This window comes from Diospyros lotus, chromosome 4, assembly GCF_014633365.1.
Source record: "Diospyros lotus cultivar Yz01 chromosome 4, ASM1463336v1, whole genome shotgun sequence".
Lineage (NCBI taxonomy): Eukaryota > Viridiplantae > Streptophyta > Magnoliopsida > Ericales > Ebenaceae > Diospyros > Diospyros lotus.
This window is the reverse complement of record NC_068341.1, coordinates 32,772,919-32,833,866: the sequence shown is the minus strand read 5'-3', so window position 1 is coordinate 32,833,866 and position 60,948 is coordinate 32,772,919. Positions and strand designations below refer to the sequence as shown.

The 60,948-nt window shown below is 35.2% G+C and overlaps 2 protein-coding genes and 1 non-coding gene across 3 annotated transcripts; 2 read left to right on the top strand and 1 right to left on the bottom strand.

Annotated features, from left to right (window-relative positions):
• Nucleotides 1–10,926: 10,926 nt before the first annotated feature.
• LOC127800858 (small nucleolar RNA R71) lies at nt 10,927–11,033 on the top strand. The gene has a single exon (XR_008022884.1). It is a non-coding gene; the product is annotated as a small nucleolar RNA R71 (small nucleolar RNA).
• Nucleotides 11,034–15,783: 4,750 nt separating this feature from the next.
• LOC127800165 (polyubiquitin) lies at nt 15,784–18,019 on the bottom strand. Its single transcript, XM_052334620.1, has 2 exons — nt 17,852–18,019; nt 15,784–17,410 (listed from the first exon to the last, which is right to left on the bottom strand). The coding sequence occupies exon 2, from the start codon at nt 17,408–17,410 to the stop codon at nt 16,037–16,039; it is 1,374 nt and encodes a 457-aa protein (XP_052190580.1). The 5' UTR covers nt 17,852–18,019; the 3' UTR covers nt 15,784–16,036.
• Nucleotides 18,020–35,653: 17,634 nt separating this feature from the next.
• Nucleotides 35,654–36,596, top strand: LOC127799782 (uncharacterized). The gene is made up of 2 exons (XM_052334006.1): nt 35,654–35,978; nt 36,106–36,596. Exons 1-2 carry the CDS (start codon nt 35,654–35,656, stop codon nt 36,594–36,596), a joined length of 816 nt encoding a protein of 271 aa, XP_052189966.1.
• Nucleotides 36,597–60,948: the final 24,352 nt, after the last annotated feature.

The window sequence follows — 60,948 nt, the reverse complement described above, 5'->3', positions numbered from 1 at the left end:
GCATATGTACTTATAACATGAAAATATTCATCACAAATATAATCAAAGATTGCACATGTAACCAAGTGAATGTCTTCCCCAATTAACACATGTTATTTTGTCCATGAGTCTATTCCTTACTTATCTATGTCTAGCATCATAAGAAATCTCAAATCATGTAATTAGAACAAAATAAGCATAGTTAAAGTAACAATCACAACCAAAAATTGAGTAAACTAATAAAATTTCAATGCATATGATCCTTTATAAACCCTAGACAATTAATTAGCCACTCATAATGAACAATATATCCCCAAAATCATCCAAGAGTTGTTGCATAATTGAGATCCTAAATAATCAAAGAAAAATAGAATTTAAAAGATAAAACCGATTTTCTTTCATGTCGCCTTCACTCGTCCTTGATGAAACACCACTCTTTGTTGAACCTTTTTCCTCCAAAACCTTGCTTTTGGTCCCTCTAGGCTGCTGCAAAAGTTAGGAATGAGTGAACGGTTGGAACAAAAAGCTCAAAAGAAGAAAGAAGGAAGCTAAATGGTCTCCTAGAAAGAAAATATGTCCTCTCTCCCAAAAGTTGCACTTTTCTCCTCTTCTTCTTCTTTTTCTTTAGGGTTTCTTATATCCAACCCCCTCTCTAATGTGTTTTCCACGTTCCTAAATAGATGGTTCTTCTAAGAATTCCTAAACCAACTTGGAAGTAGATTCCCAAACTAATAGGTCTCCTTTCATAGTAGGGCTGTGATTAGCGATCAATTTTGTAAAATTTTTATTATAATTTCACCCTTATTTTGATCTTAAAATGGTTTAAATTGAATATTATTATGTATTTTGTGATTGTGTGCAAGTTTGAAAATATTAATATAAAAATATATATAAAATATAAAAAATATACATATAATATAATATATATAATATATGGATTCCAAGCCCAAGCTCAAGCCCAACACAAGGAAGGCCCAAGCCCAACACAATGAGGGCCCAAGCCCAACACAATGAAGGCCCAAGCCCAAGCTCAAGCCCAACACAAGGAAGGCCCAAGCCCAAAGACATGAAAAGCCCAAGTCCCACAAATTGATGACATCATCGCTTACATCATGGGTTGGAATGACATCATCGCTTACATCATGGATTGGGATGACATCATCGCTTACATCATGGGTTGGAATGACATCATCGCTTACATCATGTATTAGATATTTTATTTATCTTTGTATTTTTAAATTAGTTATTTTGTTTTTCTTTAGATATTTTGTATTATTAAATTATATAATTAAATGGTCTCCATTTCATCCTAAAGCCTATATATAGAGCACTTAGGGTTCATTTGTAAGATTTGGATTTTCTTATAATGAAAGTATAGTTGTGATCTTTAGATTTCTCTCTTAAATTTTCAACTTTAGTTTCTATATAGTTTTGTTCTTAGAATTTCTCTCTTAAATCTTTAACCTTTGTTTCTATATAGTTGTATTATGTTATTCATATTGTCTTTTTATTATATACCGCCTATATGATCAGTTAAAAAATAGTCTTTCAATTATTGTCTTTCAATTATATACCGCCTATATGGTCGGTTAAAATAGTCTTTCAATTATTGTCTTTCAAGTATATACCGCCTATATGGTCGGTTAAAAAATGGTCTTTTAAATACTGTCTTTTAATTCCCGTCATTTAAATTCCTACCAATTTATTTTAAAATGAAGATGAGTAGCTAAATCCATTCTTGGGTTAAGGCAAGGACAGTGTCCAACGCCAATGATTCCCAAAGAAAGCTGCACTTAAAATATATAATATTAATCTGATTCAATTTGAGCAGTGTGCGTATAGTGTATCTTTGAGTTTGGATTGGAGCATAAGCCTAACATAGAATTTTCATGCCACGTATGGAGATTGCTAGACCTGGAAATATTTTCATACCCAAACCCAAATGATTAATCTGTATCTATAAAATCTGTTTGTGGAATATAATTCAATTTATGGTAATTACTTAACCTAGAATTTTCATGCCACGTATGGAGATTGCTTAAACAAGAATTATCATTATCTTGAACTAAAATTACTAACAGATCTACAAAACTTAAATTAGATGAATATTACTGATCTTTTCTATTAAATCGGGAATTAATTGGTTTTGGCACTGAAATTGTCTTGACCCAAGCTACTTAAATTCAGTATTAGTTTAGCTTTAATTATTGTCTTTAGATCATCTTAATTACCTCTTAAAATCAAATATTTTGTGATCTTTATTTTCATCCATAAATAATCTCCCTGTGAATCGACTCAGACTCACCGAAATATAAATTTAAAGTTATACTACACGCACACTCGCACATTGGCGAGTATAATCGCCCTACACCTGCTTTAATAAGAGGATTGACGTCGAATGAATTTGGTTGTAGTTTTGATAAATAAATGTGCAGGGTAGTGTAGCAGTCAGGCTGCCCATGTCCAGTAAATTTGCATGCGTTTTGTACTGCCTTCCCGTTAGAACTAGGCTTTGTTGGCTTCATGAAAGTTGTAGATAATTGTCTTATCTTTCTAACTCATATAAGAATACCCAAATCCAATATTTGTGGAGGAAGTTATAGCTCAAAAACTGAGCAGAGGTCCGGACTGAAATTTCAGTCCTTGTGCATGTAGGATTCCAATTCGACCCCAACTTCTTTTTCCATGTTAATTAAGAACTTTGACTTCCAATTAGCCTCTCATTTCCTCTTCCAACTATACCACATAATAAGATAAATATTAGTGCAATACTAACTAAAATATAAATTAATTAACACACTAATTATCTAAAATTCACAAAATTAGGCATTTAATTTGTGAACAAATTTTAGCTCATCAAATTCCCTCAAACTTAGCCTTTGATCGTCCTCGAGCAAAGAATGAATATAATCAAGCAATGAACTTCCAATTGGTCATGCCTAATCTCCTCAATCAATCAACATCCAAGATTCAAGTGATTCCATACATATATAATCCAAATAACAATCAAGCACAAATCAAGCAAAATCCAAATTCTCATGCCAATAAACTCCAATCATGAAAAATGAGTGTATGAATAATGCCAAGTCAAGCTTCATGCATGCTTATTAAGTTGAGTTTATGCAAATCAATGAGTGTTTGATAGATCTTTGAATGAATAATGTAAATGGACATTCCATAGGCATGTTTGTCACATCCTTCTCCACTAATGTAGATAATCAATCATGCATAGATCATTAGGACTTTTACTAGCTTGTAATGTAAGGCTATGGGTATTGGTTACAAAGAAAGGATAAAGATAATGAAAACAAGAGAACTTAACACAAGAAATATTAACATGGTCTTGTATGCAAAACTTTGCCATCTCAAACAAATTTAGAGCTCATTCTTCACTTTTGCACAACAACCTCTTCTTTTGGAATGGGGATCGTACACAAACATATGCTTTCTTTCTGATTTTTCATTATTTTCTTTTTTCTCAGATTTTTCTTTTCATCATTTTCTTTTAGATTGAATACCCCCAAACTTATCTTCTTACATCAACATTAGGGTTGCCTTCAATGTTCACTTGAACTCCACCAAATAAACATGAAGCATTGTAATTGAATACTAAAATACAAGATAACATGTTAAGTGCTCAAGTAGAGTGTATTCATGGTTTTACAAGATTAAGGTTTCAGGTTTAATGTGGCTAACAAAGAAATTTTGAATGGGGGTTTCACATATATGCATAGCATGTACCATTCTATATAAAGCACAAAAGGGGTAAACTAGAGATGAATGTAATTAGGGTGGCTTAAAAGGCTAAAACGATCCAAAGAAGGCCTAAATCTTCTTTAAGCAAGACTATCATCATCTAGGATTTTGCCTCAAAGAATGTTCAGACAAATCTTAGAATTTCATAAGATCTTGAGTTTTCACTAACTCACATAAATCTTCACTAACAAACACACAATCAACAAGTACTTGGCATGGAATGAATAAATTTATGCATAATTCATAATAAAGAATAAATTGAAACAAGAATAAGTCTAGTTACATGATTCACATTTATTCAGAATTTAAATTATATATTGCAGTAATCAAGATCATCTTAGATAGTAAACAATCAACAAAGTTAAACAATCTCAATTAAAAGCTCACTCATGACTTTACTCATCAACACTCCAACGATTCTCTAAACTAAACTTGCGAAAATTGAAAAAATTCAACCCAAAAAGGGAATATTTTGAAAAATTTTGCTCTTTCCCTTCCTCAAACTTAAATCAGACATTATCATCAATGTTCAAATAAAATAAAAGAGAAAAGGAAGAAAATACTCCCTAGATTGTGAACTCGAAGCATGCGGCTCAAAATCAGTCTTGAATTTGATCCACAACCACCATCCATGAAACCTACAGACACCAAAGAACACAAGAAACAAAGTAGCATTGGAAAAGAAAGAAATAGCTAGTACTAATATGGCTAATTGCCACTTATTAAGCTAAGAAATAAGGAAATCATGAAACTAAAAAGTTAAGGAAAATGAGAGTGATAGTTCTAATTTTAAGTCCTTAGCTTAACTTGAACACCTTAATTGGGGAGTGGAAAGTGTGATTGTGGACACTTGACAATCAATAGGTCCACCAAAATAATGCTTCAACCACTGTCCATTAACCTTGAAAGTCATATTAGTACCCAAATCTCAAAGTTCCACTGCTCTGTAAAGAGAAACATTAATAACCTTAAATGGACTTGACCATCTAGACTTCAATTTACCAAGAAACAGCTTTAACCTAGAATTGTACAATAAAACCAATTGGCCAAGTTCAAATTTCCTATTTAAGATCTTTTTGTCATGTTGCATCTTAGTTTTTTCTTTGTACAATTTGGCATTCTCATAAGTATCTAACATGAATTCATCCATCTCATTTAATTGCAGAAGCCTTTTCTCACTTGTAGCTTGCATATCAAAATTTAAATGCTTGATAGCCCAATATGCATGATGTTCAAGCTCAACAAGCAAATGACATGCTTTACCAAATACTAGTCTATAAGGAGACATTCCAATGGGAGTTTTCAATGCAGTTTTATATGCCCACAATGCATCATCAAGCTTTGGAGACCAATCTTTCCTAGATCCGTTCACTATCTTTTCCAAGATTCTTTTAATCTCCCTATTAGAAATTTATACATGTCCACTAGTTTGGAGATGATAAGCAATGGCAACTTTATGTGTAACCCCATATTTAGCAAGCAAAGCATCAAACTGTTTGTTACAAAAGTGTGAACCTTCATCACTGATGATTAACCTAGGAGTGCCAAACCTAGTAAAAATGTGTTTTCTCATAAATCTAGTCACCACTCTAGCATCATTCTTAGGCAATGCCATTACTTTTATCCATTTGGAAACATAGTCCTAACAACCAAGATGTATTTATTATCAAATGAAGAAACAAATGGTCCCATGAAATCTATACCCCAAACATCAAATGGTTTAATTTCAAGCTAAGTGGCATCTCATGTCTGCTAGATATGTTATCTACTCTCTGACATCTATCACAATTTTTAACAAAGTTAAAGGCATCATTAAAAAGAGTAGGCCAATAAAATCCTGACTATAAGAATTTTGCAGTAGTCTTATTCCTTAAAAAGTGACCACCATAATCGAAGGCATGATAATGCATCAAAATATCATTATATTCTTCACTAGGCACACATCTCCTAAGCATTTGATCATTACAAATTTTAAACAAGTAAGGTTCATCCCAAATATAATACTTAACATAGAGTAAGAATTTCTTCTTTTGATAAGCATTCAAATCAGGGGGAATGACTTTACTTACAATAAAGTTAACAAACTAAACATACCAAGCAATTGAAGAAGTCTGAATAGCAAGTAATTTTTCATCAGGAAACTCCTCTTTAATGACATCACGTGCTTGCGCATTGCTAACATGCTTCTCCAATCTACTTAGGTGGTCATCTACAAGATTCTCATCACCCTTTTTATCTTTGATTTCCAAGTCGAGTTCCTGCAACAACAACACCCACCTAATAAGTCTTGGCTTGACATCCTATTTAGAAAGAAGATACTTGATTGCAGAATGATCAGTAAAAACAACAAGTTTAGAACCAATCAAGTATGATCTAAATTTATCAAAGACAAAAACAATGGCTAGTAACTCTTTCTCAATAGTAGCATAATTCAATTGAGCATCATTAAGTGTTTTGCTAGCATAATAGATGGTATGAAACATTACACCTATGGCATTATCACTAGCATCACACATCAATTGAAAAGGTAAGTTCCAATTAGGAGTAGCAATAATAGGTGCAAAAGTTAATTTTGTTAGAACAGTAGGTGCTATGGCACACACCAAGAGGGGGGGTGAATTGGTATAATTAAAAGCTTGGTAGAAACTTGAAAACTTTTTGACCCAATTGAGGTTTTAGTGACTTAAAACATAGAACATATGAGATGATAAATGTAAAGCAAGAAGAATAAAAGACACAAAGGATTTATAGTGGTTCGGCTTAAACCAAGCCTAATCCACTACCTTAGCTCCCACTAAGGATTTTAAAACAATTCACTAAAACCTCCTACTTACACAAGTAAGCCCTCTAGCTACACAAGCTAGGAAATACAACCTCCCAATTTAATGGGCCCTCTAGCTACTGCTAGGAAAAATACAACCTCCCAATTTAATGGGCCCTGTAGCTATTGCTAGGAAAAATACAAACAATTGAATAGAGAATCTAAGAGTACAACTCTTAGTTACAATGATCTCTCAAAAATGATACAAGGCTTGAAGTAAATAATTACAAGTGAAGATCGAAGCCTTGAAGAGAGAAAATTAAAGCACAGACGATTTTAAATACAAATGAGAATAACAGTAAGCTCAAATAATTTCATTCCCGTCCATTAGCCTTCTCTTGATCATCTATGACATGTATATATAAGTGTCCCACAAAGTTGAAGAGAAATATAGTCGTTTGGAGTCGTTGGGATTTGAAAAAATAGTCGTTGGAGCTTTCTGCAAAAAGAAATAGTCGACAGAAGAAATGCATAGTTGACTATTTTTACAAGTAAAGCAAGAAATAGTCGACAGACAAAACGAATAGTCGATTATTTTATAACACAAATTTTCAATAGTCGACAGACACATTCCAATAGTCGACAGATGCAAAAATGTGAAGAAAATTTTGAAACTTATGAACAAAAATAGTCGACAGACCAAAAGGCATAGTCGACTATCCTTACTCGATAGTCGACAGATGCTAAAATAGTCGACAGATGTCTTGAATAGTCGACAGATCAAACAGAATAGTCGACTATTTTCAGACATAGTCAACAGAATGAAAAACATAGTCGACTATCCTTTTAAAAAGATTGAAAATTTATCAAATCCTCATTTGATTCTTTTGAATCCTCATTTTGATTATTTTGAAAGCAAGTTGAGATTATCAAAAGTATATTTTGAAACAAATCTCCCTCAACAAGCCATACTCAATATTTCTTCTATAAGTTTTCATATCTTGCTTCAAAACTTATATACTAAAAATTCATTTTCTCATTCATATAATCCACATAGTAGAAATTGATTTTCATATAGTCATTTATCAAAACCATTCATTACCAAGAGATATTAGATATCAAAATACTAGGAGATAGTTTTCTAAAATGAACACACTTTCAAAAACATGTTCTAGTTGGTCTTTTGCCTTAGAATTATTTTGACCAACGATTTCAAGGAGATTCTTTTTAGATCTTAAAACTTGTTTATGCTAATCTCCAAATAATATAAAAGATCATAGATCATTTTAACAAAGCACTTTGAAATTGATTTTTGTTTCCAAACCATATGCTTTGATTGAGAAAAAAAATACATTTGAAATTTTTCATCATCAAAACTAAACACAAGAGTAAAATATCAAATTTTTCTTTAAGAACTAGAAAGGCATTCGTGCATGCATTATCAAAAACAAATGACACATCTTTTTCAAGCAAGTTGCACAAGGGTTTAGAGATCTTAGAAAATCTTTGATGAATCTCCTATAAAAACCTGTGTGGTCTAGAAAACTCCTAACTCCTTTAACAGATGTAGGTGGTGGTAACTTGACAATTGTGTTAATTTTGGCATGATTGGCTTCAATGCCTCTTGGAGAAATTTTATAGCTAAGTACCACACCCTTTCTAAACATAAAGTGACATTTTCCCCAGTTTAGCACAAAGTTAGTGTTTTCACATCTCTGCAAAACAAGTTTTAAGTTAGCCAAGCATAAATCAAATGAGTCACCAAACACTGAAAAATCATCCATAAACACCTCAATGAACTTTTCAATTGTGTCAGAAAATATGGACATATCATGCATCGTTGGAAAGTAGCAGGTGCATTACATAAACCAAATAACATTCCTCTAAAGGCAAAAGTCCCTTAAGGGCAAGTAAAATTGGTATTTTCTTGGTCCTCGGGGGCAATAGCAATCTAATTATAACCAGAATAACCATCTATAAAACTCATGATTGACTAATCTATCCAACATTTGATCAATAAAAGGTAAAGGAAAGTGATCTTTCCTTGTGGCCTTATTAAGTTTCCTATAATCCATGCAAATCCTCCAACTGGTTACAGTCCTAGTGGGAATTAATTCATTATTCTCATTTTGCACTATAGTCATCCCACCCTTCTTAGAAACACATTGAACAGGACTAACCCATGAACTATCAAAAATAGGATAAATTATTCCATTGTCTAACCATTTAATTATCTCATTCTTTATCACTTCTTTCATGATAGGGTTTAGTCTTCTTTGTGAATCAACAGTTAGTTTACTATTTTCCTCCAAATTAATCTTATGCATACAAATTGAACGGCTAATTCTTTTAATATCAGATAAAGTACAACCTATAGCCTTCCTATGCTCTCTAAGGATTGTAAGCAATTTCTCTACTTGTTCCTCATTCAAATCAGTAGATATAATCACAAGAAATGTAGAAGATTCACCTAAATAGACATACTTGAAATGAGAAGGCAAAGGTTTCAATTCTAAAGTAAGAATAGCTTCATTTACATTCATACATTGCTCATGGGAGAAAGTAGAAAAATATGAATTTTTACATGGCAAAGGATTAATTTTTGTCTTCTTGGTAAGGATTTTTGGTGTAGCATCAAGGAACCAACAGCACTCCTTGATTTCATCATCAAAACCCTCCAAATTTGTCAAGGCAACTTGGAGTGAATCATCTTCTTTAGGAATGGGGAAGCAAGCATCAAAGTGTCCAAAGCATCCAACCTAAAACCATGATTAACATCGTTAGGAAATTTCATAGTTTTAAAGACATTAAATGTGATTTCTTGGTCTTGAACTCTCATGGTAAGTTCTCCTTTATGAACATCAATCAAAGTTCTACATGTAGCTAAGAAGGGTCTTCCAAGGATAATGGGAATATTCTTGTCTTCCTCCATATCTAGAAAAATAAAATTAACAATTTTTCAACTTTAACCAAAACATCCTCAATGACTGCGTATGGATACTTAATTGACCTATCAGCTAGTTGCAAGGATACAATTGTAGGTTTGGCCTCTCCTAATCCTAATCTCTTAAAAATAAAAAAAGCATCAAATTGATACTAGCTCGTAAGTCACACAAAGCTCAACCTAAATATTGATTACTAATAGTATAAGGGATCACAAAACTCCGTGGGTCCATGAGATTTGGGGGGGAGTTTGTTTTGAATAATAGCACTACATTACTCAGTTAAAGAAACCATCTCGTAGTCTTCAAGCTGCCTCTTCCTTGAGAGTATGTCCTTCGTGAACTTAGCGTAACTCAGCATCTGCTCTAATGCATCTATGAAAGGAATATTAATGTTCAATTTTTTAAACAACTTAAGAAATTTAGAAAAATGTTGCTCTTGTTTTTGTTTTTGTAAGCGTTAAGGAAATGGAGGAGGTGTGTATCCAAATTTGGGGTCATATTTGGTTGAATATCTCTCATCTTTCTTCTTCCTTTGCCTCCTAGAATTTGCTCCATATGTATTGGATTTAACCTTATTTTGATCAAATAAAGTCACTCCCTGCTCATTCAACTCATCATCCATATCCACAAATTGCTTAAAATCTAACTAGCCTTACATGAGCTACTGACTTGTTTCCTTGGGATCCGGCTACTAAGCATATAAGCTGGTCAACTTGTGAGCTTGGTGGCTTGAAATTGCTTTGCACTGTTCTTTGCCTTCTCACTTCAGGTTTTGCTCAATGTTGCTCGGTAAGGCACCTTGTGGTTGAAAATTCATGAAATTTGTCAATTACCCCAATTTGTTCTCTATATTTTTAATTGTAGTTCCTTGACTCTAAATTTGTGCAGATTGATTCTAAAAAAGATTTACAGTCTATTCCATGAACTTATTCAAAGACTCCTGAACTGATTTAACTTTGTCTTGCAGTAGATTGTTATGGAATCCTAAAGGACTATTATTTGGCCTGTGAGTAGGTTGTTAGGCGTTCTAATTGTTGCTCTATAAGAAATTTGGATGATTTCTCCAACCTGGACTATAGAAATTTGAGTTGAGATTATTTTGCTACCTGTTATAATTGCCAACATACTATGAAGACTCAGTGTTTAATCCACACCTCTCCTTGACATGATTTCCTCCACATAAATCACATGATGCCACAGTTTCTTGAGACACCTAAATTCCACTTTGAGCTAACTGCTTAGTCAAAGCATACACATGAGCAGTCAAGGTATATATTGCATCAATTTCAAGACACCTGCAATCCTTCTTTGAGGAGTCCTATAAGGATTCCACTGATAATTGTTTGTAGCCATGTCTTCAAGTAAGGTGTAGGCATCATCAAATGACTTATATCCATGATTGGTCTGCCTACAATAGCATCTAAGATTGTTCGTGTGTGTCCCATTAACCCATTATAAAATGTTTATACCTACAACCACTCGAGAATATCATGATGTGGACATTTTTGCAGTAGCTCGTTGTACCTCTCCCATGCTTCATACAAAGTGTCTTAATCTTGTTGCATGAATGAGTTAGTGTCATTCCTCATCTTTGTAGGTGGGAAAAATTTTGCCAAAATTTTTTGTGCCAAATCAGTCCAAGTAGTGATGGATCCATACGACAACGAACTCAACCAACTCTTAGCCTTATCTCGAAGAGAGAAAGAAAAGAGCCTCAATCTCACTACATCATAGGACACTCCATTGAACTTGAAAGTGTCGCATATCTTTAGAAAAATAATGAAATGTTGATTGGGATCATCATTTGGTAAACCTCCAAATTGAATAGATGTCTGAATCATCTGAATTATAGATGGTTTGATCTCAAAATTAGTTGCTAGCACCGTTGGCCTTTGAATGCTCGAGCTAATCCCATCCACTTTAGGCATAGCGTATTCTCTCAATTTTTTCTATTCTTCTTGCTGAGCCATTGGTTCCTTTTTATATTCACTTGATGATTCGACTTGATCTGAGTTGCTAGACTCACCTCAACTTACTTTTCTCAAACGGGAAATAATTCACTCAATTTCCAAGTCAAGTGGAATAGGATCGATGCCCTTGGATCTTGTATTCATGCACTAACTTACTTCCTCACACAAGTGAAACAAAATAAAAATAAGGTCCAAATTATAATTAATTGCAATTGGTATTAATATTAAAAAGAATAGCAAACACAATCTTTGGCAACGACACCAAAAAATTGTTTGTGATTTTATGTAACCCACGAATAACACGCAAGTATATGTAGACAAGACAAGTAAAATGATGAGTAATGATCGTTCTCATGAAAATTGGTAACTAAACCTTTTAATTACTAAAATTAGTCACAATTAACTATATTGGACAATCAATCACTCAGAGAAATTAAACCCTAAATTGTCTAACTAGAAAAAAAAATTAAACAACTAACAATCACTTAAATTCTAAAGAATTAAAATTCAATTGATTAAAATCTAGGGTTTTCTAAATTCACCTAGTAAATCCACTTTATCGAATTACTTCAATCTTGGTTGATTAGGTTAAGAACTATGTGAATTAAACACTCTAATTTATTTATTAGCTTATGTCTAGGTCTAACAAGTTTATTCAATTAACCTAACTTACTATATGTCTATGTGAATTAAAATTAGAAAATACATCAAGCATATCTACTCATAACATGAAAATATTCATCACAAATATAATCAAAGATTGCACATGTAATTAAGTGAATGTCTTCTCCAATTAATATATGTTATTTTTTCCAAGAGTCTATTCCTTACTTATCTATGTTTAGCATCATAAGAAATCTCAAATCATGTAATTGGTAATCAAGTAATTACAAGTATGAAGTTTAGAACAAAATAAGCATAGTTGAAGTAACAATCACAACTAAAAATTGAGTAAACTAAGTTTCAATGCATAGGATCCTTTAAAAACCATAGACAATTAATTAGCCACTCATAATGAATAATATATCCCCAAAATCATCCTAAATAATCAAAGAAAAATAGAATTTAAAAGATAAAATTGATTTTCTTTAATGTCACCTTGAGTCCTCCTTGATGAAACACCACTCTTTGTTGAACCTCGCCTCCAAAACCTTGTTTTTGGTCCCTCTAGGTTGCTGCAAAATTTAGGAATGAGTGGACAAGTGACTGGAACTAAAAGCTTAAAAGAAGAAGGAAGAAAGCAAAACGGTCTCCCCGAAAGAAAATCTATCATCTCTCCCAAAAGGTGCACTTTTCTCCTCTTTTTCTTTTTCTTTAGGGTTTCGTGATGTCCAATCCCATCTCTAATGTGTTGTCCACATCCCTAAATAAATGGCTTCTCTAAGAAGTCCTAAACCAACTTTGAAGTAGATTCCCAAACTAATAGGTCTCTTTTCACAGCAGGACTGCCCACGTCCAGCAACTTTGCATGCATTTTATACTACCTTACCATCAGAACTAGGCTTCATGGACTTCATGATAGTTGTAGATAATTGTCTTAGCTTTCTAATGCATATAAGAACACCCAAATCTGATATCTGTGGGGGAAGTTATAGTCCGAAAATTGAGTAGAGGTCCAAATTGAAATTTCATTTCTTGTGCATGTAGAATTCCAATTCAACCCAAACTTATTTTTTTCCATGTTAATTAAGAACTTTGACTTTCAATTAGCCTCTTAATTCCTCTTCCAACTATATCACATAATAAGATAAATATTAGTGCAATATTAACTTAAAAATAAATTAATTAACACACTAATTTTCTAAAATTCACAAAATTGAACATTTAATTTGTGGAAAAATTTCAGCTCATCACTAGCTATGGCAAAAATGAACAGAAGAAAAGTTATCACCTTACTTAACCTGCAAAAGAAGCAGAACCAAAGCCATTATTTGTTGGCCAATTTAGTTTCCTTATAGCAATTCCACTTTGGAGTGCAAAAACAGAAAAAGAAAAAGATTTCCAAAGTAGTTTTACCAAAACAGTGCATGTTAAGCAGTCATATCATACATCTGGTGAAGAACGAGCAGCATTCTAAGGATGGATGATCTCATTTAGTTAAATACCAATTTTAAGAAAGAGAATGAACATTTAATCACATATAAAAATGACTTATGAACTGCCAGAGACATTTTTCTTTTGAGGCAAAAGAATTGCCTTCCCACTCAAATATAAACTCATCATTCTTGACTTTCATATTAAAAAAATAGAGAAGTGAGGACGACAAGAAGCAGAGGCAGATCCAGCATTCTAGGGTGAGGTGGGCTGAAAAAAAATTAAGGTGTGCTGGATTGAAATTGGGCTGGACTATTATTAAAAAATTAAAATTTTTATTTTCAAAATTTAAATTTTATTATGGGCTGCCTTGTATTGAAATTCAGGACAGTTCATAAATAAATTCGCCTCTATAAGAAGTAAAACCTAAAAATCAAATAATGGGTTTTAAAAGACAAAAAGCAAGTTATTTTCTAGAAAGAGAAAAACAGAAGTGTAACAGAAGAGATTAGATTGTGGAGGGTGAAGGAAATCTAATGTGGAATGAGATTTTATACTAGCCCAAGTAGTGCTATGAGGGAGTGATTCAAGGAGAGATTGGGAGGGGTAATTCTCAAAGTTATTCAATAAATATGGAGAAACAAATATTATATTTTACTTTAGAGGAGTAATTCTCCAAGGTGTTTTTCCAAAAGATTCTCAAGGATGTTAGTTTAGAATTAAAGTAAGATGGTCAAAAATAGAAAAGTGCAGGGCTTTTTATGGCTATAGAGTTACCAATATGCTGCTCCAAGACTCCACACAGCAAGCCCTTTGTTGACCCTTGATTAATTATCCTTAATTAAGCCCTTTGTTAATCTCTTGGTTAAGAGTAGGCTTGCAAATGAATGCGTGTCTATTGTTGATTATGGCAGACAGGGAAGAACCAGTCTCCGGGAGAGTGAGTGGCAGCAGGGCAGTCCAACAAGAGTCGATTTTTGACTGAGGGGCTGAAAATAAGAGAAAAACAGCTCCTGGAGGGAGGTTTTGTACAACAAGGGTAAAGGGTACCTCTTACTTGATCTAAGAAACAACTCGACACCTCCAACAATGGGAAGGCACACTCGAGTTGGGGACAGACAGGGCACCGCACAACCTCTCCAGTATACTATTAACGTGGAATTGACTAGTGAAACTCTTTACTTGGGGCCATGCATCCTCTAGGCTACACAAGAATATAACATGATTTTGACTTTGATAACACTTGGTAACATTACAAACATTCACCGAAAAATCCTAATCAAAATTCTCTTTTAAGCTAGTCGTATGAACTGGGTCGTAATTGCCAAGAAATCGAGAACTAGTTACCGACTAACATCATCGTAATTATAAGCAATTCGTAAGCTGGGAGAAAACCTCCATTACCATTTATTAACACGCCAAAATAACAAGCGAACCCAAGTTCCCTTGGGAGCAGAGCAGTAAATCTAGGATAATCATAAGAAACATCAAGGAAAAACGTAGAAAAGTTGGCACCCAACTACAGCCATCTAGCAAGACGCTTGGGTTAGCAATACCTTAAAAATTTCTTGTAGACTGGATATATATATATATATATATATATATATGAACCAACCTCCTGGCAGCTGAATACTAATACACAATTAGCTCCTGATAGATGTTTGCACCTGAATGCTTTAACACGCCAATAATGCTTAACAGAGAAGTACCTGCATTAACAAGCCAAGAGAAGCCATAAAGGTTACAACCAGGCCTTAACCATATCAAAGATTAAATAATTTCACCAGCTGCATATGCACCAAAATAACAACCGAACCCAAGTTCCTTTGGGAGCAGAGCAGCAAATCTAGGATAATCATAAGAAACATAAAGGAAAAACGTATAACAGTTAGCCACCCAACTACAGCCATCTAGCAAGACGCTTAGGTTAGCAATACCATAAACATAATTAACTCCTGATAGATGTTTGCATCCTGAATGCTTCAACAGACTAACAATCAAAGCCCGTGAATTCCCTGTTTTTCAAGTTCTGAACTAGTAGAACATTCTAGGGAAATCCGATTCCAACTCAAAACCGAGGAAATCGTCCCCGAATGAATGTAAACCACCACCTAGCCCAAAACATACAATACAGCCAGGATTCCATCAAATCTACCTCCCAACTTCTACTTTTAATCTAAAAAGTCGGGCTTATTTTTCGCCCTGTATCATGAAAAAGTCAACAATCATCCAACTTACTCCAAATTTAGAACACCACCACTCATAATTTTAAAACGATAACCCGACGCATTAATTCATAACAAGATAACCCTTCAACTGTTCAGATCAAACACAAATCTTCTTAAAAGAGCATTTTATTGGCATTTTATTATTACAGGTACGTGGGCCCGTTACCATCTCACAACCATTTTATGTTGCTCAGCTCCAGGCCATAGACAACACACTCAGAAACAGTAAAATAAAGACGCAGAACCAGCGTCCAGAAAGACCAACACCACCACACTGATAGCCGGCGAGCTACATACACTGCTGCCGGAGACAATACTCTGGGTAACCCCACACACACCACCACGACGAGACTGCCGCTTGGCTCAGAAACCACCACGGAGACGGAGGACAAGATGAAGGGTGGATTCCTTCTGAATGTTGTAGTCAGCTAGGGTCCTTCCATCCTCCAGCTGCTTCCCAGCAAATATGAGCCTTTGCTGATCCGGTGGAATCCCCTCCTTGTCCTGAATTTTAGCTTTGACATTATCGATCGTGTCTGAGCTCTCCACCTCCAATGTGATGGTTTTCCCCGTCAATGTCTTCACGAAAATTTGCATCCCACCCCGCAGGCGAAGCACCAAATGCAGGGTTGACTCCTTCTGAATGTTATAGTCGGCCAGGGTTCGGCCGTCCTCCAATTGCTTCCCAGCAAATATCAACCTCTGCTGGTCGGGCGGAATGCCCTCCTTGTCTTGGATTTTCGCCTTCACGTTGTCAATGGTGTCAGAGCTCTCGACCTCAAGGGTGATGGTCTTGCCAGTCAACGTCTTAACGAAGATCTGCATACCACCCCTCAGACGGAGGACCAAGTGCAGGGTGGACTCCTTCTGGATGTTGTAGTCGGCTAGGGTGCGGCCATCCTCAAGCTGCTTCCCTGCAAAGATCAACCTCTGCTGATCCGGCGGGATACCTTCCTTGTCCTGAATTTTGGCTTTAACATTATCGATGGTATCGGAGCTCTCCACTTCGAGGGTGATGGTCTTGCCGGTCAATGTTTTCACAAAAATCTGCATGCCACCCCTGAGTCGGAGAACCAGATGGAGGGTCGATTCTTTCTGGATGTTGTAGTCTGCTAGGGTACGGCCGTCCTCGAGTTGCTTTCCGGCGAAGATCAGTCTCTGCTGGTCCGGTGGGATACCTTCCTTGTCCTGGATCTTGGCCTTCACGTTATCGATGGTGTCGGAGCTCTCGACCTCGAGGGTGATGGTCTTGCCAGTGAGGGTTTTCACGAAAATCTGCATGCCACCCCTGAGTCGGAGAACAAGATGAAGGGTCGATTCTTTTTGAATATTGTAGTCGGCAAGGGTACGGCCATCCTCAAGTTGCTTTCCAGCGAAGATAAGCCTCTGCTGGTCCGGTGGAATTCCCTCCTTGTCCTGGATCTTGGCCTTGACGTTGTCTATGGTGTCGGAGCTCTCCACCTCTAGGGTGATGGTTTTGCCCGTCAAAGTCTTGACGAAGATCTGCATACCACCCCTGAGTCGGAGAACAAGGTGAAGGGTTGATTCCTTCTGGATGTTGTAGTCGGCAAGGGTACGACCGTCCTCAAGTTGCTTTCCGGCAAAGATGAGCCTCTGCTGGTCGGGGGGGATTCCCTCCTTATCCTGTATCTTAGCCTTGACGTTGTCTATGGTGTCGGAGCTCTCCACCTCGAGGGTGATAGTCTTGCCGGTGAGGGTTTTCACGAAGATTTGCATCTGTCAAATAAATAAACATTACAAATCAGAAACTAAACAGGGATCATGGATCGCGATCCAAGAAATCGTTCTTCTACAGATCTTGGACCACAAATGATCCATATACAGAAAATAAACAAATAAATCTAAAACGAAAGGTCCAACGACCAAGATCTAGAATAAAATCAAGATATTGGATCAAGGAGACGGAAAATCTAAAAATCAGACGGTCGATACGAACGATCAAGAAACCGATCTCAAACCAGACCTCAGTTTACCATTCGAAACAACTACAACAGACCAAAAATTAATTTCCAAGGCATCAAAGAAACGGTACTTGAGATCCAAAATCCAATCGGATAATTTCAACAGAAAATTGAAACATTACACGAAATCGTCAAATCAACGAAAATAAGATCTCCATAAAACAATAATTACGATCAAACATCATCACAAACTCACCTTTGATGAGGCAGAAACAATAGCTAGGGTTATGAGCAAGAAGAGGGGAATACGAATATAGAACGCGACTGGATAATAGGAGAAGCCTGTATTTAAAGGCTGAGAGGGGCGACGTGTTTTGACCGGAATGCCCTTCCAGTCTCCTCGAGAGTCCTCTGAAAGGGCTCAGAAGCCGCAAGTGACGTAACGCCTGACGTCAAATTCACAACTAATTCTTAAAATAAGGCGGTGGCCGTCTAGATTCTAGAACATACCAGGGTTGGATATCAAACTTGCCCTTAAGGCCATCCATCTCTAACGCATGGCCAGAATTCTCCTAAGCCAAAAAATAAAGAGGAAAGTACTTAAATTTAGCTCTAATTCAGCTCTGTACATGCCTGGTTATTCCTTAAAATTTAAAATTTGGCTGAGGTTAAAATGGACCTCTACGAGGAATTAAAATTTACTCTCTATTTCATTTTATATATTTTTTATATGTATTAAAATATTGAGTAAATTATATTTTATATATTTTACTATTATTTTTTTATATACGTGTATTTAATTATTTTATATATTTGATTATATATTTTGTGTATGTATATATTTAATTATTTTGTGTACTTGATTATTCATTTTATGTATTTAATTATTTTGTGTATTTAATTATTGATTATGTGTATTTAATAAATTTTGTGTATTACATAATTTTTTTTATATATTTTAATGTAATGTTTTGAAATTGATCCTAGAAATGAATGTCAAAGTTACTCAATTAGATTATTTAATGTTGTATTTAAAATAATTATTATTATATCACAAGGATAGTATTTATTTTTGTGATTTTTTACACAGTTTGACAAATTAAATTTTGAATTATTAAAATATTTTAAATACAGAATTAAGTCTAGAATTTTGTACGTATGCTATGCAATTCTTGCATATAACAGATTTTCGCATTAATTGCAAGTATAGAATATCGCCTTAATTTTTTTCCAGAAGTTCGCCATAATTTCGGCATAATTGCTGCTTATAACAGATTTTTATATACTACAATCAACTTGTAGAATTTTATTATGCAGATAATAGCATTCAACCAGAATAGTTTAGGATAAGGATTAAGGATCGAGTCTCGTCAGTATGAGAGCAATCTCTCAACATGAGGGGGGCTCCTTGTGCGCAGTGAGCACTGGTCTAGCCACTATGCCCAGCTGAGTCACCATGATTAATCCCTTCACATTTTGTTGGGCCGGGTGTGGGGGCGCCTGGGGTGAACGATTCACTTTTTGGGACAAAGACTGTAAACTAGAGTTTTTAAAACACTACATTTATTAGTAACAAACCATAATTCAATAATCAAAAAACCCTCCAATTACTACACTTAAAATGCTTGACAACATCAAACAAACTACACCCTACACTTAAGTGCTTCATTTCCTTCTTGGTTTTTTTTATAGTTGTTTTTTCTTTGCGATCATTTCCTTGTTCCTACTTGAAGGGGATGCTCCTACTTAGGACATAGGCTGTTGTGATGGGGTTAGGGCTATAGAACCCATGGTACCTTAAGAAAAACATAATAGATGTTAGCAGTTATGTTTATACATAAATTACATATTAGTGGTATTATATATGGAACCAAATGACATATACTCTTTTGACTAGCTCGAGGAGTGGCCCTTTGCTTCTTCTTTCTTATTTTTCTGTTGGGGTTAACTGAGCCCTTACATCCTCTAGCATTATGGCCTACTGCACCACAATTCCCACACTTGGGAGACTGTCATTTTTTACTGACTCGGTAAGGGTTGATTGGTTCATTTGCAACCTTCTTCCTAGCCTTCTTCGGTCTCCCAAGTCCATTATTGTACTTTGGTGCAATAAGTGGGTTTTGATTAGTTTTAGGTCTATCTTCCTCCCTTGGCATTAGGTCTATGTTATGGGCATAGGCTTTTCGAAATGTCTCCATAAAGTAACAAGGATGAACAAAATCTTCAGGAACCAATATCATCCTGTAGATGCAAGCCACTGCACGGGAACAAGGAATACCAGTAAGATCCCATTGCCTACAAGTACAAGTCTTTTGATTCAAGTCAACCAACTTCCTAGTTCTCCATGCATTCTCCACCTCGAACCTACCATTTCCACAGGGAACAGTAATCCATTCCAAGGCCTGCTTCTTTACCTTCTCTAGCTTAGTTTGTATTCGAGGGTAGATTGGGTCCCTGTAGTTAGTCTTCCCTTCCCTCTTTGTAATAAACTTGTTCATCAACATTCTTCTTATAGTCTCACACAATGCCAATTTTGGTTTATCCCGTGCCTCAAGTATAAAGGAATTGAAGGTTTCGACCAGCTTGTTTTGTAGCATATCTGACTTTGCCCTAGGATCGAATGCTTGCCTACTCCACATCCACGATTGTAACTAAATTCTTAACCAAGTTTCTGCATGACGGTCAAGATTCTTTATTCGGGTCGTATGAGACTCAAAATCATATATTGTTGATGCCCTTGCTGCATTCCATAGCTCATCTTTCAAACTTTTGCCTTTAAATTCCAACTTGAAATTGACATACAAATGGCAAATGCAAAACCCATGCTCACACCCATATTTCTTTAGAACAGACTACAATCCCTACAATAAAAGCAACATCATTAGATTACGAGAGTAACTAGTAATGAAAGATGTTCAAAATTTCTTATCTTTTGCTTGTTTGATATTATGACCCATTTTTTGTCAATGAATGTCCCAATATTCGCCAACAATAATTGCATAAACCATTGCCAACTATCCTCTTTTTTCAGCTTCAACAATAGCAAATGCTACGGGGTACATATTTTCATTACCATATTTTTCAATTGCGCATAATAGTTGGCCCCCAAACTAGCCTTTTAGAAAACACCCATCCACACACATGATTGGTCTGCATGCGACTAAGAAGTCCTACTTCCATATATGTAGGTAGACATACATTATCTGGAAGACATGCATGTCTGATTGCACCTACTCCCAGGATGGTATTTTCTTATTGCAGCACAATAGTCCCAAATTTTAGCAAATTATTCCAAATTAATACCCTCAATGTGAGTAATCACCTGCTTTTTCATTCGATATGCTTTGAATCTAAAGACCTCAACATTATGGTCTCTTTGCACTTGATTAGCAAAGGCAGTGGTTTTCTAATCTGGTTGGTCTCTTATGTTGTCTGTGTATTTCTTGGACATCCATGATGCAGTGACCCTAGAATTGTTTACCCACAGTTATGCACAGGATGATGGAAAGTCTTTATTTGAAAAACATCATTTCCTTTTCAGGTGAAGCATGTATCCTCCACCCACACTTGTTTGTGTATTCCACTGTAATCCAAGCCCTTTCATTGTATATGAATCTAAACTCAATGCCATTGTCAATACCATATTGCTTCAATGCTTTCCTATACACTTTGAAATCTACAAACTTCATTCGAACTTTGAGCTCAATTGGTCCCTGCATGTCAGTTTTCCCATTAAATTCTAGGAATCTAGATTGACACCTTTCCTTATCAGAGCCATCCATGCTTAGCAACTCATCACTATCTTTGTAATCCGAAGTAGTCGGCCTAGGTGTCTCAGCGGATGGCCTATGTGTATTTTCAGCATAAGTATCATCTTTAACAAATTTCTCAGAAAACAAATCAGCAACATCATCATCACTATTGTTGAAATCACATCCAACTAAATTCATTTGTGGCTTATCTAGTTCACTGTCACCCTCGTCCTGTACTACTTGAATCGGCACACCCATAAGTAACTCAAGTTGCTCAAGTCTCGTAAGACAGTTTACTGTGCTCAACATAAATCTTCACAGAGAGAGAGAGAGAAAGGCAGTCGTAAATTCCAGAGAGAGTGCATGCATGGGTGGGTTTAGGTTTCGCAAAAGAGAAAGAGAGAGAGGGAGAGAGAGAGAGAGGTGTTCACACATGTGTGTGTGGGTTTAGTCAAACATACTAGTAGGCAAGGAATAAGAACTGTGGCCGGCGATTATGAGGAGCAACGAGGTTGACGATCGTTAAGTGGAGAAGCATGGCCTGACACCACGAGGAGGAAAAGCGTGGCTAGCAACGAAGCTTAGTATCAACAAGGAAGCTAGGTAGGTTTGATTTGAGGTGAAATTAGGGATTTGGGGTTTGATTGAGGTTGATTTTGGGGGTTGATTTAGTAGCACACGAGAAGTAGTGCTACTCAATTAACAAAATTAAACTTTATTAACGGTTGGTTGCTAATTGCAACAAATAGAATGTGTAATGGGGTATTTGGGTACAATCAAACGTATAGGAGGTAAGTTGCACATAACCCTAAGTGTAAGGGATTTTTATATAATTTACCCTAAATTTTATATAAACTACTATATTTATATAAATAAACTACATATATGTTTATATATGTATATTTATAATAAGGAGAAAAGACTTTTTTAGTTCGTTCTATAGTTAACATTGCAACGGCTTATTAATCTAAGTCGATACCTCGACCTATTTGAGTCAGGGTATAAAAAGACATGTGGGAGCGGGTTAAACTTACCAAACCCTAGCAACCACCAATTGCATGTTGCTCTCTCCCTCTCATCCACCTCTACGTCTCCTCTTCTTTTTTGGCTAGTAGTGACTAGCCTTCAGCTCTCTTGAAAAGGCATAACTGGTTATCATCCATGGCAGAGTCTAACGATCCAAATTGCTTTTGGTCTTGTGACCATCGTACCCAAAAACCAAAACATTCCAACAATTATATCTCATTAGACTTGAAAAATAAGGGTATGTTCTCTTTGCTGTTTTCAGGCCATTTTTCATTTTTAGTTTTTCAAAACACTCAAAATATGTATACTTACCCATTTTCAAAAATATTTTTTTCAAAATACGAAAAAAATTTGTACACAAACTCAAAACGCTGAAATCATGTTTTTATTATTTTCACCCAAAACACACTATTTGAATCCAAAACGTGGAAAACGCTCTCCATCCTCTCGGAGACTGGAATCTAGGGTCGACTTTTCCTTTTCTCTTATTTCTTCTCTTCTCTTCTTTCTCTCTTCTCTCTTCTTTTCTCTTCTTTCTCTCTTCTCTCTTCTTTTCTCTTTAAGGCTCAACCGTCAACCGCACATGCCATTGCCATCATCGCCGCAAGCCGCCATCAACTGCCATCCATCGTTAGATTGCTGAAAGGCTGAGCATCGCAACCGATAACCCAGATCCATCGAACTGTCGCCATCGACCACCCCCGGTCGCTCCCCTTGCACTGCAATTGACAACCTAGATCCACTACCTTTGACCATTGTCGTCTGCCTCCAGCCACCGTCGCTGTTAAAATCGCAGCCTCGCCTCGCCTTCTTTAGTTATTTCTTCCTTCTATAATTTCTTCCTTCCGCGACTCCTCATCTCCAAGGTTTTAGATTTGGGGTTTGATTTCAATTTTGAAATTAGGGTTTAATTTAATGGTTTATAAGCTTGATGTGGTTGTAATAATCTTATGCAATAACAATGAAGGGGAATCAAAATATGTAAGTTTTTTTTGTTTTTTTTTGGTTTGAATACTAAACTGAATATGTAATATGGTTTTTCTTCGTTGATTTTCTTTTCCAATGACATTTTCAGGATTCTGTAATTTTAATGGTTTATAAGCACTTTGCAATTTCAATGAATTATATATATACGGTTAGATTATTAGTTATCTCTTGTATTACAGTTTAAAACCTTTGAATCAAATTCATTGAATAAAATATTATAAAATAATTCTTCTCAAAATTTTAAACTAAACGCGTTTTTCAGTATTATGTTTTGAGAAACAATTTTTTAGAATGACAAAAAGAACGCATTTTCGCAATCTCAAAATAGACACTTAAAATACAAAACTGAAAATGAATTCAAAATTGAAAACTGAAACATGAAAAAAATACTACCTAAGTTTTTGAAAAAAAAAAAAAACTACTCATTTTTTGAAGGGCTTTGCTGGCCGTTGTACATGATAGATTCTGGCAATCATAATTGACCATTGAAATCTTCTTAGTCTTGTGACATACATATCCAAAAATTAAAATAATTTAATCTTATTAAATGTAGCATTCCACATTGAGCGATAAGAAGAATCAGAACAACTTACTCTAATGGGCCTACACAAACTTCCTAAGGGGGTCACTCATCCCTGGATTACCCCAGGTCAAGCACGCTTAACTTGGGAGTTCTTTGCCAACATTCAGCCCAATAGGTATTCAGCTGATATTGTTTCATTTCTTACACTATTCTCGATATATACTAACTTTTCTGGACTCTCGAGATATTACATTAAATCTAAACTTTAATTTTTTAGTAAAATGATACCCGTTATCTTCTCATTTATATGTATACATATTTCTTTCCGTTGGATCTCAAAAAGGTTGTATCAAGAAACAGTCCTTTGACTGTCTATTTTTAAATTTGTATGTATATATATTCCTATTTCTAATTTTTTTTGATAAATTGTGAATATATTATGTATGTATATATATTTTGTGAATGTATGTATATAGTTATGACAATGAATGTATGTATTATATAGCGGTGATTTTGTGAATGTATGTGTGTATATATATATATGTAAAGAAAGAAAATAATAATGAAGTGGAAGAACTTTCGTATATTGTATTAGGTTTGATTATTTTCTTCATTTGAATTTTTTATTTTTTTTAACTATTAAATCATGATTTATAAATAATAAAATTTGTGTTTATGTTTGTTTAAATAAATGATAAAATTTATATTTATGTTTGATTGAATAATTATTTTTTATAATTTCTTATATTAAAAATTATATTTAAGTATTTTTCTTGTGTTTCTATTTTCTAATTTTTAAAAAAATATTTTTTATATCATATTTATTTTCTTTTTTTTTTTATTTTCATGCAATATAATAAAGAAAGGGGATCATCAAATACTCAATAAATAATCTCCGTTTGCCTTTAATATCTATGCGTCCTTTCCATCTTTCATTTAGATAAAAAAAGAAAAAAAATCAACGTCAAAGTTTGAAAATTTTATTAGATTCTTAATTTCACACGTTAATATTTTATTAGTTTAAAATATTATTTAAATATTTAGAATTATATTCCTATATTAATATATTATATCGTGTATCATATCAACACAATAGAATATATTAATGTAATAGTATCATCTCGTGTCAAAATTAATATTCAAATAATATTTTTATTATTAGTTAGATTTAATATTTAATATTTAACATTTATTAAGAAAATTAAAATTTGACAACTCTTGAAAATTCACTAAGTTATCCAATCTTTATCCTAATATATAATCAATATGTTTGGGGGTGCTCTAGCCATTCCCAACAAAATTTAACTCTAATTTATTCAACCTCTCTTATCTCCTTTACATTCTTGTTCAAATTATCCAATCATTATAATAATAAAATTAAAATTATTACTGTTGAGATACAACAATCAAAATTTGTTTGTCACAAGAAAGCTTAGGAGAGGTCCGGTAGAGTTTGGTGATAAGGTAGAGTAAGGCTTGTGTTGGTGAATAGTGTCGAAAAGAGTTTAAAGCTACTCGAGGAATAGCTCGATTCGCTATTTAGGAAAGCAAAGGTCTATATAGGGTAAGGCTTGATCTATTGTCTAAGATAGTAGAAGTAAGGCCCTAGAAATTACCTCGAGGAAGTTACCTAAATGGGGTTACTCGAAGGGTCTTTGGAAAGAATAGGACTTAAAGGGGTCTTTGGCTCTTGGTCCTGAAGGTTAGGCTTCGAGAGAGCTGGTAATGTCTTTGGGAGGTGCTTTGAAGGCTTCAAAGGGGCTTCCAAAAGAGTTTCCGCTATTTAGGAGAGTTGATTGGTATTCAAAAGGGTTGCTAGGTCTACGGTTTACAAGACAAAAGTAGTCAGAATGCACATGTGGATTTCTCTCACGCGGACCCTCCGATGCTTAAGTTAGAAGTCATCATCATGCTAAAGATGAGATACAGATATGATGCAATGTATGTAGGTGAAGGCTTTGGGAGGGTTTAGAGTCTTCAGAAAAAGGGTTAGGTAAATTTGGTGTGCGTGGATTTAGTTTAGGTTTGGGTTTTCAGGGTTTGGATTTGGATCTCAAAGGTGTGGGACCTACATACACATGCACGAAGACACATTGCAAGAGCCCTTAGATGAGAGGACACAAGTCTTTGGGTGCCCTGGGTTAGGATCGAAAGCCTGAAAGAACTCCCCCTGAAAATTATCTTTGGATGATGGAGGCCTCGAAGAGGCTAGCTGTAACAGCCCACTTCTTCAGGGCGTGTTATGCCTTAGGAAATTTGGTTTATTATTATTATTTTTTTTATCTTTACATTATCCCGAAATTCCCTAAGACCTTATCTAGTGCGAGATATCTACACTAGAAATAAATACAAAGCGGAAGCTGAATCGAACATGCTCATATAATAATAACTAGACATGACATTCATTACAAAGTTAATTCATAAGCGTTTGACAATAAATACAATGTACATAATTCTTAGACTACTAACATAACATGGTACATTTGCTCGCTTTTCGACGTCTCGCGTCACCACATATCACCAATCTCGGAATCATCTCTGCAAGTCCCAACTGGAACGTTGAATGTTCCAAGGGCGAACCCAAGTTAGATGATGAACCATCTAAGTAAGGGTACATAATGCTATATCATGAGTGTATGCAATGTCTTTCATCGTAGGTGTCAACTGCACCCCTCATGCTACCTACCATTTTAGCGGCCACCTCTTTCGAAGCCGGGGTGTATGGGTGCACCCTTGGTAAGGCAGCGGTGCCAGTTCGTACTCCCTACGGCCTCATATGCGTGTGATCGATGATATCAACGTGTATTTATGCATTTCATAGTCATGTATGCAGTCTACGTGATGGATACATATCAGGGCATGTCAATATGATAAAAACATTTATGAGAAAGTACCACTTACGTTTTAGAGCTTATCGGGCTACCTCGATATCCATGTCTTGCCTCGATTTGCGTGCCAACCTCAAAATTTGTGCGAGTCTCTTCAAATTCAGCCTCAAAGTATAATAATCACCATAATTATTTAAATAATCATTAAAACCTATTTTTTCATAATTTCTGGCATTTTCTATAATTTTCTCTCTATTTCTTCCTATTTTTCCTCAATAAATCCAGATTAAATATTTCTAAAATATTTTCTCAAATATTTCACTACGACAATTTATAAAATAATATTTTTAAATTTTTGAAATTTTCTAGAGAATTTTACTCACCTTGACTTAGCATATCCGATTTTCTCGATTTGCATGCAATTTTCTCAAAAAGCGCGCCCGAGCCATTTCTCACCAAAATCTCCGAGATATCACCGAAACATAATTTCCTATTTTTCAGGATTTTTTCTAAAATTTTTCCCATCATTTTTTCTATTTTCTTTTCTTTTCTTTTCTTTTTTTTTCTTTTCTTTTTCTTTTCTTCTTTCTCCCTCCTTCTTCCTCTTCCTCTGTTTCTTCCTCCCGTGCCCGCCTGCAACTGCCGAGACAGCCGCCGTCCACCGCACCCGCCTCCTTCGCCAGCCGCTTCGGTGGCCTGCTGCGCCATCACCGGCCGTCCCTAGTCGCCGCCGTCGCTCGGAGCTGCTCGCGGCCATTGTTGGCCGTGGCTGGTGCAGCCCTGCCGCAGCTGGAGCTCGCGGCCATGGCCGCGGCTTGCAGCTTCCTGCCGCCTCCCAGCCTCCCTCGCCGCCCTCCGTCGCGACTGCTGCCGAACACTGTAGCGACCGTGGCCTCCAGCTCGCGGCCATGGCTGCTCGAGCTTGCCGGAAGCTCGCGGCCATGGCTGCCGCGAGCTTTCGCGCTTGCTCTAGTTGCTTCGGCTCTCTCTTTCGATCTCCCAATCTTGCTCTCACTCTCTCTCGCGATTTATCTCTCTTCCTCTCTTAATCCCACTGCCTCTCTCTCGGCCGAAGTTCTGAGGCTCATTGCCATTTCTTCTTCATTTGCTTGCTATTTATAGGCAACGCGGACTCTCCATGCGTATGGCATACTCAATTTGCCGCCACACGTCACCTATTGCGTGCAAATTCATCCAAATGTTGCAGGTCATGGCTTGAAGCAGCGTGTTGCAGGGCATGTTAAGTTACAGATGCACGCTCGTATTTATATATACATATATACACTATATATTATATTACTATTTATAAGAAATTACACCATTAAATTCTGATTTTCATCTTATATCACTTGGGAAACTCTGTAATTTCAATTATACCCTCAAACACTGAATAAAATTGCATTTCGATACAGAAAACGCAAAATTAATAACTTTAAAGGTACTCGATTTGGACGATTTTGCCCCATTGTCCTCACCGGGTTGTCGTTTCATCCCAAAACCATTGAAGGGTTGCTCGTTAAACAAAACCGGAGCCCCCCTAGGGTTCCGTTGATTTTTCGGGAGTCTCCTACGATAATTCGGTTTTACAACCTAATTAATAGCTGTATTTTATCTGTACCGAAAATTGTTCCCGATCCGATTTCTTTTGATACCATAAATCACAACTCGATACGCTTGTCGAGACTATATAATTTTCTTTAGATAATTTCACTCCGAGGCATTCCCGGCAGTTGATTCGGTACCTAAAATTGCTATAAAATCAATTTTTCAGTATTCTAAACTTATTAAAATTACATGGCAACCTTATCTAACCATGGGGTATTACACTAGCCAGGTGATTAGTGGTTAATTTTGTAAAAATTATATTATAATTACACATTTCTTTTGATCTTAAAAATGGCTTAAATTAGATATTAATATATATTTTATGGTTATATACAAGTTTAAATTGAAAGATGAATGAAATAAAGTTCAAAAGTAAAATTTAAAAATAATAATAATAATATATAAAATTATATATAATACATATACATCATTATATGCATGCATGTAATATATATATATATAATATAATCTAATATATATGTGCCATGTGTAATACATATATATATAATATAATTTATTAATAACATTAAATTATTTTTTTGTAGACATGAAGAATTCAAGCCCATGAAGACTTAAAGTTCATGAAGAATTCAAGCCCATGAAGAATTCAAGCCCATGAAGAATTAAGTCCCAACTTGAGCAACTCATGGAATATATCATTTGGAAAAGGCCGAAGGATTATTTTTAATCCTAATGAAGATTAAAAACCCAATTATAGAAATCTATTTTTATTTTCTTGTGAGTGCTTTATTAGATGTGTATTATAACTAAAATCTATTTAACTTTATGAGTGCTTTATTAAGTATGTATTTTAGCTAAAATCCATTTAATATTAGGTGTGTATTATAGCTAAAATCCATTTAACTTTAAGTGTGTGAGTGCTCATTAAATATAATTATGTCTAATTGAATAATTGAAATTGTGTGGTTTGTATTGCATCTTGTGGCCTATAAATAGCTCACTTGATTGCATTTGTAAGTGTGATTATTATTCTTGAATTAAAGTTTAGTTGTTTCCTTAGAATTCTCTATTTGAGAATTGCTTTTATTCTCTCTAATTTTCTTTAGTATTTCCTCTTGTGATCTTACTTCATTTATTTCTTCTTTTAAATTCTTATGTCATTTATGGTTACTTTATTATTCACCGCCTAAATGGCCGGTTAGTTTATGCTTTTAAATTTCTGTAATTTTAATTCTTGTCATTTAATTGTTCACCACCTAAATGACCGGTTAGTTTCTACTATTTTAATTCCTGTCATTTAAATTCTGTTATTTAAATTATGTCATTTAAATTCCTGTCAATTAATTTTCAAATGGAGATGAGTGGCTAAATCTAATCTTGGGTTAAGGCAAGGACAGTGTCCAACGCTAATGATTCTCAAAGAAAGCTGCGCTTTAAATGAGTAACATTAATTTAAAATTCAGTATGAGTGTGTTTTGATTATTGAGAAATCACTAGGTTTGGATTGAAGCGTAAGCCTAACTTAGAGCTTTCATGTCACGCATGAGAGTTACTAGAACTGGAAACGCTATCATACCCAAACCCGGATGATTAATTTAGTTATTTTGTGTATTAATTGCAATTGAATTTATGATAGTTGTTTAAATTAGAATCCCACATATCATGTATGAGGATTGCTTAAACTAGAACTATCATTATCTCTAATTGCATTTAATAACAAACCCTCATATCTGAAATTAAATTAATGTTGCTAATCTTTTATACTAAAATTTGGGAATCAACGGGTTGGCACTGAAATTATCTTAACTCAAGTACTATCCAATTTCATATTCTCACGTTCAGTATTTATTTCAACTTCTGCCTTGTTTTATTTTCTAGTATTTGTTATCTAAAAAACCATAAAAAATCTTCATTATCAATCCATCTAAATGCGTGTGCGTGTGTGTGACATTCTTTTTCTTTGCCATAAATAAATCTCTTAGTGGACGATCTGGACTCATCTAGAAAGTATAAATTTAAATTTAGACTACAACTGTACTCGTACACTGATGAGTATAAACCTCTCACCTAAATAAAGAAAAAATATAAAATTTTTATTGTGTTTTGTTTTGTGTTTTAATTGCAGGGTGAGAGTGCAGTCACCAGGTTATTTTGATAATAACCTAGGTTAAACTTGTGGGAGAAGAGAGTCTCCCGAAGGTTTTTGAAAATGCATTATACAAAAGAATGTTGAAGGATGTGCGCCAATCCTTCTAGGAAGTAGTCCACGAAAGGCCTTCAGTTAGGTCTTCGAGGAGTTTGACCCCCAAAAACTTTTGAATAGGCTTATCGCCTCTAGGGGAAACCCCATTCCAAAAGGTCGCCTGAAAGTTATGCTACAACAATGGCTTTTCACTCTTACTTTTGACTAAAAGTGAAAGGGAAAAATTCATGAACGTAAAATGGGAGTTACCCCGAAGATGTTCAGGTTTAATTCCTTCGGAGGCATATGGTTCCTGAAGAGATGCGTAAAATTGGAATTTCTGAGATTTCACACTTGTGAAAGGCATCAAAAAAGGTGCAGTCTACTTTAGGGATGCATGGAAGGCCACATTGCATGTGCTTAATGATTACATGGTCGTTTGGTCCCCAAGGGTGCAATTATAAATACTAGGGGAAGATGTATGCTTTAATAAATGAGAATGCAAGAAGATGGATTTGAAAAGCTTTTCTTAATGCAATGCAAAGAAATACTTATATTTATATTATCTTCCGCTACAACTATTTTTTAGTTTAAGAAAAATGTTAATTTCAAATAACTTTATTGCATCATAATTTATAAAATTTCAATTATTTTTAAAAAAATCAAAACACCCAATTCACCCCCCATTGGGTGATCTTTCAATTGGTATTAGAGCGGGTACTCTGATTTTTGGCTTAACCACCAGGAGTGATCCTTGCCATTCTTCCATTCCATAGTTTTTATAAAAGCTAACCTTTTTGAGGTAATGCTTATTTTTCTAGTGGCATCATCTAGTATCAATGTATTTAACTCTTTCTATCGATATGTGTTAGTGCATGCCCTATAGCTTAAGTGTTAAGTTGTACTTGATACATTAAGATATGATATATTTGTTGAGTAATATATCTAGTTGTTTCATGTTCATGTTATTTATTGGCAAGGTTTGTCTTTTGTATTTATTTGCTTGTCTATCAATTACTTAAATATAATATGCTTAAAGACAAAGTCCCTAGATTTACTCTGTGTAGAAAGGAATTGAGGTGTGACGTCAATTGTAAGGTCCTTGATACACCTAAAAGTACAACGTTAAACATGTCCCTGGTCAAAATTGTCATCAAGACAGGACATTAATGACACAAAGAGACCGATGTGTGCTATGTTGTTACCTTTAGAAAAGGTAGTAGTTGATCTCACGGACTACAGGTATCGGATATCTAAGTTAGTAGATAGGTGCTTGTTGGTGAGTACAAGTTCACTGGATAATGACCTGACCAAAATGATTCTTTGTCGATCTTGCAAGAGTGCCTAAGGAAACCTCTAGTGGCGGTTGTACAAGTGATCCTTTGACTTGAGGTCACCACTGTGTCTTGTGTGTGGATTTGTATGCTTTGACACTGTTAAATAAACATCTCAATAAGGGGTGTGAGTACGGCAGCGATTAGGTATGCCACGAAGAATGTGAAGGCTGTGTGTGAGCAAAGACAGGATTCATCAACCCTATTTTCGGGAGATATGTCTCATGGGCCCTTTTGTAATACTCGAAAAACTTTCACGTAAGAAATATGAGGTTTCAAAGGAAATTGGTATTAGAAGGGCCCGAGAAAATATCCGAATCGACTAGAAGGAACGCCCGGGGGCTCATATACCTAAAGAAATAGGCATATACCCATTAAGAATTTTAAGAAATGATTTTTTAGCATCGAGAGAAATTGGATCAGAAATGATTTTTGGTACAGCTAAAAATACAACTATGATTTTGACTGAAAAACTGAATCAACGCAGGAGACCTTCGAGAGGTCAAAATAACTACAAGAAAGTTCATATTTAGTATGTAGAACAACCCTTCAGTGGTTTCAGGAAGAAACAAAAGGATTTACAATCAAAATGAAGATTCGGGCCTAAGTATAATTTCTCGAATTTGCCCGAGGGAGCTTGAAATGACATTTTTTCATAATCTTTGGGGGTGTAATGGAAAGTATAGAACTTGTAGGTCGCAACAACACTATTGGGAAGCTCAGGGGCTTCAAGGAAAGGACCAAAAGTTTAAAATGGGAAGAAATTAGGGTCAAAGTGTAATTTTGTAAAATTGCACAAAGAGCAATTCTGCCATGGCCGACCAAGCTTCCTCCACCATCTCCCATCACCGAATTCAGTGGCAAAATACTCGAGGAAAATAGCCTAGGATGCTCTTGGGTCGAGCCTAGGCCAGCAATCGGCCTTAGCTTGGTTGAAAATGGCCAAACTTTTGGCCGAAAGAAACTAGATTTTTACCCACTATAAATCAATTTTTGAGGCAATTTTCGATGGGTTTTGGGCTCATTAAGGGCAAGAGGAGACATCAGAGGCTTTGGATGAAGCAAGATCCGTCGTTTTGGGGTTCGAATTTGGCTATAAATAGAAGATGTAGAAGTTAAGAGTTTTACAAAATTTAAGTTTCAAATCGACCTCATTTTTGAACAAATTGAGGCATCAAACCATAGGGATTTTGTTTCCCATGAGGTGAGGATCATTTTTAGAAAATTTGAGGAATTTTGAAGTTCATTTGAGGGGTGATCGGAGCTTTGCTGGAAAAATCGAATCTCACTGAAGCCAAACTGATTTTTTCTCGAATGGAGGTCTTCCAAGTGTTGTTTCAAGTTCAAATTTGGCCAGAATAATTGACTCAAGGTAAGTTATCTTTTGGTATAGTTAGTTTAATTTTCCGGTGTGCCAGTGCTGGAGAAGATGACCGGAGATAATTTTTATTATTTTTAAATGTTGAAAATAAAAAAAAATAGAGTAAAAATAAAAATAAGAGGGATAAAATTCTGGAAAAATATCCATAAATACATAAAAATAGAATATTTTACTTTTATGAATTTTCATTTTGGAAATTGCATGATAAAATAATTATTTTAAATTTTGAAAGGAAACTTAATTAGAAAAAATAGGAAGAGGTTTTTGGAAAATTCCAAAAACATTTATGGAGATTAGAAATGTTATTTTAGGAATTTTTATAAATAAAAATTGAAAAAAAAATACTTTATTAATAATTTTGGAAGAATTTATGGCTATAAAAAAATAGAGAAAAATAAGAAAAATAGAGAAAAAAATAAGGAAATGTCTAGAAAAATGAGATTATTAATTTTTCTTGGAAATTATTGTCCAAGAAGTGATTTGGCCAAGGATCTTGATAATTTGTATTATTTTCAAGGTTTGCACGCAAATCGAGACAAGTCAAATTTCTGTTTTAAGGTGAGTGGTTTTGTCTATATAATCCACATACGATATGATTACCTTTCTATGCATGATATCTACGTATGTTATGATTATCTTCATATACTGTTGCATGAGAAGTCGTGAGGTATGCATGACATAATATTATTGTGATATTAAAACTCATACATGGGATTGGGATGTCACCCTAAGAGTGTAGCCGTAATTCACCAAGGGCAATTGATGGAACAATGTTAGGATTATTTTGCAGATGTTCGGGATTCTGCCTAGGGTTCTGTGCCGGGCTGGTGGGACAGGAAAATTACACTATGGTATTTGTTATAACCCTCACTTAGAAGATTTCATCTTCTAGTATTGGACTATGTCCCTAGAATATTCCATGTTCCAGGCGAAACAAGCGGCCGGAAAGGCAAGGAAGTGATGGAGGTATGAGCTTGACGAAAATTTGTGGCCCCTATGTGGGGCTAGGATCATCTATTACATTCAGCTGTATTGTTTAAGGTTTTAGCAATATTTGTAATATTATGTTGGGTGAACGATGTGTATGTACCCACGTATATTATGATTTCAAGGTTTCTTACAGGTTCTGATCTTACTTTAGCTTATGTTTAAAGTGTATCACTCCTTCACCATGTTTGGGAGTGTTAATGTACAAATGTTATGTTGTGGATTTATTGTTGGTTTATGTTTGATGTAAAAAAAAAAAATACTAGCATATATTAATGCCCTGTAAGGAGGGGTGTTACAGTTGGTATCAGAGCCAAAGTTTTATTTCGAGATTTAGGATAGATCATTTTGGGATCTATGAAACCGAGGTTTAGAAAAACTTAGATTAAGAAATCCTTATCTAGGGATTATGGACTTAAATGTGCTGTAGTGAAAGTACATGTCTAGGAAAGTTCTGTCTAAGGAAAGACTTGGTATTTAAGTGCGTCTGTTTGTGATCTACCTCTCTTTTCTAGGAGCTTACCTAGTGTACTATTCATGTACAAACACTATGTGTCTACTATTCTCGGTGAATAATGGAAATCTAATCTGTTTTTCAATGTTAGAATGGAAGGAGATTACCTTGAGCAATTCTGGGTGACCCACTGGACCAGTCGATGGGTGGATAACGACCTTGATGGACCTGAGGTCGAGTCTGAAGATGACATAGCGAACAACGATGCTTGGGTCTGGAAGTCAACCAACCCATAGAAAGAATCGTGGACGATTTTATTTCGCTTATTAGTATGTCAGATGTGTGCTGTGTGCTTTTCTTAAACGATGTTATATATATCGTGTTATGAAATGAAATTCCGTTTTGAAGAAATTCTTGTGTAATGAGATTTTGTCTTTTCTTTCAAATGGTAACCACGAGACAACAAAGGAACGTGACTCCTGTCAACCCAATCGGGGAATCGAGGATGTCAGAGGCAGTAGGAATCACCACTACAGTCGTGCCAATAGTAGTAGCATCCGGACTGGGGAATAAGAGACGAAATCAACAGTTCCCGAAGGACGATTGGACTGGATAGAGAGGGTCATTGAAAACCTCATAACCCACGCAACTAGGAGAGAACCAGCCAGGCACACTGATACTGTATTGGAACAGTACAGGTGACAACGACCGCCACCGTTCAAGGGAAAACCCAATGATGACCCCAACATGGCCGAATACTGGTTGGAGCAAACAAAGAAGTTTCTTCGACATCTACAGTACAATGATGAGGACAAATTGAATTGTGCCACTTTTATGTTGGAGGAAGAAGCTAGAAGATGGTGGCAAATAGTAGAACGAGCTTTACAACGATCCCACTCGAGGCAAGGATCAGAATCCGATGAGACTCCTGTATCAGTCTGGGAGGCATTTAAAAAGGCCTTCAATGATAAGTATTTTCCTCTTAGCTAGAAGTAGGAAAAGTGCTGGGAGTTTACAAACCAAAAGCAGATCGGGGAAATGTCGGTGGCGCAATACGACACCAAATTCAACCAACTCATTAAATACGTTCCAATGTATGATGCTGATGAATGGCAAAAGGCACAGAAGTTTATGTCGGGACTTCGAGTAGAGCTGTTGCAGGCTTTGAGCACTTGGTCGATCGATTCCTATGAAGAAACCTTGAGTAAAGCTTTGATAACAGAAAGGAATCTTCTTCAAGTGAAGCTTATTAGGTCTGGTGAAACGAAGGCAAACTCAGAACAGAAATCGAGAAATAAAAGCTCCCAAAACAGCAGGCAATGCCTCAAATGTAAAGAAGAACCATCCGAGAAAGAAATGCTTGGTAGGGACATCCAGCTGTTACTCGTGCGGAGAACAAGGACACATAATTAGAAACTGTCGCAAGAGAAAAGAAACACCTCCAGTGAAAGATCTAACGAAGGTGGTGTGTTTTCAATGCAATCAACCAGGGCACTATTCAAGGAACTGTCTGAAGAAGCTAAAACTCGGACAAGCAGATAGACCAGCTGAAAGAGCAAGAGAGGCTCGTGGGACTCGTCAGGGACGCGTCTACAACCTCACCAAAGAAGATGTGGGGATAGATTTGACAGTCATACAAGGTACGCTCTTTATATCGAATACCCCTGTGCATGCATTGATAGACCCTGGGTCAACGCATTCATTTATGTCATATACACTAGCTATGAGCTTGGGGGTAGAGACTAAACCTATGGAATCTCTGATAATAATTTCAACGCCCATGGGTAAAAGTGCAAGGTCCTCAAGAGTGATAGAAAGATGCGAAATTAGTTTAAGTGATGCTCGATTCCAGGTTGATCTAATCTTGCTGGAAGTATACGACTTCGACGTAATCTTGGGAATGGACTTCTTGTCCAGATATGATGCCAGTATAGATTGTCGAAGAAAAATAGTGACCATAAAGAAACCCGAAGGGGAATAGGTCAAATTTTAGGGACAAGGTGACCCCAAGATTAGAAAAATGATTTCGATTATGAAAGCAGTAAAATTGATAAGCTAGGGAGCTCATGGGTATATAGCCTATGCTCGATTAGAAAATGGAGAATTACCAAAACTCAACGAGGTGCAAGTGGTGCAAGAGTACGAGGACGTGTTCCCAGAAGACCTACCGGGATTACCTCCACCTCGAGAGATTGAGTTCTCGATCGAGCTAGTACCAGGAACCCAACCAATATCAATTCCACCATATCGGATGGCTCCGGTAGAAACGAAGGAATTGAAGAGTTAGCTTTAGGAGCTAATCGATAAGGGATTCATCCGACCAAGCACATTACCGTGGGGCGTGCCAGTATTATTTGTAAAGAAGAAAGATAGTAGTATGAGGATGTGAATCGACTACCGTCAATTAAACAAGGCCATAATCAAGAATAAGTATCCATTCCCAAGGATTGATGAGCTATTTGATTAGTTACAGGGAGCAAAGGTGTTCTCAAAAATTGATTTGAGATCCGGATACTATCAATTGAGAATCAAGTTGGATGATGTCTCGAAGGCAGCATTTTGAATAAGGTACGGCCATTATGAGTATTTGGTGATGCCATTTAGACGAACGAACGCTCCAGCGGCATTTATGGACCTCATGAATAGAGTGTTCAGACCCTACCTAGATCAATTTGTAATCGTGTTTATAGACGATATATTGGTATATTCCTCGAATGAGAATGAGCACGAATGGCACTTGAGAGCAGTGCTAGAAACTCTCAAGAAACATCAACTATATGCCAAGTTCTCGAAATGGGAGTTTTGGTTGTCTCAAGTTTCATTCTTGGGTCATGTGATATCGACCGAGGAAATCTCAGTAGATCCAGCCAAGATTGAGGCTGTTCAAGGATGGAAGCAACCAACATGTGTAATCGAGATACGAAGCTTTTTGGGATTGGCAGGCTATTATCGAAGATTTGTAGAGTGGTTTTCAAAGATAGCCGCACTTATGACAAAACTTATACGAAAAGAAGTCAAGTTCGAATAGACTGCCAAGTGCGAGGAAAGCTTCCAGGAGCTCAAGGATAGGCTAACCTCGACACCTATTCTAGCAATGCCTGGAGGGTAAGGTGGATATGTTGTATACATGGATGCCTCGAAGATAGGCTTGGGTGTTGTGTTAATGCAAAATGGTCAAGTGATCGCGTATGGGTCACGAAAGTTAAAGAAACACGAGGTAAATTACCCAACTCATGATCTGGAACTGGCAGCCGTGATATATGCTCTGAAACTATGGAGACATTATCTGTATGGTGAAACCTTTGAGGTGTTCACAGACCATAAGAGCCTGAAATATGTGTTCTTGCAAAAGGAGTTGAACCTTAGGTAGCAACGGTGGATGGAGTTTCTTAAGGACTACAACTGCACCATACAGTATCACCTAGGATGTGCCAATGTGGTAGCTGACGCACTGAGTAGGAATGTGCCTATTTCTATGGCCCGGATGATGGCCCGTGAGTGGCAGATGTTGGAGGCTTTTAGCCAACTGACGGTGAGTGTAGTGCCGAAGGAATCATCCGTCCTTATCGCTGGCATGGTAGTTTAACTGGATTTGGTGAATGAAATACGAGAGGCATATGTGGATGATAAGCGAATACATCTATGGGTGGACGAGCATGGCCAGCCTAAGAGATCCGATTTTGAAATGCATGATGGCATACTAATATTTCGGGGAAGGATTTACGTGCCAAACCTAAAAGACTTAAGGCAAAGAATTTTGAATGAAGCTCACAGAACTCGTTATACAGTACACCCAGGAGCCACAAAAATGTATAAAGATCTCCGAGAAGTCTATTGGTGGCCAGGATTGAAGACAAGTGTGGCAAGAAAAGTAGTGCAGTGTGACGCATGCCAGAGAGTAAAGATCGAGCACCAGAAACCAGCTGGACTCATAAGACCATTAGATATCCCAGAATGGAAATGGGAGCATGTCATGATGGATTTTGTGACAGGTCTTCCCAAGGGTTAGAGAGGCAATGCGATTTGGGTTATCATAAATAGGCTAAAAGAGTCGGCACATTTCTTACCTACGTGAATGGATAGGCCAATTCGAAAGTTTGTGGAGCAGTATATTGGAGAGATAATTAGACTTCATGGCACACCAATAAGCATAGTCTCCAATCGGGATTCGAGGTTTACCTCAAGATTTTGGGGGAGCTTGCAGGAGTGCATGGGGATGCAATTGAATCTTAGTACAGCTTATCACCTGCAGACCGATGGACAATCTGAAAGGACCATTTAAACATTAGAAGACATGCTAAGGTCACGTGCCTTGAATTTTGAGGGTAACTGAGAAGAGTAATAACAGTATAGGAATGACACCCTATGAGGCTCTATACAGGAGGAAATGTCGCTCACCTATTTGTTGGACCGAGGTAGGAGAGAGAAAAATATTGGGACCCGAGCTGGTACAACAAACTTCGGAAAAGATCCAGAAAATTCAAGAGAGAATCTGAACCGCACAAAGCCGATAAAAGTCTTATGCGAACATAAGAAGACGGGATCTGGAATTTGAAGTGGGAGATCATGTGTATCTAAAGGTATTACCTCAGCATTTAGCAACTCGAGGAAAGAAGAAATGAAAGTTAAGACCTCAATTTATAGGACTCTATCCAATAATAGGGCGAGTTGGACCATTAGCTTATCGTTTAGAACTTCCTTCTAGCCTGTCCAACATCCACAATGTTTTCCATGTGTCTCAACTTCGAGGGCATATACCAGACCTCATTCAGGAAATTCGAGTGGAAGTGATCGAGTTAAGAGACAATTTAACATATCCAGAGTCGCCTGAACGGATCTTGGACCGTCGCGACCAAATCTTGAGGAACAAAGTCATTCCATTAGTGAAGATTCAATGGAGGAATCACACTGAGGAAGAAGCCACGTGAGAGCTCGAAGATACGATAAAGGGAAAATATCCCCAGTTGTTCGAGGAAATAGAATATAATAACATATTTTATGATTTCTAAGAGATGTTATCAAGAACCTTGTGAAATAAAGAAATTTTTTATGTATGATTACGTGAAAGACATGGCATACCCGGTTGATATTGCTCGTAAAATGGTATGAACTTGGATGACTACAAAGAAAATTAGTAATGATTTGTGACTAATGTATCGAGTTGGTAATTTGATTGACCAAAGTAAAATTTTGAGGACGAAATTCCCTAAAGGGGGGAAGAATGTAATACCCGAAAAACTTTTAGGTAAGAAATATGAGGTTTCAAAGGAAATCGGTATAAGAAGAGCCCGAGAAAATATCCGAATCGACTAGAAAGAATGCCCGGGGGCTCATATACCTAAAGAAATAGGCATATACCGATTAAGAATTTCAAGAAATGATTTTTAGCATTGAGAGAAATTGGATTAAGAATGATTTTCGGTACAACTAAAAATACAACTATGATTTTGATTGAAAAATCAAATCAATGTAGGAGACCTTTGAGAGGTCAACAGAACTGCAAGAAAGCTCATATTTAGTATGTATAACAACCCTTCAGTGGTTTTAGGAAAAAGCAAAAGGATTTACGATCAAAATGAAGATTCGGACCTAAGTGCAATTTCTCGAATTTGCTCGAGGGAGGTCGAAATGATATTTTTTGGAATCTCTGGGGATGCAATGGAAAGTATAGAACTTGTAGGTCGTAACAACACTATTGGGAAGCTAAGGGGCTTCAAGGAAAGGACCAAAAGTTCAAAATAGGAAGAAGTTGGGGTCAAAGTGCAATTTTGTAAAATTGCACAAAGAGCAATTCTGTCATGGCCGACCAAGCTTCCTCCACCACCTCTCATCACCGAATTCGGTGTCGAAATACTTGAGAAAAGTAGCCTAGGATGCTCTTAGGTCGAGCCTAGGCCAGCAATCAGCCTTGGCTTGGTCGAAAATGGCCAAACTTTCGAATGAAAGAAACTAGATTTTTACCCACTGTAAATCAATTTTTAAGGCAACTTTTGGTGGGTTTTGGGCTCATTAAGGGCAAAATGAGATATCAAAGGCTTTGGGTGAATCAAGATCCGTTGTTTTGGGGTTCGAATTTGGCTATAAATAGAGGATGTAGTGGTTGAGAGTTTTACAAGATTTGAGCTTTAAATCAACCTCGTTTTTGAAAAAATTGAGGCACCAAACCATAGGGCTTTTTTTTTTTTCCATGAGGTGAGAATCATTTCTGAAAATTTTGAGGAATTTTGGAGTTCATTTGAGGGGTGATTGGAGCTTCGCCGAAAAAATCGAATCTCGCCGGAGCCGAACTGATTTTATCTTGGATGGAGGTTTTCCTGTTTCAAGTTCAAATTTGGCCAGAGTGATCGAATCAAGGTAAGCTATCTTTTGGTATAGTCAGTTTAATTTTCTGGTGTGCCGGCGCCGGAGAAGATGATCGGAGATAATATTTATTATTTTTAAATGCTGAAAATAAAGAAAAATAGAGTAAAAATAGAAATAAGAGGGATAAAATTTTGAAAAAATATCCAGAGATACAGGAAAAAAGAATAGTTTGATTTTATGAATTTTTATTTTGGAAATTTAATGGAAGTTTAATGATAAAATAATTATTTTGAATTCTTGAAAGGAAACTTAATTAGAAAAAATAGGAAGAGATTTTTAGAAAATTCCAAAAAAAAATTATGGAGATTAGAAATGTTATTTTAGGAATTTTCATGAAGAAAAATTGAATAAAATACTTCATTAAGAATTTTGGAAGAATTTATGGCTACAAAAAATAGAGAAAAAATAAGGAAAAGTCTAGAAAAATTAGATTATTAATTTTCTTTAGAAATTATTGGCCAGGAAGTGATTTGGCCAAGGATCTTGACAATTTGTATTATTTTCGAGGTTGACATTCAAATCGAGGCAAGTCGAATTTCAGTTCTAAGGTGAGTGGTTTTGTCCCTATAACCCACATACGATATGATTACCTTTCTATGCATGATATCTACGTATGCTATGATCATCTTCATATACTGTTGCATGAGAAGTCGTGAGATATGCATGACATAATATTATTGTCATATTAAAACTCGTACATGGGATCAGGATGTCACCCTAAGAGTGTAGCCGTAATTCCCCAAGGGCAATTGATGGAACAACGTTAGGATTATCTTACAGAGGTTCGGGATTCTGCCTAAGGTTTCGTGCCGGGCTGGTAGGCCAAGGAAGTTACACTAGGGTATTTGTTTATAAATGTCCATGCATCGTTCATTCATTCATACTTATATAACCCTCACTTAGAAGATTTCATCTTCAAATATTGAACTATGTCCTTGGAATATTCCACGTTCCAAGCAAGACAAGCGGCCGGAAGGGCAAAGAAGTGATGGAGGCATGAGTTTGACGAAAATTTGTGGCCCTCATGTGGGGCTAGGACCATCTATTACATTCAGTTGTATTGTTTAAGGTTTTAGGAATATTTGTAATATTATGTTGGGTGAACGATGTGTATATACCCATGTATGTTATGTTTTCAAGGTTTCTTGCAGGTTCTGATCTTGCTTCCGCTTATGTTTAAAGTGTATCACTCCTTCACCATGTTTGGGAGTGTTAATGTATAAAGGTTATGTTGAGGATTTATTGTTGGTTTATGTTTGATGTAAAAAAAAAAAAAATCCTAGCATATATTAATGCCTTTTAAGGCGGGGTGTTACACCTTTGGGGAAATATAGTTTGTAAGTCTATGGCTATAGTAGGATAGAGATCCTATGAAGCTATACTTTGCAGGAGCCAAAGAAATATTATAATCAAACACTAAATGGGAATTGACACTCAATCCATATCCTTGCTTGATTGAGATTCTTTAAACCGATGAAAGGATTGAATTGCATGAGAAGATTATCACTGAAAGGTATTGATTATAAATTGATCATTCTACCAATTGGGGGCCATGATGGTTTGCTAGACTTCGCTCATGGTCTATAACTTTATTCGATAAAGTCATGACCAACATATGTAGAAGTCTAATGGGTCACATGCAATAAAGGTTTGCAATTACAAAGTAATAGAGGGCTTGATTAGGATTGGAGAATCCTAATGAGGAGCTAAAGTTCTTAAATATTAATAGTTAATATTTTAGAACTTATAATAAATAAGTCTTTTGATTAAGTTTGTCATAATTCACCTGAAACCCTAGTTGGACTAGGCTACCCAAATTAAGGGCTTGGGTCTTGGTAGATTATTACTTAATTAATCTGTGGGCTTATTGATGAAACTAACCTAAGGACATTGGGTGGGTTAAGGAGCTTAATGTGTTATTTTAAAATGTTTAAAACTAAGTCCCAATGGACTATTTTAAAGTATTTAAAACTAAAGCCTAAGAAGGAGAATAAAAAAAAAAGCCCAATTTTATGTTTTAAAGGGTTTAAAACATGGCCTTAAAATACCATGCGATCCAAAACTTCAATTAGGGTTTTGTGCCTAAGGGTTATAAATAGCTCTTATGTGGTTCCTTTTATGATGAACCATGTGCCTCTCCTAGCCATTGATGCCATTTGACTGCATGAGAAAAAAACTCCCACGCCGCCCTCTTGAACTAACACTTTTTCGTCCTTAGGGAAATCGTCCCCTGCAAGGTTCTTAGATTGCAAGCTCGCATGGATACCGTTAAAGGCAAGGCAATTGAACGGCTTTGGATCACCGCTTTTTGAGATTGGTCTACATGTCAAGAGGTAATTCTTTGCCTTTCATCCATAATCTATTCCCTTTGGAGAGATCCTAAAGGCATTTATGGTTAAAATTTGTTATTTTTCGTTGCGTTATGATCCGTAAATTCCTTTAATATGATCATATGAGCTTCATTGATATGAATTAGGTGATTTTAATATATTTTGATAAAATCATTTTTCTTTGTTGTATATCTATGTATGAAAATGAATTTCCAAACATTTTGATTCAAATAAAACTTTTCATATGGATTTATCTGTTCTAACTTTTTCTTGAAATGAAGCTGCAACAGTAAAAGGCAATTCTCCTGATGCATCATTTATGTAAGTGTGCTTAACTGAGTATGAGAAAGAGCAGGAAGTCTCTACCTCTACATTTGTTATTCATCATGAGTTAAGAGAATATATGATAAATGTCATGAAGTTTCAATGTTATGAGTTATCAGGGAATGTTGATTTTGAAAAATGCATTTCATCCTACATGTGTTTAAAACTAATTGCATTATTCATAAAATATCTTTTTTTTAGATGGACTGCATATCAAATCTTTTACATTGGTATATGAAAATCAAATTTTGATAAAAAGGGTCATCATGGCACAACAAAGATTTTCCATATCTTAACCTTATTTTTTTAAATCAAAAAAGTTTAGACCACATTGGATATCTATTAAAATCATTATGTGGATCTAACATATTCATGAGTTTGTTAAAGGGTTATTTTTAATTGTTGTCTATCATACTAACCCTTAAGGACCCAAGAAAATGGGTATCCATAAGTTCTTTTGTGTGCTTTACAGTTTCAAATCCAAGAAGGACCAAGTTCAAGGATAATCCTACTGAAAATCTTTGGGGTGGATGAAATTATCAACCCTAGACCTAGCAATCTTTCCTGGCTCTCTAGCAAAATTTTATTTATGCTAGTATGCGTACATTTCTTGAACAAGTAGGAGAAGAAAAGGCAACTAGGGACACTTTACTCTTTAGGTTCAAAAGTCATAGCTTCTCTTTTTCCTCTGACCATCTGATTAATCTTCTTAACCTAAACTCTGGTGAGCTTCCTCTAATCAGAGTACCTAATCTGATACCAACTAAAAGATCACCTAAGAAGGGGTGAATTGGGTGTTTAGAATACCTTTTTAAAAATAATTGAAATATTAGAGATTATGATGCGGTAAAGTTATTTGAAATTAACATTTTTCTTAAACTAAAAAACAATTGTAGCAGCAAATAATATAAATACAAGTACGCTCTAATAAATGAGAAATATTGATATAAATACAAGTGTGCATGATAAAGAAAAAGATTTGATATGCATGGAAATGTTGATATGAAGATGTATGCTTTAATAAATGAGAATACAAGAAGATAGATTTGAAAAGCTTTTCTTAATGCAATGCAAAAAGATGTTTGAAATACATTTGAGTATGCACATTAAAAACATTATAGAGATGATTGATGATGATTAACTAAAATGAGAATACATTAGATAGGATGAAAAGAATGTTTTAAGAAAAATCAGATGCAAACATGTTCCAATCATAAAATGATTATGTAAAGATGAAGAGCATTATTTGATGATAAAAATAATTAAAAACTATTATAAGGGTAAGAAAAGATTTTGCTAACTCTTCTAAGTTTGTTTTTTAGTTTTCTTAAAAAGTTGTATGCACTTGAAAGGTATGAATGCAAATAAAGGTAAAGTTCTTTTATGTAAATGAGAAGTATGAAGATTAAAACTAATATGTTTTTTAAGATGATTCCAATCATAAAACATTTGAATGATAACTAAAAAAAAAATATTAACAAAGTATAAAAACAAACCACACATGAACACCACAATTTAGAGTGGTTCAACCAATTGCTTAGTCCACTACCTTTGGCTTTTCACTAAGGATCTTGAAAACATCTACTAAGAATTTTAGTTTTTACTGGTTTAACTATAACCTCTACTTTTACGAGTTAAGTAAGAACCCTAACTTTTACAGACTAAGTAATAATCTCTACTTTTCACGAGTTGAGTAGGAACCCCTGTTTTTAAGGCTTAGCAGTAACCTTTTACATGAGACTTCTTCACACTTGGCTTAGCCACAACCAAGACATTGTTTTTTAAAGGCGCAAGCATAACTTTTTACAAGTTTCACAAATTATGTGAAAGGATTTCTCAAGAGAAAAATATAAGATTATACAATGATACCAAATATTCTCTTGATCAAAATAGAGTTATAAGAAGGAATGAATTAAGCACTCAACTCTCTTAAGAAAAATCTAGTTTAGAAAGATATACATTAAAATCTAACCAAATGATTACTTGGAGCGAAGAGGATAATCTAGAAGAACACTTACACAAGCATTTTTTATGTTGGCCAAAAAATGAATTCGGTTGAGTCTAGATGTAGATTAACTCTACTTTGCTTGGACATCAATGCCTTAAGTATCTTTGAATGACAACGTCATCTCTTGCTGCACTTGGCCATTTTTAGAAGCTTAAGACTTGGGATTTGGCATTAAAACTTGCACACACTCACAACTTCTTTGATTTGACTAATAACAATGAAATTTGTTAAAAAAAAAAAAACATATGCAAATTATAGAGATAAGCATTAAGCACACAATGCATATTCATTTTTATCATTCTTTTATAAGAGAACACGGTTAGACTTCATAGGATAAAAAAATAAAGTTCTAACGGTTAAACTGTCATCTTTTTTCTTTTCAAGTAATGACTATATTTTTCAAAATCAAATGTCAGTTACTCAACTAACTCCTAGAGATATTCAACTAATATACGAGCATACTCAATTGGATATTTTATATAATTGATTTTATAGAAGCCTCACTCGAGCATGACCAAGTCATTTCTCGATTGACTCATAAGCCACAGAGTCTTTGCATTAAACACTAGACTACCAAACTAAGCTTACTCGACTAACACAAGCATATACTCTAGTACAAATTACTGATACTCGATTAATCTTAAGCACATAAACTTAGCCAAATTTAATCCAATCTTCACTCGACTAATATATAAAGACACTTGATTGACAAAAATACTTTTAGTCTATTAAGAGAAAGATATACTCAACTAAGGAGATGATTGAAATTTTGATATAAAAAAGTTACTCGATTGATTTTAGAAAATAGAGAGTTTATATAAAATATTTGAGTAGGAAATTTTAATAGTCAATTGAAAAGAGATTTTACTAAAACATATAGTCGATTGTTTTGAAAGACACATTGAGCATTACTCAACTAAAAATATGCTTTTCCAAAAGCTTACTCAAGTGGAGAAAGATCTATACTCGATTATACAAAGTACCATACTCGATTGTAACTTTAAGAAACATAGCATTATAAGAACATACTCGAGTAGGTTTTTATGATACTTGATTGAATTACTTCAATACTCGATTTTTTTGAAAACATACTTGATTGTTTTGAAAGCAATGCTTGATTGAATCAAAAGTTGCTTTATAGATGAAAGTAGATGTAGAAGCTTTAAAAGAATATTTGACTACTTTGCCTTCAAAAGCTTTATATATATACATATACTTAGTTGAACAAAAGGCTTTTATACTTAGCCGATTTTCAAAAATATTTTCTCAAGAGATTTTCATTATGCTCGACTAACACAAAACATATTTTGGAGAATATATAAACCTAAAATTCTCCAATTTAAGAAAAAATATTTTCTTAAGTTTCAAAACACCTTGATTAATCATGCTCAACCTATACAAAATACATTCTGGCTATTTTAGAAATACATACAAGTATATGAGTATGAAGTTCTCCAATTTAAAAGAATTTATAAAATATTTTGGAAATCATCAATAAACCAAATTTATTGAAAATATATTTTCTAATATTATTTTCTCCATAAATCAAAATATAAATTTCAAAACAATGTCCTTTGCAGACCCTACCTTCTGCTATTCAACCACCCAAAGCTCTCACACCTGAATCCTTCCTTGAAAAATCTTATGCGATTACTGGTATCTTCCAAAGACATCAACTACCTTCTGAAGGCCCTTTCGCTACAACCTATGCTTAAGAAGGATCCTTCTATTGTATGTTGTTTTTCTGAGGGACCCTTCTACTAAACTGTCAGAAGACTTTTCTTAAGGAGGCAAAGTTTTCCTAAGGTAATTCATCAATGGCTCAGATTAAACCCACTCCTACACTACGAGAGGGTACATCCGAAGGTGTTAAAATAGATATATCCCGAGATGTCAACAATCAGTCCTAAGGGATAAGGATGTGAAGGAATATGCTTATGCCTCTAACATCCCCACCTCTTAGAAACTGAGGAGACTGAGGAGGCTAGGCTAATTACGACTATTGAAGGGGATAAGGTCGTTGTTTATATTGGTAGTTTGAGGGCAGGACTTAGATTTCTGCTCCATCCATTTGGGATGTAGTTTTTGGACAAGAAACAACTAACACCAGCTCAAATGCATTCCAGCGGATGGACAGTTTTGGTGGGATTCTTCGTTCTATGCAAAGAGCGGTGTGTGAATACAACCATTGACCTTCTTGAGTGTTTTCGTCATTTCCAAAATGTCGCTATTCCTTGAAGTGCCTCAAAAGGTGGACGGTTTTGAGACCTAGTGGTTGGTGGTTAGGCCCCTACTAAATTGGAAGGCACTGAGGTTCTGGCGCACTGAGACAATGAGGAAGAAAACGCGCATGAAACTCCCCTAAATTCCCTCAATTCCTCTTTTAGACAAGCTTTGAAAATTATAGAGTCCTAGTCCCCAAATTTGAGGAATTTGAGAATGAACCGTCAAAAAAGATGGCACATGCGCAAAACCCAAGAAGAAGCATCATGCATATTCCTTGCTATTAACAATGAAATCCATGTTCATACGTCATCACACATAGACATAAACACATTAAGGTCAACATACCCACCATATCCCATCAAGTGTACAACTTAGACCATACACAAAATGTAATTTAGTATTACACATCTCAAAACACCCCCCAAGGACCTTCCGGTTAGGACAGCTCTGTACACATTTCTACCTCATGGCTCCAACTTCACCTTACTTGCCCATATCTTTTTCCTTACCCTTACTTGTAATGATGCAAACAAATATGAGCCATAAGGCCGAGCAAGTATAACTGAAAGAAAGTGAGCATGAGAATCATGGGTATCGAGTAGCAATAAGAATCATGAATAACATTTAAGGCACTTATGCCACACTTCTTCATATCACTCTAAATGATAATAAAAAGAAACATACATTCATGCTCATATGCAATCCTTTAAAATCGTAACCATGGGACCGAAGTCCAAAACTATGGGACTGAAGTCCATAACATGTACATAGGACCGAAGTCCAAAACCATGGGACCGAAGTTTATCTCTGAGCTGAAGCCCTCTCTGCGGGTATATCTTGTGGATCATATCCATCGCGTGTATCATGAAACCTTTAGACATTTTAAAACCCTCTTCATACACATGCTCCATGCCTCATCACAACCATGCATATTAGCAAAGACTTCTCATGTATAACTCACAGAAGACTACCCGTAACAACATACCTAAGAGAGCAAAACCCATGCAAGATAACATCAAACTCTTGCATGTCCTCAATCCTACCAAATAAAGCATCATTCCCAAAGAAGATAGGGTGAGACGAAACCCTATTTGAGATTCAATAAATATAAATAAGAACTATGAAATAGTTACCAGAATAACCACATAGGTCATATGCAAGCCAATCTTTCCACAATCAAGGGTTTATGTAACCCAAACTTAAGAAATCAAGGCACCGTATAAGTAAGAGCAATAGAGGGTTAAAGAACTTGCACATGAAAGGAAGAAGGGAAAGAGAACTTGCAAAATAAGAAGTTAAGAAGCATGAACTTGCCTTAGATATTTTTTCTTAACATCACATCCCAAGTCCTATCTTCACGAAATTCAATCTTCCCACGTCACCAAATCTTCCCAATCTCTCCAAAATTTTCTATTTTCCTCAAACATCCATCACATATATATAGGCTAAGAGGAAGGAATGTTGTAAGAATTTCATGGCAGTAAAGGCAACCAATTTTTGGTGTCAAAAAGGGCTTAGGACACGTGGCAGGGCAATTGTACCAACTGGCAATGGGTGCAACTCCAGGTGGTAGCAGTTGGCAGTCACATGGGGCGCAACAGGGTGGCGCGACAAGGCCGCGCACCCGTCTGCGCGCATGGGAGCCATCTAGCACCCTGGAACGACGTTATTTTGGCACCTGTTGGGTTTTAAAAACCCAACCATTTTCCTTACACAACCGTGAGTTTGATCACACGACCAAATCTAGCCCCTACGTGTGCATGCCATCTACTCTACCTCATCCCTCAATTAATAATATGCATATTTTATATTTAACATGATTCCACCACCAGTTTTCAAAATTACATTTAAACCCCAACATTTCTGAATATTTACTGATATTCCCTCGATCAAAAATACATTAATTTTAATTTCTTCCACTTAATTCCTTACACAAAAATTTACATCAATTCATAAATAAATGGATCATTACAACGCAAATGGCCAGACATGAAGTTCTTAACCAAGGCACACTAATTAAATATTAATAAGTTAATTCGTGGTGGCTTAATTTCCTTGTATGGCTTGCTTTTAGATGAGAGCCTAATTGAGGTAGAAAGACTCATAATTGAGAGAGATAAGGGAGATGGCATCGGGCCATTAGAACCGGTGGCATGAGGTGATGTTGGAACCTTGGGGCTAATAGCACTCAAATGGGCTACTCCCTAGGATCTTTGTGTAGTGGAAGAGGGAGAAGGAAAGGAAAGCAATAAGGAGAGGGAGACCGATGTGGTTGGAGATGAGGATGAGGTAGAAGAAGAGAAAGATGAAGGATGTGAGGGGGAGACAGACCTTAAGGGTGCTCACTTTTCTCTTCCTTTTTTCGTTCTACTTTTATCTGTTTTTATTTTTCCTTTAGATAAGGTATTGATGATGCTTAATTCTTATGTTCATAGAGATGCATCAATTTAGGCTGACTGGAATGGCTAAGATGGCCAAAGTTGAGAATTTGGCCTAGGAGTCGCATGAGTAAGAAATGAGGTAGCACTAACTAGAGCAACTTTAACAACGGTGACAACAACAACAACAACCATCACTCATCTTGCAACTAGATGAGGCTAAGGAAGGAGAAGTTGACGTATCCTTAGCTAGAAGGAATAAGAGAGTAAGGGTCAAGGGCGAAGCTGGAGCTTCAATAGAGCCATCATTAGCTGGTCCGCTTGATTTTCCATTCAGTAACCCACCTCCAGTGCCTTAATCACCAAAAGTATGAGGTCGAGTTTATGAATAGGGAGAGTTGCTTGATTCGCCCTCCTCACATAGCTCAAGTACACAAGCAACACTTGTGGCAATAAAGTCTAAAGCGGTATTAGAGGCAAATGCCAACAAAGAGGTGAGCTTGAGACTCGATCAACCCCTACTAGACAAATAGACAAATATCATAACCAACACTGGGTTGTTTGCAAACTTCCCCTTCTTGGGCGAGTGGAGTGCTCGTTAAGGAGAGAGCTTGAAATAGAGTCACATATCTATCCACCATTGTTTCTAGAGTTGGGCCCCAACTACAAAGGGGAGATCCCTCTCCCGCATTGACAATTGAAGGAACATGAAATTCAAGTACTCCGAGAATACTTGACACCGACTTAGAGCTAGAGCTTGGTGTAGGGGCAAGGTTGATCTAATATTCTATCGTGACCCAATCTAATTTTCTTAGGTTGAAATCCTAACAGACTTTAATAGATTATTATTCTTAGGTATACAAGGCATCCAAAGGCAAATTGTTGACAATGCCAATGTATGTGTCTATCTCGCCTGAGCTGAGGCCTATCGGAAGAGATGGATTAACTAGGGCCTACGCTTACAGAAAGAGTGTAGTTGTCTTGAAAGCAAAGTTAGAGATCTTGAGGGCTATAGAGGATAGGCTCGCAATCTTGAGAAGGAAAATGAGAAGCGAAAAAGAGAATGTCACACACTAAAAAATGAGTACAAGCAAATAAAGAAGGAGCTGGAGGAGTAGCGACGGGTGACCAAGGCAATTCAAACTACCAACATAGCCCTGGTCGATAAGAATAGCCGTGCAACGAAAGAGATGGAACTTTTATGCACCCAAATCCAAGAATTTGAAAGAAGGCTAAAAAGGCCATGTGTTGATTGGGAGAGGTGGACATTGTGGCAATTTGGGTAGCCACTATAAATTAGTACAAACTTTCTTGGGGGTTCTATGTGAGGAAAGAGGAGTTTGCCTCAGGCTTCATGAAGTATGGTTTTTATTTAACTCGAGGCTTTTTCAAGAAAAAGCATCTAGGGGAGACGTTTCCTGAATTGGTTTACACCCAAGAAGCTGCAGTGAATGTCATTCCAAATTGGCGTGAATTTGGTGACCCTTACCCACCTATGCTAGAGGAGTACTTGAGGGCTGGGCAAGAGGATGATTTGTCAAACCATATAGGTCCGTGGAGTCCATTTGTGCTGGAGCTTGTGCCCGAGCTGAGTATGATGTAGGAGAAAGATTAGAAATGATTGACGTCCTTTAAGACATCGATAATGTTGAGAAATTTGTATTTTAATTTATAAAGAAAATAATTTTTGAAAAATCTATTTTCATAAATTTGGTTTATTGATGATTTTTAAAATATTTTATAAATCTTTTAAATTGAAAAACTTCATACTCATATAAAATAACCATGCATGGTTTATGTTGATCAAGGCGTATGAAGCTTATGAAAATATTTTTCTTAAATTGGAGAACTTGAGGTCTTCATATATATATATATATGTGTGTGTGTGTGTGTATTTTCCAAAATAGCCAAGTATAATTTTCTATTAATCGAGCATGATGAAAATCTTGTCAAAAATACTTTTGAAAAACAGCTGAGTATACATAAAAAGCCTTTTTGTTATAATCAATTGAGTATTCTATAAACCTTTTAAAGACAAAGTATTCAAGTAATATTTTAAAGCTTTTCTATCTAAGAATAGTTTTTGAATCAATTGAAAATTGCTCAGTTTTATTTTTAAAATAATTGAGTATTGTTCTATTTCAATCGGCTATCATAAAAACCTACTTAAGTATATTTTTACAAAACTTTGTTTCTTAAAACTCAATTGAGTATGGTATTTTCATAATCAAGTATTGATCTTTCACCACTTGATAGGGTTTAATTATATATATATTTTTATCTAATTTTTATCTTAACATTATGTTATTATTCTTATTTAAAATATGTGTTTATATAAATTTTATATTATTTTAATTTTTTTTTATAAAAAATAAGTAAATGAATTAAATTCAAAGATTTGGAAGTAAAAAGAAAAAATATATACTATAAATTTATTAATAAAATTATTTTAAAATTGATATTATATTATATATTATAAATTATATTATATCATATAAGTTAATATTATATAGTATTATAAAATTAATAAGAAGTCCACGTTGAGGGGAAGACTTGGGTTAGGGCATTAAATGCACATATATATATGTATATATATATATATATATATGATTAAATTGGACAGGAAGGAAACAGGAGAAGCGGCAGAAGCCGCAAGGCACATTGGAATTAAAGGAGGAGGCGCACAAGGGAATGAAGCAAGCGGCGCCCAGGAAGGACTTGGAAAAGGAGGCGCACACTGAAGGCAATTGGAGACGGCAGGAGGCGCAGATCTGTCCAACCCAGATCTGAAACAGATCTGGACATGAAACTCTTTTTCTCCATTTAATTTCAGTGTTTGTTTTTATTTTAATTATGTCTAATTAAATTATTTTAATTAAAGTTTAGATGGATTTTAATTTTAAAATTATATGATTATTTATTTAGTTTGATTTAAAACTTAATTATTATTTACATGAATAATTTATATTATTATCTTTAATATTTTAAAATATTGATCACCTTTTAATGATTGAATGATTTATACATAATTGACTAAATGATTGTTATAAATTAGATCTATAGGTAATATAAATCACATGTTTGACTATAATATCGAAAAATGATTAACTCATGTGTGAGAATCGAGAAAATTTAGTGAGTCAAATCCCCTTCCAAAATTAGAGGTTTTCAAAGAAGTCAAATACTTATTTATTCTTTTGACATTTGTTTAAAAATTTGACGACAAAAATGAATTAATAAAGATTAATATGACTTGAGAAAATTTATTAATAAATTGAGGGAAATCCACCATCACATGCAAATAATTATAAAATACTGTAAGGATATTTTTAGTTTTGAATTGGGTTGAATAGATAATTATATAACTTAGATTAAATGAAATATAAACCCTAGTGCATTAATTAATTAATTAATTTTTTTCATAAAGAATTCAATTTTTATTTATTTATTTTTATTCATCCGATTAATTAATTAGTTCAATTTAAGCTAAATTAAAATTATTTTAGTATTATGATCTAGTTCTTGTGGGATCGACATTCCTTTTATCACTATATGTATATTTGATTAGAATACACTTGCTCGAATTAATTATGCATAAATCACACATCACCACTAGAGTAAGTTTTTGAGAAAATCGAGTATCTTCGTAGCAATTGAAATCTAAGCATATTTTCAGTCGAGTACTATTTTGTATGTTTTTCAAATTAGTCGATTATGTGTCTTGGAAAAATCTTTTCAATCGACTATTAAGGTTTTTTACTCGAGTAATTTATCGAAACTCTCTATTTTTTTGAGATCAGTCGAGTAAGGAGTAATTTTAATCGAGTATCTTTTTAGTATCAAAACTTTGAGCAACTCCTTAATTGAGTATATCTTTCTTATTAATCAACTAAAGTATTTTGATAATCGAGTATCTATATGTGTTAGTCAAGTGAAGATTGGATTGAATCTGGTTAAGTCTTTGGTCTTAAGTGTAATCGAGTAACCAATGTTGGTACTCGAGTGAATGCCTCTATTAGTTGAGTAAGCTTAAACCTATAGTCAAGTGCTTAATATAAAGTCTCTATGACTTATAAATAAGTTGAGTGATGACTTCGTCATACTTGAGTGAGGCTGCTATATAATCAATCACTTGATTTGTCCAATCAAGTGAAAAGCTATATTAGTCAAGTAAGACTATAAGTTAGTCAAGTAACTGGAGTCAAATTTTGAAAATTATACCACTACTTAGAAAACAAAAAGAGGACAATTTTAACAATTAGAATTTTAATTCTTTATTCTATGAAGTCTAACTATATTCTCTTATATAAGAGTGATAAATATGTTTATGCATAGTGTGCTAAATGCTTATTTATATAATATGAATCTATTTCCTAAACAAATTGACCATTATCGGTCAAATAAAAAAAAAGCTATGAGCTTATGTAGGTATCAATGCTAAATTCAAGTTTCAAGCTTCTATAAAAGGCCAAATCCTTCAAAGAGATCCATGTTGATGCTATGGCTGCGACTAATATATATTATGGCTACAGTTCAAGCAACAAAAAGCCAACTTAAGCATCGCAAGCCCTTTTTTTTTTAGGGGGGGGGGGGGGGGACTATAGCAAATGCTTAACTTTGCCTGGAGATGTTATCCACTGCCGGTCTCAACCCCGAATAAAGGATGAGGGTTGTGTTAGGTAACCGACAGCCAACGTAAAACCTAATTTGATCCAAAACATGAACTCTAGACAAATTATAAAAAATCATTGGGGAGTAACCCTTCATAGTGACGCGCTACACTGCCTGCATATAGTATCAAGTGAGTTAAGGCTGCTGCATTGGTGCCCGGATGTAGCGAAAAATGAACAAGGGTCCTCGCATTTGCTTAAACGGATGCGGGTAAAGAAGCTAGTCCAAAATCAAAAATATATTCAAAATCAAAAACAAAATCAAATTCAAAGTCAAATCCAAAATCAAAATGATAGATTAAGGATTAGGTCATGGAACATAGGAACATTAATAGGCAAAGCTATGGAAGTGGTAGATGTGATGATTAGGAGAAAGATTAATATTATATGCCTTCAAGATATGAGATGGGTAGGGAAAAAAGCAAAAACTTTATCAGAAACTGGATACAAAATATGGTATATGGGAAATGATCGAGTGAAAAAAGGAGTGGGGATTATTATGGATAAAAACTTAGTAGATGAGGTAGTGGATGTAAAAAGAATAGAGGATAGGATTCTTAGGGTGAAGGTTGGTCTAAGAAGAATGACTATGAATATCTTTAATACATATGCACCACAAGCGGGGTTAAGTGAAGAGATAAAAGCAAAATTTTGGGAGAACCTAGAGGGACTTATACAAACGATACCAAGAAGAGAAAAAGTGATTACAGGAGGTGACTTAAATGGTCACTTGGGTAGAGATGAAAATGACTGTAGAGAGGTACATGGAGGGTATGAATTCAGAGAAATTAATAATGAGGGTAAGTCTATTCAAGATTTTTGCTATGGTATATGGGCTCATCATAACCAATACTAAGTTTAAAAAGCGAGACGAATACTTAATCACATATAAAAATGTCACATCAAGCACCCAAATAGATTACTTTCTCATGAGACAAGAGGATCGATTATATTATAGGAATTGTAAGATGATACTAGGGGAGTGTTTGACTACTCAACATAAACTTTTGGTACTTGAAGTCCAAGTAAGAAATTGGAACATAAAAAATCACATAAAACAAAATCTAATAATTAGATGGTGGGATTTAAAAAGGGAGAAACAATTAATCTTTAAAGAAAAATTAAGGGGTAGAAGGGAATGGAATGGAGAAGGACAAACAAACCAAATGTGGAAGGAAATGGCAAATACCCTGAGAAGCACGGCAAAAGTAATTCTTAGAGAGACAAATGGTAGAGCCTCAAACCTTAAGGAGTCTTGGTGGTGGAATGAAGAGGTACAATTGAAAATTAGAAATAAGAAAATTTGCTATAAGGCTGTATATCAGTGCAACAATGAAGAAAACCTAAAAAATTATAAAAAAGAGAAAAAGACAGCAAAAATAGTTGTTAGTGAAGTAAGGTAAAAAAACATATGAGAATTTATATAAATGACTTAATACAAAATATGGAGAAAGGGATATATATATATATATATATTAGTTAAAGCAAGAGAAAGAAAAATAAGGGATCTAAACCAAGTGAAATGCATAAAAGATGAAAAGCAAAATGTATTAGTGAATGAGGAAGCGATAAAGGAGAGATCGAATGAGTATTTAACAAAATTATTCAATGATGGTAAGGACAGAAGAGTTAGGTTGGGATATCTTAGTAACTCCGACGAGAACGTGAGCTATACATTTTATCGACGCATAAGTTCAAAAGAAATAACACAAGTATTAAAAAAGATGAAAAATTATAAGGCAGTGGGATCGGATAATATACTAATAGAAGCATGAAAATACATGGGAGAAGAGGGCATCTCCTGGCTAAGGAAATTATTTAACGCAATCCTTAAATCAAAAAGATACCAGATGAGTGGAGGAAAAATATTTTAGTTTCTATATACAAGAACAAAAGAGATATTGAAAATTGTGAAAATTACAGAGGAATTAAGTTAATGAGCCATACAATGAAACTCTAGGAGAGAGTAATAGAGTAGAGACTTAGAAAAGAAACAAAAGTCTTAGAAAATCAATTTGTTTTCATCCCTGGTAGGTCAACAATGTAAGCTATATAACTATTGAAGCGCCTAATGGAAAGGTATCGAGATCATCAAAAGCACCAGCATATGGTGTTTATAGATCTAGAAAAGGCTTATGATAGGGTCCCTAGAGAAGTATTATAGAGGGTTTTAGAGAAGAAATGAGTCCGAATAGCCTATATAAAAGCCCTTAAGCACATGTATTACGGTGCAGAGATAAGGGTCAGAATATGCAAAGAGGATACTGAACCGTTTAAAATTACAATTGAACTGCATCAACGTTCTACACTAAGTCCATACTTATTTACTTTAGTAATAGATGAACTCACTAAACACATTCAAACAGATGTGCCACGGTGTATGCTATTTGAAGATGACATAGTATTAGTGGATAAAACAAAAGAGGGAGTGAACACTAAGCTTGAGTTATGGAGAAACAATTTAGGATCTAAGGGATTTAAATTAAGTAGAAGGAAAATAGAATATATGGAATGTAAATTTAGTAAGGATGCAAGAGTAGAGGACGCTATAATAAAATTAGAAGACTAAATCATACAAAGAAAATACCATTTTCGATATTTGAGATCAATGATTCAAAAAGATGGAGAAATTCATGAGGATGTCATGCATATAATTAAGGCAGGTTGGCTAAAATGGAGAAATGCATCGGGGGTGTTATGTGATGGTAAAATCCCATTAAAACTAAAAAGAAATTCTATAGGACAGTTATAAGACCAGTTTTGTTATATAGCTCAGAATGTTGGGCAGTTAAATACTAGCATAAGCAAAAGACGAATGTAGCGGAGATGAGAATGCTAAGATGGAGGTGCGTTCATACAAGAAAAGATAAAATTAGAAATGAGGTTATTCGTAATAAGGTAGGAGTAGTGCCAATCAAGGAGAAGATGAGAGAGACTAGACTAAAATTGTTTGGTTATATGAGAAGAAGACCAAGAGACGCTCCTGTGAGTAGAGTTGATGAAATGGAACAATTAGTCAAAAAAAGAGATAGAGGCAGGCCCAAGAAGACTTTGAAAGAGATATTAAAGTTTGATATGAAATGTATGGATCTAAATGAAGATATGATAAAAGACAGAAATACATAAAAGTCTAAAATTCATATAGCCAACCCCACATAGTGGGATAAAGGTTGGATATGTTGTTGTTTTTGTTATAGCAAATACTTGAAGTGAGTGTTTTTCATGATTCATGCTCTTTTGCTTTAAAGAATTATCTGGTGATATTTTATATATATCTTTCTAAACTAGATTTTATATAAGAGTTTAGTGTTTCATTCATTCATTTTTGTAACTTTCTTTTGTTTAAGAGAATACTTAGTATCATTGTATTATCATATATTTTTCTCTTAAGAGATCCTTTCACATGTTTTGTGAAACTTGAAAAGGTTATGCCTACGCCTTGAAAGATAGTGTCTTGGTTGTGGCTGAGCTAAGAGTGAAAAAGCCTCATGTAAAGATTACAACTGCTTATATAAAAGTTGGGATTTTTACTTAACCCGTTAAAAATAGAGGTTATAGTTGAACTTGTAAAAACTATGTATGGGTTATAGTTGAGCCCTAAAAACTAAGATCCCATAGTAGATGGTTTCAAAAATTTTAGTAAGAAGTTAAGATAGTGAACTATGCATATTGACTGAACCACTCTAAATTTATTATGTTCATAATGCTTCTTCTCATATTTGTATTCTTAACAACATCATTGTTAATCTGCCTCGTAAATGTTTTCGTGCATAAGTACAACTCATGGCATTGTTTTTTAGTTGTCATTAAAATACTTTCTTGATTGTAATCATTTTAAAAACATATCAGTTTCAGTCTTTATTACTTGCATGAAAACATCTTTTGTTCCTGAATATATACTTCTTAAAAACATACATTCTTTAGAATTGAAACATGTTTAAATTTGATTTCCATAAAAAACATTCTTCTTTTGTCTCAACTATATATCATTAAGCATCCCTGTTTTAGTTTTCATGATCTGCACAAAATTTTTTCAAACATAAATTTTTGTTACATAAATATAAGTTTTTGTTTTAAATCTTTCAATTTGCATATCTATTTCAAAATGCATATACTTAAACTCATGAGTTTTGTATACTTAAATCCAATCTAATTATGTCACTATACTAAAAAATGCCTTTTTATATGCTCTAACCTTTATTTGTATATATTCATATATTATATATTTGAAGTAGTTCAAAATTATTTTTATGAAAAACCGCCTATGATGCATATATATATATATATATATATTAGCTGCTGCAACAATTTTTAGTTTAAAAAAATTATCATCTTCAAATAATTTTATTGTATTATATTTTAAATATTTTAAAAGGAATTCAAAATATCTAATTCACCCCTCTTGAGTAATCTGTAAGATACTATGAATTTGGACATTCTTAGAGAATGGTAGGTTGAGGTTCTAGCAATATCTTTGGAGCAACCGAGTGAACTTTCTCAACCTTTGGTTTATGTTCTTAGATATATCTTGTCTAAGTTTTCAATGTAGTCATGTTTCTTTTACAACTCATTTCATGTAATATGTTTCCATTGCTTATGTATTAATTATGAAATGGGGTTTTTGTTTTTGGGTAATTTGTGATAATCATGCACCTAACCTATTGGCTTGGGCTTGTGTATGTTTATTTGCATTCTCTGCATACTTTGCATGCTTATGCATGTGCGAAGGCATAATGACATAACAAAAAAGTAAATATGGCAGCAAGCACAAGGCGAGGTAGGAGTACTTTGCCACTTGTGACTTGTATGAACTACCACAGAATATGCCAATCACGGTGATATGGTAAAACACTATGAACTGACATTTTACCTTACGGTAACACACGCATAAAGGTGCGAGACATGATCATCCTAAGCGACGCTCCTGTGTTCTTTTGCCATCTGCAAACGTAAAGAAGCCTGGCTCCCCAGTATAATTGCATAGGGGACGCCGGCTTATTCTTATTACCAAAGTGTGAGATGCATGTACATATATAGGCAATCACATATGTAGAATGTAACATTCACATCAGGCCTAAGGGTCATCAAGGGATGTTGACACCCTTACCACAACTAGAGGAGTTGTGAGTTACACTTCAACTTCTTGGGTTGCCTGAACCCAATTACCACAACTCTTGAACTAGTTTCACGAACTAACTCTTTATCTACTCTAGTACTTGTCCTTGACTGATTAAGCCACCCTCATAAGCGTAAGGGACCAAGTCAGTCCATTCGTATCTTGGCCTGGAACTCTTCACTAGACTTGTGCAAGGACCATCTCAATGAAGGTGAATGGGAGTTGGGACCATTCTTCTAATGGAATGTCCATCTCATGGACTCTAAACAGGATATAATAAAAGGGGTTGCTATTGTAAATTCACCATCAGCAACTCTCGTCAGATGGCCATCGAAAACTCACCAGAAACCAGAGCCACTATCACTGCCGGCAACTCTTGATCTCACAGCTGCCAGGATTGCTAGAGATGAAAGTAAAGCAAGATCGCTACGGGGTAAACAGTGTACTTCAAAATTTTTGAACTTACCCAGATCCCGACGATTGGATCAACGTCGAAATTAAATTATTTACAAACAAATAAATAAATCTAACCTTTAGATTATCGAGTCGTTTGCGGATTCGAGCCGTCCAAGCGTCCGACCTCTAACTCATGATACGCGGCACGCGTCCGTTGGCAAGGAAAGCGGAATGGGAGTGCTAGCTACTTCTCCTTTGCGTGGTTTGTGTATGGACGGTAAAAGAACGCCCTCGTTTCGTATTGATGCCAAAAGAAATGGGGAAGAGTGAACAGCAATGCGTTTTTCAACTCTTGAAAAACGACACCAAAAACCCCTTAATTTTGGGCAACCCATAAAGGGATATTTATAGTGAAATATTCTAGGGTTTCTAAAACCCTAATGGATTGGGTTAGCCCATTAATTCTAATTTAATTAGAATATTAAGTGGGTTTATTCTAGTCCAACTAGAAATATAATTAAA

What these genes read in the sequence shown, in the direction of transcription:
- LOC127799782 (XM_052334006.1), top strand. Translation starts at nt 35,654, where the DNA reads ATGTCGGTGGCGCAATACGACACCAAATTCAACCAACTCATTAAATAC. An exon ending in ATCCGAGAAAGAAATGCTTG is followed by an intron (nt 35,979 to 36,105) that starts GTAGGGACATCC and finishes GCAATCAACCAG; the next exon opens with GGCACTATTCAAGGAACTGT.
- LOC127800165 (XM_052334620.1), bottom strand. Translation starts at nt 17,410, where the DNA reads ATGCAAATCTTCGTGAAAACCCTCACCGGCAAGACTATCACCCTCGAG.